Source organism: Oncorhynchus nerka, linkage group LG18, assembly GCF_034236695.1.
Source record: "Oncorhynchus nerka isolate Pitt River linkage group LG18, Oner_Uvic_2.0, whole genome shotgun sequence".
Taxonomy (NCBI): Eukaryota; Metazoa; Chordata; class Actinopteri; order Salmoniformes; family Salmonidae; genus Oncorhynchus; species Oncorhynchus nerka.
Genome location: NC_088413.1, coordinates 38,694,964 through 38,755,033, shown reverse-complemented (window position 1 = coordinate 38,755,033; position 60,070 = coordinate 38,694,964). Strand labels below are relative to the sequence as shown.

General features: G+C 41.3%; 1 protein-coding gene across 5 annotated transcripts; it reads right to left on the bottom strand.

Moving 5' to 3' along the window:
- Positions 1 to 10,369: 10,369 nt before the first annotated feature.
- On the bottom strand, positions 10,370 to 55,325 carry LOC115145800 (arfaptin-1-like). Of its 5 annotated transcripts, none has more exons than XM_029687334.2 (9): positions 55,164 to 55,325; positions 51,645 to 52,039; positions 46,705 to 46,803; positions 33,690 to 33,789; positions 20,910 to 21,022; positions 19,929 to 20,150; positions 16,021 to 16,178; positions 15,507 to 15,681; positions 10,370 to 12,663 (listed from the first exon to the last, which is right to left on the bottom strand). In XM_029687334.2, exons 2-9 carry the CDS (start codon positions 52,035 to 52,037, stop codon positions 12,508 to 12,510), a joined length of 1,416 nt encoding a protein of 471 aa, XP_029543194.2. In that variant the 5' UTR covers positions 52,038 to 52,039; positions 55,164 to 55,325; the 3' UTR covers positions 10,370 to 12,507. The 5 variants fall into 5 exon arrangements, with proteins under 5 accessions (XP_029543194.2, XP_029543196.2, XP_029543193.2 ...); XM_029687336.2 differs by having other exon boundaries at positions 55,261 to 55,316; XM_029687333.2 differs by lacking the exon at positions 55,164 to 55,325 and adding an exon at positions 54,861 to 55,007.
- Between the last annotated feature and the right edge of the window lie 4,745 nt (positions 55,326 to 60,070).

The window sequence follows — 60,070 nt, the reverse complement described above, 5'->3', positions numbered from 1 at the left end:
GGAATGTTCCTAAGTGGCAGAGTTACAGTTTTGACTTACATCTACTTGAAAATCTATGGCAAGACCTGAAAATGGTTGTCTAGCAATGATCAACAACCAATTTGACAGAGGTTGAAGAACTTTGAAAAGAATAACGGGCAAATGTTGCACAATCTAGGTGTGGAAAGCTCTTAGAGACTTACCAAGAAAGACTCACAGCTTTAATCGCTGCCAAAGGTGCTTCTACAAAGTATTGACTCAGCGGTGTGAATACTTATGTAAACTGGATATTTCTGTATTTGATTTTCAATCAATTTGCAAAAATGTCTAAAACCATGTTTCCACTTTGTCATTATGGGGTATTGTGTGTAAATGGGTGAGAAAAACAAATATTTAATACATTTTGAATTCAGGCTGTAACACAACAAAATGTGGAATAAGTCATAAGTCAAAATGTAAATACTTACTGAAGGCACTGTAGTCATAAGATCTAGCCTAATGTAACTAATACGGGAGCTCTCAAGTCCCACATAGAATTCTATAGTAACTATAGTATACTGTAGAATACTATACTAGACACTGTACTACCCCTTGATCATGTGTAGTACTTAATATAGAATGTATTTAATTAGCATATACCCCTTCTCATTCTCCTAACCCATATAGCAATTTGTGCCAGCCATAAGTGAAAACCTACAGTACATGCCAAGTATAGACCCTACAGGTTATAGAAAAGAGCAGAAGCTCTGAACTATCCGTTCAGACCTCATTTCTGCCTACCTTCTGAAGGAGTAAGGCTCCACTTCTATGTCAAATATAATAAATCAAAAACACTATAGTAAATACTACAGTATAATACAGCCTGCAAAAACACTACAGTATATACTACAGTTTTCTTTTACTACAGTATTTATACTAGCGTTAAATGTGAATATTACAGTATTCTACAGTATACTACAATAAATCAAGTACATTTGTATTTGTCACAAGAGCTGAATATATTCAGCAGAGAAAACAGCCTATGACTTGGGTGGCTGGAGTCTTTAACAATTTGTAAGGCCTTCCTCTGAAACCGCATGGTGTAGAGGTCCTGGATGGCAGGGAGCTCGGCCCCAGTGATGTACTCGCCTGTATACATTACCCTCTGTAGTGCCTTGCGGTCAGATGCCAAGTAGTTGCCATACAAAGCGGTGATGCAACCAGTCAAGATTATCTCAATTGTGCAGCTGTATAACTCTTTGAGGATCTGAGGGCCCATGCAAAATATTTTCAGCTTCATGAGGGGGAAGTGGCATTGTTGTGCCCTCTTCACGACTGTGAATTGCAATTGATAAAATGCAATTTTGTTAGTTGTCCGTAGCTTATGCCTTCCCATACCAGAACCCCACCACCACCATAGGGCACTCTTTTAACAACGTTGACATCAGCAAACACCTCACCGACACAACGCCATACACGCTGTCTGCCATACAGTTGAAACTAGGATTCCTCAGTGAAAAGCACAATTCTACATCGTGCCAGTGGCCATCGAAGGTGAGCATTTGCCTACTAAAGTCGGTTACGACGCCGAACTGCAATCAGGTCAAGACCCTAGTGAGGACGACGAGCACTCAGATGAGCTTCCCAGTGACGGTTTCTGACAGTTTGTGTAGAAATTCTTTGGTTGTGCAAACCCACAGTTTCATAGCTGTCCGGGTGGCTGGTCTCAGACGATCCCGCAGATGAAGAAGCCAGATGTGGAGGTCCTGGGCTGGCGTGGTTACACATGGTCTGCGGCTGTGAGGCCGGTTGGAAATACTGCCAAATTCTTTAAAAAGACCTTGGTAGAGAAATTAACATTACATTCTCTGGCAACAGCTCTGGTGGACATTCCTGCAGTTAGCATGCCTGCACATTTTAGAGTGGCCTTTTATTGTCCCCGGCACAAGGTGCACCTGTGTAATAATCATGCTGTTTAATCAGCTTCTTGATATGCCACACCTGTCAGATGGATTGATTATCTTGGCAAAGGATAAATGCTCACTAACAGGGATGTAAACACATTTTAGAGAAATACATGCTTTGTGTGTATGGATCATTTCTGAGATCTTTTATTTCAGCTTATGAAATATGGGACCAACACTTTACATGTTGCGTTTATATTTTTGTTCAGTATAGAATGAGAGCCCCGAGAGAGGTGGAGGCTAAGCACTGCGTGTTGAAAGCCATTCTGAGAGCACAAATGACAAACATCATATCACAAAGAAACTGGCTCTAAATCACCAAGCCTATCGAGAGTTAAGAAAAGTGGGGATATTCATTGGGAAAGATAAGTCAGATCCATTGACAGAATGAGAGAAGGGAACACACAGAACAGGGAAACACAGTGAATTGAGATAAGCATCAAAACAAAGGTTTGATTCCGTCCCCTTTGTTCCATTGTTAACAGGTGGTGACTGTCTAGCCCGGCTATGATGGAACACTGAGTTCTACTAACTGAGCCTCTAGTATTGGTATCTAGAATTTTTGCTCGAATAACCCCTTTTTATGGCACCGTATAACCAGGTTTTATTTTTAAATATACGTTAATGCTCATCTAGGGACAAGCACTGGAAATTAGTGTGGGTGAAAATGTGTGACTGTTGTGTAATTCAATGTGTCAATGGTGTCATTGTATCTGTCTTTATTCAAAATAACATTTGAATTAAATGACATTTCAAAATGGCTTCTTCAGTTTGATCAAAATATTCAACTCTGACACAGAAAGCGGTGATTGGCCTAGGCCCTAGACAGATGAGGAAGGGACGCTGTTGAGGTTACCATAGAGATAACAGGAGGGGGAAGCAGAGAGTAACTGAAAACACCTGATGTTTACTTGAGAGGGGAAAAACAAGGTGCCCAGGGCAATAGCTCAGACCAAGACAAATACCCCAGGCCCTTGTACCCATGTGTGTGGTTTAAATTAATGCTTAATGATACTACGCACCCTCCTAATAAAAAGGTGTTTTGTATTTCCAATGCCAATCCTAAACAGTTAAAAAATATTAACGTTCATCTAACTCACAGAGCAAATATGTAATATGAATCCTGAAGATTTACTTTATTGAAACTTGAAACCTGATAAGGTTTGTGTTTGAAGTATATTGTCATTGCGAGTTATACAGACTTTTTACAAGTCTCATTATTCTCCTTCTGATGCATATTGTGGCTTGTAATCCGCCAGTGTTGTAGATAAAGACATTGTATTTTCCACTCCTGAACTTCACAGCGCTCTGACCTTTTTCATGTCCATGACAGTGCAGCACGCGAAGTGAAGAGGATAAAATGTTTCAGCGACATCCTTTCAGAATCACATCAGAATCAGAATCACATTCCAATTCAAATCCGAGGAAGTTGGGGGGTTTTCTGCAATAAGCATGGGTAAACGGAACTTTTTGCAACAATCTAAGCTGTAACACTTTCATAGACATGATTTAAGAAAACAGAATTGTAGAACATAAAGTAGATCCCAACTTCCCACTCTTTTTTATTATCCTGCCCCTGCTCCCAAACAAATCAATCAAGCCTCCTCCAAGGCCCTTTCTGCTATAAGATGTAGTTTTTTCCCCGCTGGTCCCGGTATCCACGGCAACAGGGGTGATACCAACCCACCCCCTTGACCAGACCCGGGGAGGGGAGCACCTTTTTTTTTCTTGGGCATTGTTCCCTTCACTTGAATGGATTGCCTCTAATTCATCTCAGCATGAGAAATGGCATACAAAGGCCAAGGAAGAGCAAGGGTCTTGGGATTAGACCAACGCAGGCAGAGTTGCAAAGCCTTACATGTAGCCTCGTGGGTTGAGGGGTCACAGAGCTACTAGTTGACTTGCGAACATCCACAATAACGTTGGAATTGCTTTTGAAGAAGTTGTCATTTTCACTCTTGTTTTAAGACGAATGGGTAAACTTCAACATTCAACATTGTTGCCAAATGCAAACATACTGTACGTATGTATGTATACAGCAATTCATGTGTTTTCAGGGAGATTGGGCAGGTGTTTTAGTGAAAAAAAAATAGAGTTGTTTTTGTATGGTAATACTATTTTCACACAAAACAATACCGTAAATCTTAGATGGGCTCATGTAGTTTAGTAGACTTTGCACAGTTTACAATAAATTCAAAGCAAGCCAACAAAATACACTGATGGCATTTGGCAAACTTACATTATCAATTGGTGGCAAGGCGGAGTCAATCAGAACATTGAATAATCACTGTTAATTGTATTCAATTAAGGACATGTGAATTAATTATGTCATGTTAAAGCCAAATACAAGCATATTGATTATTTTAACAGGTAGATATTTGGAAAAAATGTAACCACTTGTATTATTTTCTGACAACAAATAAATGAATATATAATATGGTATGCTCACACATGACATGAAATGTGCATTGTTAGCTAAGATACTAAGCTACAATATCTATATCCTGTGACATGTCCTATCCATAGAATTAGGAATCAGTGTTGGATGGAATGGCCTATGCTGTACCATTCACATAGTAGGCTACAACATGTTGTAAAATAACCCTAAGAACGAAGGAACGAATTTAGGCTGGCAAGTACATGAAGGCTAAAACAACCTTATGCACAGACATCTATACAAAGAGCGAATAAACTTTGCATAAGATCAACTGTTTAGAAGCACTGACTTGCATGAATGATGTCATTTCACACATCTTCACAGTTGCAGTGAGTTACCTACTTAATTGCAGACTAAATAAGCAAATAATAGACTGATGAATCACTTACCCGAGAGAGATAGGAAGGTAAAATGCATACTAGGCCATCTGCACGGTTAACGTTTCAGGTAGTTAGGCGTACTTTTCAGAGACAGAAAAGATGTGTATTGTTATTATTTGGTTGTTAGAGTAGCGACGGATTCCTCTGTTCGCTACGTCGCGTCGAGGGAAGAGAATCTATTGAAGGGCGGCAGAGGGGACAGCAGTAGCAGCGGCCGGGCAGCAAAGCGACAGCATGCACAATCTCAAACGTGATTGGCTCAGGTGAACACGGTGTGTCCTCCCGCATCTTTCTCGGTGAGGCGCGCGACACACACGGCCGGTGAGAAATGTTATTACAATTTGGTGCAACGCGTCTTGTTGCGGTTATTGATGTTTTATTACGATGTAATAAGCATATGTTGAACGTCAACATTTTGACACCGTATTTGTTAGCGATGCACTTTCGTTTTCCAAACGACGTATATGTAGTTTGCAAACAGGAATCTCCAATTGTATTAGTCAGCTTTTCTTGAAGAAAATCACCACATGTAGGGCAAACATATTATAGGCTAGCTACTAATGTCTTTGAAGGTGACTATTTTGGTGGAGGCCACGAAGATGAAGGGAGTGCCTGCCTGGAGATGGAGAGGAAGAGAGGGGACCTGAAGAGAAAGAGGATGGTGAGTAAAATAGTAGAGACAGATGCTTGGGAGCATTTAAGGTCAGGAGTAGAACATTTCTATAACTATTAGTCTTTCAATTCTGACCCTGAACCCTTGGAATGGGGAATATTTAAGATGAATAAAGTTGTTATTCAGTTTAGAGGGATTAACACAATGCTTAGCATATTTATATGTTTTCTATTTTTATAGTACACATGATTTCCAGTGTTCTGGTTGTGCAAGGTATGGGTTGATGGACTTGATGCAATACTTATTTTCCACCATAATTTGCAAATAAATTCATAAAAAAATCCTACAATGTGATTTTCTGGATTTTTTTCTTTCTCATTTTGTCTGTCATAGTTGAAGTGTACCTATGGGAAAAATTACAGACCTCTCTCATCAGGTAATAGGTTGTTATACTGTATGGACTGGTTTCTCAGACGCAGATTAAGACTTGTCCAGGACAAAAAAAAGCATTGAGAGTTTAATAGTTGAGGATGTAATCTGTGTCCGGGAAACCAGCCTTATATGTTTTATTAAAGTGCCACAATCTTTGCTGCAAAGGAGCTGCTATGCAATGGTGAACAACATTTACACTTATTTGCAACTTCAAGATGAATGCCATGCAACGCTACAGATCCCATATCGAACGGCACTGACCAGCCCATAGTTTTAAAGCCCTAAATGCTGAATTATTGATGTGATAGTAAGCTTTCTGCTTCTACTGTAACCATTTTAGATCAAATGAACTGCTACTACAGTATAAGGCGCTACAATTTCAGACCTGATTTTCCCATATGAAAAATGTATCAGCACTTACAAAAATGTCCATGGATTATAATCCACATTTACTGTTGCTGCAGGATTGTTTTCCTGCTGTAGCAAACAGGCTCAAAATCTTCATATCCGCCATATTTGAAATCATATGGCTATTCATTTTTTCGCAGTGACAGACAATTATCCAAGTCTCATAGCCTAGAAAGATGTTGATAAATAAAGTAGAACCTATTGTCAAGGGGATAAATTAATAAACACATGAACTAGTCCTCAGTCCTTCCATTCAAGGACCCATTTCTAAATGAAATATATCCACTCTCTCCTCAATTAATTGCAAAGTCACTCTTTGCCATGCAAATGAACTGAATCCCCCCAAAACATTTCCACTGCATTTCAGCCCTGCCACAAAAGGACCAGCTGACATCATGTCAGTGATTCTCTCGTTAACACAGGTGTGAGTGTTGACGAGGACAAGGCTGGAGATCCCTCTGTCATGCTGATTGAGTTCGAATAACAGACTGGAAGCATCAAAAGGAGGGTGGTGCTTGGAATCATTGCTCTTCCTCTGTCAATCATGATTACCTGCAAGGAAACACGTGCCGTCATCATTGCTTTGCACAAAAAGAGCTTCACAGGCAAGGATATTGCTTCCAGTAAGATTGCACCTAAATCAACCATTTATCAGATCATCAAGAACTTCAAGGAGAGCGGTTCAATTGTTGTGAAGAAGGCTTCAGGGTGCCCAAGAAAGTCCAGCAAGCGGCAGGTGCGTCTCCTAAAGTTGATTCAGCTGCGGGATCGGGGCACTACCAGTACAGAGCTTGCTCAGGAATGGCAGCAGGCTGACGTGAGTGCATCTGCATGCACAGTGAGGCGAAGACTTTTGGAGGATGGCCTGGTGTCAAGAAGGGCAGCAAAGAAGCCACTTCTCTCCAGGAAAAACATCAGGGACAGACTGATATTCTGCAAAAGGTACAGGGATTGGACTGCTGAGGACTGGGGTAAAGTATCTTTCTCTGATGAATCCGCTTTCCGATTGTTTGGGGCATCCGGAAAAAAGCTTGACACTTATTACATGCTTGTAATTATGCTTCAGTATTCCATAGTAACATCTGACAAAAATATCTAAAGACACTGAAGCAGCAAACTTTTGTCACGCCCTGACCTTAGAGATCCTTATTATTCTCTATGTTTGGTTAGGTCAGGGTGTGACTCGGGTGGGAAAGTCTATGTATTCTATTTCTTTGTTTTTGGCCGTGTGTTTCCCAATCAGAGGCAGCTGTCTATTGTTGTCTCTGATTGGGGATCACATATAAGTTATTTTCCTTAGGGTTTTTGTGAGATCTTGGTTTCGGTTAGGTGTTTCTGCTTGACAGAATTGTGCGCTTTTGTTTTTTTTTGTTTGAAATAAAAGAATCATGAGCACTTTCCACGCTGCGCTTTGGTCCACTCTTCCTACCACCAACGAGAGCCATTACAACTTTTTGGAAATCAATATTTGTGTCATTCTTAAAACTTTTGGCCACGACTGTGGACTTAGAAAACATAAATCAAAGGTGACCAAAAACACCAGATACACATCAGCTGCTGGTGGTGTTAGTCTTAATGACAAATACCAATACATTTCTATGACACCCTCTGGGAGACAGACGTTTGGTGAGTGTGCTGTGTAATTGCTGTGAGCCTTTTGCTAAATGGGCCTTGGACCCATGTGTTATAGCGGCACAAAATGTCAACAGACACGTAATGTAGATTTAAAAAGTTTAAGTTTGATCCTACCGTTCAAGTCCCCCAAGTCTTTAGACTTGTGGATACTTAGCCTAGCCATCAGGCCAATGCGGTACTGGATGCTATGCTAATTCACTAATGCGCCTGGCTAGGCTAACTGATGATGCGGTGGCTGTTGTGTAAATGGCTAATCCAATTGGTTTCCACAAGCTTATTTTACCACCAAGGCTGGTGGGAGGAGTGGGGCACAAACAATTTAGAGCCCTTCCAGAATTCACCACTCTCTCAAGGGAGGGCCGTGTGGTCTGGGGTGACAGGGAGGGAAAGGGTGGGGGGCGCCACTTTGTCACCCTCACTGTAGTGACAGATGTGGTGTTGGTGTCAAGGTTTTATGCTGCCTAGATTTTATGGTTACTGTTATTGGTGTTTCGTCCTGGGATGAGCTAGTATACAGTGGGGCAAAGAAGTATTTAGTCAGCCACAAATTGTGCAAGTTCTCCCACTTAAAAAGATGAGAGGCCTGTAATTTTCATCATAGGTACACTTCAACTATGACAGACAAAATGAGAAAAAGAAATCCAGAAAATCACATTGTAGGATTTTTAATGAATTTATTTGCAAATTATGGTGGAAAATAAGTATTTGGTCATCTACAAACAAGCAAGATTTCTGGCTCTCAGACCTTTAAGAGGCTCCTCTGTCCTCCACTCATTACCTGTATTAATGCCACCTGTTTGAACGTGTTATCAGTATAAGACACCTGTCCACAACTTCAATCAGTCACACTCCAAACTCCACTATGGCCAAGACCAAAGAGCTGTCAAAGGACACCAGAAACAAAATGGTAGACCTGCACCAGGCTGGGAAGACTGAATCTGCAATAGGGAAGCAGCTTGGTTTGAAGAAATCAACTTTGGGAGCAATTATTAGGATATGGAAGACATACAAGACCACTGATAATCTCCCTCGATCTGGGGCTCCACGCAAGATCTCACCCCGTGGGGTCAAAATGATCACAAGAACGGTGAGCAAAAATCCCAGAACCACACGGGACATAGTGAATGACCTGCAGAGAGCTGGGACCAGCATGACAATGATCCCAAACACACCGCCCGGGCAACGAAGGAGTGGCTTCGTAAGAAGCATTTCAAGGTCCTGGAGTGGCCTAGCCAGTCTCCAGATCTCAACCCCATAGAAAATCTTTGGAGGGAGTTGAAAGTCTGTGTTGCCCAGCAACAGCCCCAACACATCACTGCTCTAGAGGAGATCTGCATGGAGGAATGGGCCAAAATACCAGCAACAGTGTGTGAAAACCTTGTGAAGACTTAGAGAAAACGTTTATCTCAATACTTTGTTGGCAATGACAGAGGTCAAACTTTTGTTATTGACCGAATACTTATTTTCCACCATAATTTGCAAATAAATTTATTAAAAATCCTACAATGTGATTTTCTGGATTTTTTTCTTTCTCAATCTGTCTGTCATAGTTGAAGTGTACCTATGATGAAAATTACAGGCCTCATCTTTTCAAGTGGGAGAACTTGCACAATTGGTGGCTGACTAAATACTTTTTTGCCCCACTGTATATGTTTGCGTCACACCTCGAGGCACACTTATGACTTCATGCTGGCGTTTTACATGCCAAACAGTTATACAGAATGGATCATTCTATATTACAGTAACATATCTAGGCAAACAAAGAACATATGCCATACAAAGAGTCTATCCTTATGAATAATAGATCCGGTGAGTGAGCACTTACACTGTTAATGTCTGATGACCACAAAAGGACTGTTAACTGATAGGCTTTGACTTTCTGAAATTGTACAATCAAAAAAAGGACAAACAATAGAATCTGAGGATTGAAAGAGTTGAAAACGGACCAGGAGCGAGCAAAGTTGAATTGCTGACAAATTGCAGAGATAGCAATTTATTAAGCACAAATCAGTTCCACCAGCACTTGCTTTTACTTTTGTAATGGCTCTGATAAGACAGTCGTTAAACTTCACATCCATTCTGTTTTACGAATCAGTTAGATCCTGTGATGCTTAAGCCTTTTGGGTGTTGCAGGTAGGTGATTCTAAAATAAAACGCTTTCCACTTGGAAAAGCCTCAATTCAAAAGATGTTGCACTGGAATTGTTAAAAAAAAAAAGAACAAATATTCCACTCAGTTTTAAGATGTGCTTTAGTTATATACAAGATGCTTCCATAATGAATGATCTCCTTTATCAATAGAAAACAAGCTACACCAATGTGCATTTGAGGTTTTCTTAAAAAGGTGACACCAGAAAATATCTTTATTTATATACTGTAGCTAAGCCTTCTCAATACCAGCCACTGGTGGCAGCACCACATGAAGCTAAATCATCCAAATCTGTACACACATCATACAAAGGCACAGAATGCAAAGACATTGTGAAAATATAAAATGCCTGTGCTCGATTATTGCAAACATACAAAAACACCAAAAGGAGCCATTTATGAAGAAAACATTTTATTATTTTCCCCCAAAAGACATTGCACAACATTCAGAAACCTGTTTTTGAACTCAACATCTGTTAATCAGCATGAGAAAAATGCCCCATGGCTTCATTCATATACCCTATAATATATCTAAGATAAAAGAGGAAATTACAAATATATATATTTATCTATGCTTACATCATGTCATTGAACAACAGATTGATGTACAATACACACACTGTTGTACAGCAGGAACGGTACTGTAGGTACAAGGAGAAGACAGGAACCCCAGTGGGCAAAAGTGGTTGCAATACCGTCATTATGATGTCTTTTGTGAACATTATGGTCAGGTTCTAAAGGGAAGGTGTTCAGATATAATTTGACCAGATAACCAAAATATGGCGTCATGAAAAAGAAGTCTTCACCTGGTTGTCATCTGGCTATCTAACATTTCAACAACCAGAATATATCATTATGAAATCCCATGCCATATTTTGCCCGCAGGGACGAGAAAGCTGGCTAGAATACCTGTGGTCCTTTCAAAGGAAATAACTATAGTATTCAGAAAATAACTATTCAAAAGTTTAGAAGCTCAAGAAAAGGATGCTGGTCTTTCTTATGTACAAGAAGTTTTTCAAGTCCACTTTCATTTAGGTTTCATCTCATATACACAGTTCTTACACAAGTGTTTTTTTTGTCTCATAGTACATAAATGTGCGATATTATATACTTGAGAGGATAACGTTTTAAAAAGTGACTGCAATTGGGAAGTCAAGGGAATCACCCTATTTCACTGTCACATTGTGCTGTTTGCGCCATTAACTAGCATAGAGATTGTCGTTGTACAATGCCAAGACTGAACTTTTGTTGCTCTGATTCCAAAATGCAAACATTTACGTTCTCATTTAGCATATAGGTTAGTTTTAAAGCAGATAAGTCTCACTCTTTAATTAGCAGCTAAATCGCTAGCTGTTTACTCATATTTACCCCCCTTAAATGCGGCAAAAAGGATTCGACTCACACGGCGAGGTAATAGTGAAATGGAACAATTGAGTGGTTTATGTTGGTTTGGAGTGTATGTAATGTAGGTATGTTTGGTCCATTCTTTATCCATCTACTGCTATGTGGTCCTGAAGCTGGCAGTGTGAGGGGTCTGTGTTTAGCTGAAACACCAGAGCGAGAGAGTTGTACAGACATAAAACAAGGCACATCAAGTTCACGTGGTAAGGCTGGTCCTTCAAATTCTCTGGAATTACAAAATGTTCAATTCAATAATTAATATTGTCCATCATATACCCATGATTAAAGTCAAACACAAATGGTCAACACTTCTTGAACATCATTACTGCAACATAATAGCACCATAAACATGACATTGACACTTCTTATAAAATGCCCAGCGGCGCTATTCATTACAGTACAATGACAAACAGTGAAAACCAACCATCTAATCTACGCTATCGAATTCCAAGGCTGCGGTAATCCATTTCCTACAGTCATACACTGGGTATAACAGGTGTCACACAAGCTTATGATACATCATGTAAATTTAATGATGCCTATCATTAGTGTTACTTCATCAATGGGTGGCCAAACTTTTACAACAAGTGGAGATAAATTATCCAACTGGATGCAGAGCCAAATAGAGGACGGACATTTTGTCCCCAAAATGTCTCTGCGCTATCGAGCTACAACATTAATAAGCTGGAGTAAAAAGGCCATACACTTTTCAAAATGTATTTAACATCTCCGTGCTTCTCACTAGATTTGTCAAATCAACCCCAAAAAGTGAATTTCCCATGATTCAAAAAGAACTTGCAACAGTTCCAAGTAAAAAAGGGAACGAGAGAAAGAGTGCCACTTCACGATTAGAACAACGGTCAATGGATTTCCTTGTTCAGGAAGAACAAGAGAAAATAGTAGAAAACAGAACTTACAGTTTATCAACCAAGAGATTGACAAATATTTTTGTTTTTTTATTAATTCTTTGTCTTAGTGTTGCTTTGCCTAAAAACCTTTTACAATCCTGAAGAAAAGTGGGAGGAACAGAGGCAGACAAGGAGCGAAGAGCGTTTCCTGTTGCTTCACAGTAATTCTGTAGCCTCTCCAGACCAAACCACAGTGGATTTTTTGGGAGGGGTGGGTCGGTTGATTAGTGCTCCTCCAGCCAAGATGGCGTATCCCCGCCGGGCATTTTCAACTTGATGTGGAACTGCTTGAGCGTCTGATCCAGCTGCTGCTGGTTTCCTGCATAGTATGCCGCGATGGCATTGTGGAAGAGGATCAGCTGGTTGTGCAACACTTTCACCTGGGAAAGGGGGCGGAGAAAGAACAGAGGACATGAGCACTCACACCAGAGTAAACAAACACATACTCAAATTTAATGCCTGTTGAAGAACTGTGTTAATGGAGCATTTTGTATTATTCTGTACGTAAATCAGAGACACTCCATTTAATATGACATGTCACGTATGGTATGTATTAATTTGTGGCTGTCCATTACCCATTTCGTATGATATGTTACGAATGACAATTTTCATTTTTATCTTAAGTAACCATACCAAACGTAATATCTTACAATTTGAGTGTCCCGGATTTGGTTTTACTATGTTAGGTCTAGTCAATGAGACCAGGCCGACTTGGCAGTAATGATGAATATTTGCCTGAAGATGTATCTAGTTTTAATAGTGGGAATAATTCATATTTATTCAGAGAATCCCAAAAAATAATGCAAAAATTGAAGATGCACATTTAAAACCAAGATATGGTCACTGTGCCAGGGTTCACCCTAAATAAGAAGGGCTCTGCACCACGTTGTCGGCTTGGCTACGCCACTATGTAAAGATTTCAGAGCAAATGAAACTGATATTTAGTAATGATAGTTACTTTATCTTTGATCGCCAATGACATTGTGAATCAGGCCGTTCATAAATTCAGAGCATTACCATGTTCCTCAATTAATTCAGCACATTTCAGCAGTAGGCTCTCGACACAGTTCGCACTCAGGACGCACCCTGAGTATAGTGTTATCGAATCATACAAACTTTGTAACAAAACTTTGTAACAGTCAAACAAAAGTAAAATGACCAAACTTGCTAAGCTTGCTAGATAACCTTCAACAAATGACAGAATATCTAATTTGGCAAAAGCAAGTTGATTCAACAGATCATCTCCCCATTATTCATGAGCTGAAGAGTGGAAATTGTTTCAATATTAAAGTATTTTAACAAGGACCAAACCCTGTTAAAAAAATATCCATATCTACTCTCATATTGTTTGTTGATCACACATTCTCAACCGAAGCTTTCATATAGTAAGCAAGCACGAGACAGTGCAGAGAAGTGGGGGAAATGTAATAGCGGTATTTTGACACACACAGGCAAGAGACAATCTATGAATTACAGAATAAAGTTAGGAATTTTCATGCGAGACAGGTGTCAGGATTTTGGTTTCAGTGGGAATGAATAGGAAAATAGCCTAGGCTCTAGGTGAAAATATAATTTCCCCTCATGCCTCTGAATTGTTAGCAGACTTAATGTCTGTGACAGAGATGCCCATGTAGTAAATTGGGCATATTCCTATAACATTTGTGACTGTCTGAAGAGTCACAATGACAGCTCAAAGCAGCACTCATTTTATAGGCTATACTGTGCTGTTTATTAACTGCATTCGGGTTGCATGTGCGGTCCGGCAGTGTCAATTAGGCATGTGCTTTGAATTTATGATGACTTTGTGAAAAAAATACGCCAGGCTAAAGAAAGCTTCCACGCGACAACCTGCTTGGATAATGTGATATTTTATTTTAGGCTAATCTGCCGATGCGCATGTAGTGTATTTTAACCTCTTTCAGCTAGGGGGCACCATTTTTATGTTTGGAAAAATAACATTCCCAAAGTAAACGGCCTATTTCTCAGGCCCAGATGCTAGAATATGCATATAATTGACAGATTAGGATAGAAAACACTCTAAAGTTTCCAAAACTGTCAAAATATTGTCTGTGAGCATAACAGAACTGATATTGCAGGCGAAAATCTGAGGAAAATCAAACCAGGAAGTGGCTTCTATTTTGAAAGCTCTATGTTCCATAGCCTGCCTTTGCTCCATTTAAAGGGATATCAACCAGATTCCTTTTCCTATTGCTTCCTCAAGGTATCAACAGTCTTCAGATATAGTTTCAGGCTTTTATTTTAAAAAATGAGCGAGAAAGATAACATCACGTCAGTGGATAAGCTGGGTGTTCGCATGAGTTTGTCTTGCGCAACAGAGTGGGGCAGCCTTTGTCTCTCCCTCTCCTACTGAAAAAGGGTTGCGGTTGATATATTATCGATTATACTGTACATTTTAAAAACAACCTGAGGATTGATTATAAAAAACATTTGACATGTTTCTGTGGACATTACGTATACTATTTGGAATTTTCGTCTGCGTTGTCGTGACTGCTCGAGCCTGTGGATTTCTGAACATAACGCACCAAACAAATGGAGGTATTTTGGATATAAAAATAATCTTTATGGAACAAATGGAACATTTATTATGTAACTGGGAGCCTCGTGAGTGAAAACATCCGAAGATCATCAAAGGTAAGCGATTAATTTTTATTGCTTTTCTGATTTTCGTGACCAAGCTAATTTGATGCTAGCTAGGTGTTCATAATGTTGTCTAGTGAGCGATAAACTTACACAAACGCTTGGATTGCTTTCGCTGTAAAGCATATTTTCAAAATCTGACACGACAGGTCGATTAGCAAAAAGATAAGCCGTGTTTTGCTATATTGCTCTTGTGATTTCATGAATATAAATATTTTCAGTAAAAAAAATGTAATGTGGCGCTCTGCAATTCTGCAGTTGTTGATGAAAATGATCCCGCTAACGGGATGGGTTGCGTCAAGAAGTTAAGGAATTACATTAGTGCCACATTGGGGAAAAATATTGTAATTTCCAAGGTTATTATTTCGGGAAATGTGAAGAGTGTTCCCGAGACAGTCCCGGGATCCTGGTTACCCATGTTAATCCCTTGACAGCAAAGGTTCCAAGACAATTACATCCTAGTAAGGATGCAAAATTTCGTCAAATGTATTCTGTACTAGCCCTTGAAAAGACCAAGAATACTCATGTCTCCTGAAATGGCAGCAAAAACTAGCTTCTGGAGTACCTTGTTCTCTTCCAGGAATTTGAGCTTGACGGAGACGTCGTTGCGCATCTTCTCATACTTCTCGCGGTGGATCTGGAACTGTTGCTGGGAGTGTTCTATCTTGGGCAGCGTGGTGGCATCCCGCGGGCCCAGGTTCAATTCCTCCAGGTCTGTGCGGTACGCGTCGAACTCAACTCTACAGGGGGTGTCAAAAACCAGACGAAAGTCAACTACATACTCTTTCTTTTCACTTGCCAATGGTCAACGTTTTTCCAGACAACGAGGAGTTGGTTATACAACACAAACAGATCTGGGACCAAGCTAGGGGTAGTAACACGACCAACAGTCAAACAAAATCCTACAAAACATTGATGAACCCCCCCCAAAACACTAACTTGGACATGGCAATTTCCTAAACTGAGTCAATTTCAGAAAATGACTAGGAATAACGTATGCTGTCAAAATGTTCAAAAAGAGGATGCACGTCAATCAGCGAGTAACAGTAAACCAATTTAAACTGATTTTCTCATATTACCTGGCAATTTCATACTGTTTGATGTTAATCATAGTGTCCTCAATTGTTTTGTCCACCAGTGTGTTCACACTGGCAATGAAGAAGTTGATTGCTCCCAATAGGGTCTCCCCATTTTTGGACAAAAGTTTTTGAGTGTCAGCATTGTAGCCAAACTCCTCCTGAAAGACAAGATTGCATCACACACTTTTTAGACAATTCAATAAGATAACTACCATAGAACAATTGTATTATCTGAGCAAGCATAGTATCGTTGAATATGATCAAAATACTAATTCCCTAAAATATGATGCATTTCCTAGAGATTAATGGATATTGAGTGACCTCTCAATCAAATAAAATTGTATTTGTCACATGCGCCAAATTAAAACAGGTGTAGACCATACCGTGAAATGCTTACTTACAAGCCCTTAACCAACAATGCAGTTAAGAAAACAAATGTTAAAAAGTCAAATAAAATTAACATAATAAAAAGAGCAGCTGTAAAATACACTGCTCAAAAAATAAAAAATAACATCCTTGATCTGAATGAATTAAATATTCTTATTAAATACTTTTTTCTTTACATAGTTGAATGTGCTGACAACAAAATCACAAAAATTTTCAGCGGAAATCAAATTTATCAACCCATGGAGGTCTGGATTTCGAGTCACACTCAAAATTAAAGTGGAAAACCACACTACAGGCTGATCCAACTTTGATGTCCTTAAAACAAGTCAAAATGAGGCTCAGTAGTGTGTGTGGCCTCCACGTGCCTGTATGACCTCCCTACAACGCCTGGGCATGCTCCTGATGTGGCGGATGGTCTCCTGAGGGATCTCCTCCCAGACCTGGACTAAAGCATCCACCAACTCCTGGACAGTCTGTGGTGCAACGTGGCGTTGGTGGATGGAGCGAGACATGATGTCCCAGATGTGCTCAATTGGATTCAGGTCTGGGGAACGGGCGGGCCAGTGCATAGCATCAATGCCTTCCTCTTGCAGGAACTGCTGACACACTCCAGCCACATGAGGTCTAGCATGGTCTTGCATTAGGAGGAACCCAGGGCCAACCGCACCAGCATATGGTCTCACAAGGGGTCTGAGGATCTCATCTCGGTACCTAATGGCAGTCAGGCTACGTCTGGCGAGCACATGGAGGGCTGTGCAGCCCCCCCAAAGAAATGCCACTCCAGACCATGACTGACCCACCGCCAAACCGGTCATGCTGGAGGATGTTTCAGGCAGCAGAACGTTCTCCACGACGTCTCCAGACTCCAGTGCTCAGTGTGAACCTGCTTTCATCTGTGAAGAGCACAGGGCGCCAGTGGCGAATTTGCCAATCTTGGTGTTCTCTGGCAAATGCCAAACGTCCTGCACGGTGTTGGGCTGTAAGCACAACCCCCACCTGTGGACGTCAGGCCGTCATACCACCCTCATGGAGTCTGTTTCTGACCATTTGATCAGACACATGCACATTTGTGGCCTGCTGGAGGTCATTTTGCAGGGCTCTGGCAGTGCTCCTCCTGCTCCTCCTTGTACAAAGGCGGAGGTAGCGGTCCTGCTGCTGGGTTGTTGCCCTCCTACGGCCTCCTCCACGTCTCCTAGTGTACTGGCCTGTCTCCTGGTAGCGCCTCCATGCTCTGGACACTACGCTGACAGACACAGCAAACCTTCTTGCCACAGCTCGCATTGATGTCCCATCCTGGATGAGCTGCACTACCTGAGCCACTTGTGTGGGGTGTAGACTCAGTCTAATGCTACCACTAGCGTGAAAGCACCGCCAGCATTCAAAAGTGACCCAAACATCAGCCGGGAAGCATAGGAACTGAGAAGTGGTCTGTGGTCACCACCTGCAGAACACTCCTTTATTGGGGGTGTCTAGAATTTCCACCTGTTGTCTATTCCATTTGCACAACAGCATGTGAAATGTATTGTCAATCAGTGTTGCTTCCTAAGTGGACAGTTTGATTTCACAGAAGTGTGATTGACTTGGAGTTACATTGTGTTGTTTAAGTGTTCCCTTTATTTTTTTGAGCAGTGTAATAACGAGCCTATATTTTGTCTGTCATAGTTGAAGTGTACCTATGATGAACATTACAGGCCTCTCATCTTTTTAAGTGGGAGAACTTGCACATTGGTGGCTGACTAAATACTTTTTTTGCCCCACTAACTGAAAACTGTAAAATAACTAAATGTTTGGGAGGAACAGAACCAGAACAAAAGTGATCTATACTGTTGCCGGGAACAGAAACACTATTTTAAAAGCATGGAAACGGGTTAATAACCTTATTTTACATTCCGGGCATTTATCTCCAGTCCCAAGTGTGAGGGCTTTGCAAACTTATTATAGTGTCTGCCTGCCTGCCAGCTGATATTCTTTGCCAGTGTGTGTAGGCTACCTCCCCTCCCTCCGAAGCATGTAGTCTACTGTAGTTACTGACGTTAAAGGCGTGATTAAAAAATGAGGGAGGGGGATTTTCAAATTAGGGAACAATGGATTAACTTTTTCAATTCTAGTTAAGGATACTACCGATATCACATTTTACATTGGATTTATTAACTACAAAAGTATTTTTTATTTTAATTCTGGTGCCACTCCACACACACTAGCTAGCTCTGGTCTAGCGCTTGAAAACTCTAGCCACATCATGGAACTGAGAGACATGATCAAAGGCTAGCTCTGGTCCAACGTTAGTTATGCCAACTCTGAAGTTCAAAGACATTCAAACTTTCTTCAAAGACGCCGCTCCTTCGTAGATATCATTCTGTGGGTCTAATTCAGATCATGCATGTCACAACAACATGCCCATTGCTTCATGCCCAGCGCTCTCCTCGCCCTTAAGTACACTTGCATTTACATAACTTGCCCCCTCCATAGCAAGCTGCTCTATCCACTGGTGGATATTTAATGTAAAAAAAAAAAAATACAATGATTTCAGAGGTTTAAAAAGGAACAGAAAGAACCTATATAAACCATTACTTTTTGGTGGTTCGAACTGGTTCATAATTTCATTTTGCTGGTTGGAACAGTGGAACAAAAGAAAATACGGTTCTGTTCAGAACAAATTTTGGTTCCAACCCCTTGTCAGGATGGATAGATACTCTGTTTATGTGAAGAGTGTGAAAGTGTGTATTGGTGAGTGTCGCGTCAATATGCATGTAGGCGTGTTTTGTGTGTATTGAGCGTATGCAGTGTGTGTGTGTCTGTGTGTGTGTGTCTGTGTGTGTGTTGGAGTGCCAGTGTAGTATGTGTGAGTGTGCATAGAGCCAGTTCAAGAGAGTCAGTGCAGGGGGGAAAAAGGACATTTGTTTAGTAATTCATACTATTTCAGTGTACATCAATAACGCATTTACTACAAACAATAAATGATGCATCATGTATGAAACAGCTAAGTCACATAATAGTTCTGGCTTTGCATGAGGCGGTCTGTCTTAAATCCATTTTATATAGAGACAAATTAAAACAATTTATCAAAGGCTTTTAGTGCGTTTGAGAATTCAACACAAGTGAACCCACTCAGAATCATCCGCACTGAGGCAACCTGAAGCAGCTCAAGTAAAAAAGAAAAGGGAGAAAATCCCTGACTGATCTGACAGGTGAAAGCAAAATAGTGGAAACCTATCCAGTTCTTTCACCTAGCTATCAGGGGTTATGAAAAAAAAAGCGAGGAAAGGAAGTCATTTCAGAGTATTGACAAAGAACCAGCGACAGAAATGGCCATCCTTACAAGGTATGCCCCAAACCACAGTCCTAGGAAGAGGTTACTTTACCCCCAATCCTAAACTTACATTAACATTACGGGCATAAAGAATTTTAAAAAATCCTGTATCAGTGGTTAGTGTCAACTACTTCAACCTACTCCAGCTTCAGGTTCCTCGGTAAGGTCAAAGTAAAAAAATTAATAATAATAAAAAGTGTGTCTGACTCACATGGAGCTCCGGCGACTTGAGGCCGAGGTCAGCGAAGGCGTCACCCAGCTGCCGCTGAGTCTGCATCATCTGGGTGAGCTGGTTGGCCAGAGTTTGGGTCAGCTTGACCACATGCTCGTACTTGCGCTTGTTGTCACGCAGCACTTCAATCTGCCCCTCCAGCTCCGGGTCCACCGTCCGTGAGCCGCGGCCCAGCTTCTCCGACAAGATCTGCCTGGTGCACTGCGGGGAGAGAAGTGTTAGCATTCCTAATGTAACTGACCAAAGGAATGGAACGATTTATCATTAGCATTCTAAAATAACAGACCTTGTGTTTCAAAGTTAGCGTTAGCATATATTATCCCAGTGTAACTGACCTGGGGTTTCGAACGACTTAGTGTTAGCATCGTTAGCATCCGAGAGTAGCTGATCTTGGTTTCAAATGAGTTAGCACTAACATTGTTAGCATTGAGAACGCAACATCAGATACAGTCAGAATCCTGGTGTAACCAACCCCAGGTATCAAACCCAGGTCATCGACTTGTCTCAAGACCATGTTAGCCCTCCAAGCTAAAGCCTGTGTGTTGGCTCTGGGAGCAGACAGATTTTATTTAACAGTTATCTAAAGCTGTGATCACATTCAAGGCAATATCTTTAAATGGATATTAAAAATATGTATGTAGTGTTGTGTATTATCACTGAGAAACAGTTTTGCTGCATCCCTTTTGTTTCATTCTTTTGTAAGTGTACAATGGGGAATAATGGACAGATGAGATCATAGGTAGCTCACCAATCCAACTATGGCTATGAAAAGCTGTGTGTGTGTGTGTTTAGATGCCAGCTGCAGATGCCAGCCAGTTTGAAAAATGAAAGGAAAGGGGGTAGTTTACCTGTCCAAGTCGGAAATGGATTGTGGGAGGGAGATAGAGGTGTGAAAAAGCAAGGTTGAGAATATGTGAGTGAGAGAAGGAGGGGGCAGTAGGTGCTGGTGGCAAGTATTACTTTGTACGTGTTGATGCTCCACTTCCTCACTAGGTCCAGTTTCTCCATGGCCGGGTTCTTCAAGTCATCTGCCAGGACCACCGGCCCGCTATGTGGCTGCCCTTGCATAGTGCCTGAAGAGAAAGGCGACTGTCATGAATGTTGAGAGAGGCTGTATCTGTTAGCTTGGAGCTCTGGTAAGATATCATAAAGTGTTAAGAGAATATAAAACATAGATGTGAAACTATGGTGAATCAATCATAGGATTGATTTGCAATTTCAAGTCGTGTCAGACTGGAACATGGAGACACTGAGTCAAAGTTAGATGCCGACTATGATACTTTGACAATTATTCTCTTCAGCTAAAATACCACAGGTATATACACGTTTACCTGCAGGGGAAATACAAGCAACTGCAAGGAGTTTAATTTAGAGTAGAAGGGACAACCTGCAAGGAACTACGGGAGCCCAGTGATGCAAGGAGGATACAGGAGTTAAGCAGGAATGCTGATCAAAACTCGGGTGAATCTGTGGAAGGCTTGGTTGGTCCTAGCAAGTGTGTGTTTGTGAAATGTTGAAACAAGACGAGGACCCTTACAGCCAGCTATGGGAGAAATGCAGACAACCGTCAGAATTAGTTGCCAGTAGCCTAACCTCAGCTGTTACGAACCAGAGACCACCGTCAAGTTTTCAGGTAGTCACATCCTTCACAGCTAGAAGCCAAAGGTGAAATTAAACAAATAGGGAGAGAGAGGGGAAGGACGCGAAGACAGAAGTTGAAAGACATGGGCGATGGATTTTTGAAGGAATGACAGAACCTTGATAAAAAGAGGGAGCCAGGGAGAAAATCCCAACCAGAAAGAAGAGAGGGAGCAGAAAGCAGGTCTGTATTTCTCATCTCTGTTGCTGTAGGTACCTTTCTGTATCTCAGTCTGACTATCGCTGATGGGCCGCGCCAGGCGGCTAGCTAAGGCCGAGCTGGGAGCTACAGGTGCCACGGGAGACGTGGGCTGGCTTGCCGACAATGGAAACAGCAGGCAACAGTGGCGATTGATTAGTAAGTCAATTCATCAACACCCCCCTATCTAGAGCTGTCAAATGGAACCTCCCATGGGTCCTCCTGGGATGTTCCTTTAAAATGGTACTATAAATGTGGCAGCACACCACTAAGACCAAATAAGGGGTGTAATCTGGAGATGACAGGCACATAACAGTACCACTGGACTAAAATGGGATCCAATGGGTTCAGTGGCGCAACTAGGTTCATATTGTACCAAGTAAAGACTCCTAGAGCAATTGGACTACCTGACATCACATTGGACAATGTACTATACCTGCACCTTGATATTTGGTTTGATGTTACTTCTCAGTGAAAACTCCATGGGATAAGCCTATGCTCAACTTTTAATGAAAAGCATTGGGATTTTGCTGTAAAGTGACAGTGTTCCATCATTATGGCCTTACTGTCTTCATAGACTTGCCTTTGGATGCGTTTATGGGTTAGCCAGTTGAGATGTGACAGATCAGGTTGGGGCCTGTATTCATAGTGTCTCAAAGTAGGAGTGCTGATCTAAGATAAGTTTAGCCTTTTAGATCATAAGGAATGAAATATCATACAGACAGATCCTAGATCAGCACGCTTAGATCAGACACTTTGTGAATACTGGCCCAGGTCAGGAACATTCTCAGCGTGTTGATGTGTCCTCATGAACACCACATACCCACAAAACACACGGACAGGCAGGTATACAACAAACAGCAGAGTTCAAAGTTGGTTTGACCCAACGCCGCCTTGCTGCTGATGACTGGGTGTTAAAGCACATACTAAGTATGTGGCTACTATCAACCAACACTACTGTATGCTACCATATCTGCTAGCCATGTCGGAAAGGACTACCCCTCTCAAAGTGTACCCACTTCATTATGATTATTAACGCCCATGTATGTTTTGGTATATATATATATATATATATATTATATATTTTCCCCTAAACCAAACATCCGTCCCCTAATTGGAGTAAACTAATGGACAACAATACTTAGGCTTCTACTTCCTGCTTATAGATACTATATACATTTTACAGACAGTATATTTTACATTTAGTCATCTTGTTTTTTCCCACCCTTCAGGTCCCCTCAAACCCTCCCACCATCCAGTTTTGATTTCTATTACCCATATGTTTTTCAACTCTGCTGTTTCATAAAAGTCATGAACCTTTCTATGCTCATAGTTTCTACAGATTGTAAATGAAAATGTTTTGTTAACCTCTCTCTCTTGGGTAGGGGGCAGTATTTTGACGTCCGGATGAAAAGCATGCCCAAAGTAAACTGCCGGTTACTCAGGTACAGAAGCTAGGATATGCATATATGTAGATTTGGATAGAAAACACTAACATTTCTAAAACTGTTAAAATTATGTCTGTGAGTATAACAGAACTGAAATGGCAGGCAAAACCCCTAAGACAACCCCCCCCCACAAAAAAAAAAAAAAAATCAGCCTACCTCTATTTTCAACGGCTATCACTTCAATTAAGTCCAAGTCCTCCCAGATTGCAGTTCCTAGGGCTTCCACTAGTTGTCAACAGTCTTTAGAAAGAGTTAAGCTGGTTTTTGGAAAAATGAGCCAGAAATGGTAGTTTTTCTAGGTGGCTCCCATTTTGGCTGTAGTGTTTCCAAGCGCGTGGAAGAGAGCGTATTCTTTGGTATTTTTCTCCAGTAAAGACTAACGATTCTCCGTCTTAAATTTTAGCGTTTATTTACGTATTAGGGTACCTAAGGTTTGATTATAAATGTTGTTTGACTTGTTTGGAAAAGTTTATTAAGTAACATTTGGGATTAATTTTGTATACATTTTGATGGAGGGAAACTGGGTGGATTATTGACTGAAGCGCGTCAGCTAAACTGAGTTTTTATGGATATAAGGAAGGACATTATCAAACAAAAGGACCATTTGTGATGGCACTCAAAAGGTCCCAGTTACAACAGAACATCATCAAAGGTAAGGCATTTTTTTATATCCCTATTTCTGACTTTCGTGTCGCAAAATGCCTTGCCTGGTTGAAATATGTTTTTCATGTGTTTGTATGCGGGGCGCTGTCCTCAGATAATCGCATGGTTTGCTTTCGCCGTAAAGCCTGTTTGAAATCTCACACCGTGGCTGGATTAACAGCCACGGTATTTTGGTGTATTACACTTGTGATTTTATGAAAGTTAAATATTTATAATATTGTAGTTTGAATTTCGCGCTCTGCAATTTCACCGGATGTTGGCCAGGTAGGCCGCTACCGTCCCACCTGCCCATAAGAGGTTAAGAGTATTAATATATCGATCAATAATATAATATGACTTTTCAAATCCTCAAGTAGTGGTATTTGCAGAGTTAGCGGCAGGTAAATGTAAAAAAAATTCAGCTATTCCTGAACCTGCGACCAAAAACAAGGTACATATAGGCAGTACAAAAACAAGTGATCATCTAATGATTCTGACACTTCATAGCAAAATTTGCAGAGCTGGGATGGTTGTATCCCCAATAAATAAATAAATAAATACAAATATTATATTGGTTGCAAGAATGATATAATAATTTAAACTGAAAAATGTCCTTATTAGTGTAACATTAAATGACAAATAGATGAAAAGAACGGGGGAAAAAAATATCACTGATATAAAGACATTACGTGGACCTGGACAACTTCTGAAAAGGGCAGTAGAGTTGAACATTGTTGCATAGATACTGTATCATTGAAGTTAAACTTTTTTATTCTGTTAATTACAGTCACAAGAGTCAATCGATGCAAACATCAAGTCTCTTTGTGTTGTGACTTCACTTCCTTCAGTAGGCGTGTATGGGCATGCCAAGGTAAGTACTTCCCAGTTTCCACCACAGCCTCAAATCTATACAGCTTGTGTTAATAGCTTTCCAATGTCTTTATTAATTCAGAGTGATAAAAGATATCTACATGACTTGAGAGGAGAGGGGATGGCGGTCACTCAAGAGTCTCCAATCCTTTGCCAAGGGGGTGAGAGTTAATTTATTTTTGTGTGTAACGAGGATGCTGTAATTAAAGGGGTGCCAGGAGGAAAAACGGAGTTCAGAGGCGATTCATTAAAACTCAATTGGACTCCTCCTTTATAAATTCAAATGTCATCCTTATCTATCCATATCGCTGGTGCTGGACAGAGGGGCAGCTTGTTAGGACGACGCAAACAAAGTACCTTGCATTTTGCAACCTGAACTGAAACACCGGGGTTGAATGAGGGTGAGCTTGGCGGGTCGAAACCCATTCCAGGGCTTTTCTTTATTTTTACCATTTTCTACATTGTAGAATAATAGGGAAGACATTGCAAACTATTACGGACTACAAAGGGAAACCCAGCCGCGAGCTGCCCAGTGACACGAGTCTACCAGATGGGGGTAAATGCATTTTCTACTCACTTTGAGGCAAGCATGAGATCACCAACTGTTCTGGACGACTGTGTGATCATGCTCTCCGTAGCTAACGTGAACAAGAATTAACAGGTCAACATTCGCAAGGCCAGACGGATTACCAGGACGTGCAGTCCGAGCATGTGCGGACCAACTGGCAAGTGTCTTCACTGACATTTTCAACCTGTTCCTGACCCAGTCTGTAATACCTACATGTTTCAAGCAGACCACCATAGTCCCTGTGCCCGAGAAAGCGAAGGTAACCTGCCTAAATCACAACCACCCTGTAGCACTCACGCCGGTAGCCATTAAGTCCTTTGAAAGGCTGGTCGCGGCTCCCATCAACACCATCATCGCGGAAACCCTAGATCCTCTCCAATTCGCATACCAGCCCAACAGATCCACAGATGACGCAATCTCAATCGCACTCCACACTGCCCTTTCCCACCAGGACCAACAAAATAACACCTATGTGAGAATGCTGTTCATTGACTACAGCTTAGAGTTCAACACCATAGTGCCCACAAAGCTCAACACTAAGCTAAGGACCCTGGAACTAAACACCTCCCTCTGCAACTGGATCCTTGACTTCCTGACGGGCCACCCCCAGGAGTTAAGGGTAGACAACAACACATCTGCCACGCTGATCCTCAACATGGGGGCCCCTAGGGTAAGTGCTTCGTCCCCTCCTCTACTCCCCGTTTACCCACAACTGGGTGGCCAAGCACGACTACAACACCATCATTAAGTTTGCTGACGATGGGCATCCCAAGTGGCGCACTACAGATCCGGGTTTGATCCTGGGCTGTCGCAGCCGGCCGCGACCGGGAGACCCATGAGGCGATGCACAATTGGCCCAGCATCGTCAGGGTTACGGGAGGGTTTGGCCGGATGTCCTTGTCCCATCGCGCTCGAGTGACTCCTGTGGCGGGCAGGGGCATGCACACAGTCACGGTCGCCAGTTGTATGGTGTTTCCTCCGACAAATTGGTCCAGCTGGCTTCCGGATTAAGCGAGCAGTGTATCAAGAAGCAGTACAGCTTGGAAGGGTCGTGTTTTGGAGGATGTATTGCTCTAGACTTTTGCCTCGGAGTCCGTATGGTAGTTGCAGCAATAGGACAAGAATGCAACTACCAATTGGATATCACAAAAATTGGGGAGGAAGGGGTAAAAGTACAAAAAAAAAAAACTTAATTGAACAGTATAACCCATCTTATTGCCACCGGCGGACAATATCAGCCATGTCACCACTGAGTGTGCATATTCACTTTTTATCACCACTTGAAAGTTAGACTAACAAGCAGTGCCAAAAACTAAGGCACTGCTTGAGGCGTCACTACAGACCCGGGTTCGATCCCAGGCTGCTTCGATCCCAGGCGGTGTCACAGCTGGCTGTGACTGGGAGATCCATGTAGCGGCGCACTATTGGCCCAGTGTCGTCTATAGCCTACTCTACACCACTACGCACTCAACCATGAATTTAAGTATTTTTTGGAGAACACTGATTGAGGTATATTAGCCTAAATCATGACTACCCAATCTACTCACATTAGGAATAGTAGGCTTAGTAGTAGTCTGCAAATGTGATGATGCAAGGAATACTTTACTATAAAAATGTGTAATTTTATGGTGAAAATTTGGTCTGTCTGGTGCCCTAAAGGATAACTACACAAAAACCTGACCTCAAATTGTCCCCTAATGTGGTTTAAGCATTGATGTGGACTTAGAACATCCATAAAATGTATGTAGGTTCAGAACTTTTGTGAAACAGCACAGTTGAAAAACATTTGGCAAATCAAAACTGGATGGTCTTCAGATACAGTGGGGCAAAAAAGTAGATCCAGAAAATCACATTGTAGGAATTGTAATGAATTTATTTGCAAATTATGGTGGAAAATAAGTATTTGATCACCTACAAACAAGCAAAGATTTATGGCTCTCACAGACCTGTAACTTCTTTAAGAGGCTCCTCTGTCCTCCACTGTATTAATGGCACCTGTTTGAACTTGTTGTCAGTATAAAAGACACCTGTCCACAACCTCAAACAGTCACACTCCAAACTCCCACTATGGCCAAGACCAAAGAGCTGTCAAAGGACACCAGAAACAAAATTGTAGACCTCCACCAGGCTGGGAAGACTGAATCTGCAATAGGTAAGCAGCTTGGTTTGAAGAAATCAACTGTGGGAGCAATTATTAGGAAATGAAAGACATACAAGACCACTGATAATCTACCTCGATCTGGGGCTCCACGCAAGATCTAACCCCGTGGGGTCAAAATGATCACAGGAACGGTGAGCAAAAATCTCAGAACCACACGGGGGGACCTAGTGAAGCTGGGACCAAAGTAACAAAGCCTACCATCAGTAACACTACGCCGCCAGGGACTCAAATCCTGCAGTGCCAGACGTGTTCCCCTGCTTAAGCCAGTACATGTCCAGGCCCGTCTGAAGTTTGCTAGAGAGCATTTGGATGATCCAGAAGAAGATCGGGAGAATGTCATATGGTCAGATGAAACCAAAATAACTTTTTGGTAAAAACTCAACTCGTCGTGTTTGGAGGACAAAGAATGCTGAGTTGCATCCAAAGAACACCATACCTACTGTGAAGCATGGGGGTGGAAACATCATGCTTTGGGGCTGTTCTTCTGCAAAGGGACCAGGACGACTGATCCGTGTAAAGGAAAGAATGAATTTGGCCATGTATCGTGAGATTTTGAGTGAAAACCTCCTTCCATCAGCAAGGGCATAGAAGATGAAACGTGGCTGGGTCTTTCAGCATGACAATGATCCCAAACACACCGCCCGGGCAACGAAGGAGTGGCTTCGTAAGAAGCATTGCAAGGTTCTGGAGTGGCCTAGCCAGTCTCCAGATCTCAACCCCATAGAAAATCTTTGGAGGGAGTTGAAAGTCTGTGTTGCCCAGCAACAGCCCCAAAACATCACTGCTCTAGAGGAGATCTGCATGGAGGAATGGGCCAAAATACCAGCAACAGTGTGTGAAAACCTTGTGAAGACTTACAGAAAACATTTGACCTCTGTCATTGCCAACAAAGTATATATAACAAAGTATTGAGAAACCTTTTATTGACCAAACTTATTTTCCACCATAATTTGCAAATAAATTTATAAAAAAATCCTACAATGTGATTTTTTTGTCTGTCATAGTTGAAGTGTACCTATGATGAAAATTACAGGCCTCTCTCATCTTTTCAAGCGTGAGAACATGCACAATTGGTGGCTGACTAAATACTTTTTTGCCCCACTGTAGATGGGAGGGGTTGAAAACTGAAAGATGGGAATAGACTGCTCAAAAAAATAAAGGGAACACTAAAATAACACATCCTAGATCTGAATGAATTAAATATTCTTATTAAATACTTTTTTCTTTACATAATAGTTGAATGTGCTGACAACAAAATCACACAAATTGTCAATGGAAATCAAATTTATCACCCCATGGAGGTCTGGATTTCGAGTCACACTCAAAATTAAAGTGGAAAACCACACTACAGGCTGATCCAACTTTGATGTAATGTCCTTAAAACAAGTCAAAATGAGGCTCAGTAGTGTGTGTGTCCTCCACGTGCCTGTATGACCTCCCTACAACGCCTGGGCATGTTCCTGATGAGGTCTCCTGAGGGATCTCCTCCCAAACCTGGACTAAAGCATCCGCCAACTCCTGGACAGTCTGTGGTGCAACGTGGTGTTGGTGGATGGAGAGAGACATGATGTCCCAGATGTGCTCAATTGGATTCAGGTCTGGGGAAGGGGCGGGCCAGTCCATAGCATCAATGCCTTCCTCTTGCAGGAACTGCTGTCACACGAAGTCTAGCATTGTCTTGCATTAGGAGGAACCCAGGGCCAACCGCACCAGCATATGGTCTCATCTCTCATCTCGGTACCTAATGGCAGTCAGGCTACCTCTGGCGAGCACATGGAGGGCTGTGCGGCCCCCCAAAGAAATGCCACCCCACACCATGACACCGCCAAACCGGTCATGCTGGAGGATGTTGCAGGCAGCAGAACGTTATCCACGGCGTCTCGGAAGGAGAAGCACATATTACGCACTGCATTGTTTGGTAAACGCGCAGATTCAGCTGTTTATATATCAATCATTATGGCGACTAAGTCAGGGAAAGCTAAATCTAAGTCAAGATATACAGATGTACACACAATTTTAGAGTAAATTGATTGGGAAGGTGAGACAGAGATTGTTGTAGGACGCTTCATTCAGCGATTGTGGAGGAATATTTTTTGAACGGGAGAGGACATAGTTTTGGACTGGTAAGTTCTTATCATGCTAATGCCCTTGTTTGAAATTAATAAAATATTATTTGTGATTTTCTTTTAATTTTAGAAGCAATATATAAACATGTAATGTCATGAAATGTGAGATGCGTGTGTCTGCCGCCCCACCCCAACCAACATGAAATAGCCTATTTGAGGCTGTTGAGGAGAGGGCAGGACCACATCAATGGCCAAAGTGAAATGGAGACAGTAGATCTAGCTGAAATGTCATAATATAAAAAAGAGACAGTAGATCTAGCAGGTCATAATAATATATTCAACATTATGTTCCCTGTACTCTCTCTCTCATATAATATATATGTTTATTATACCTGTTGATAGAGGGCTCATATGTGAAACTATTCTAACTGAACATTTTCTTTCACAGTGACACCGACTCCGAATGGGAGTCTTATCCAGTGTCCTGTGTGAATTTAAGTATGCTCTCTCTAATTCTCTCTTTCGGAGGACCTGAGCCCTAGGACCATGCGTCCGGACTACCTGGCATGATGACTCCTTGCTGTCCCCAGTCCACCTGGCCTTGCCGCTGTTCCAGTTTCAACTGTTCTGCCTGCGGCTATGGAACCCTAAACTGTTCATTTTTACTCTTGAGGTGCTGACCTGTTGCACCCTCTACAACCACTGTGATTATTATTATTTGACCTGCTGGTCATCTATGAACGTTTGAAAATCTCGGCCATGTTCTGTTATAATCTCCACCCGGCACAGCCAGAAGAGGACTGGCCACCCGTCATAGCCTGATTCCTCTCTAGGTTTCTTCCTAGGTTTTTGCCTTTCTAGGGAGTTTTTCCTAGTCACTGTGCTTCTACACCTGCATTGCTTGCTGTTTGGGGTTTTAGGCTGGGGCTATATAAATTGATTTGATTTGATAGAGGATTGAGGGTCTTCCAAATATTGAAAGTGTGTAAATAGTCACCCATGTAATTTTGTAAATGTATATATATATTTTTTCATATTTTTTAATCAATTATTATTATTTTTTTCATTTATTTTTCTCACATTGTTTTTTTTTGGGGGGGGGGTGTTAGAATACCATTTTGGTATTTTGTATATAGTCATTTGTTTCAAAATGTATACCTTCACCAATTTGGCCACTTGGGTACATTTGGGCTACTTGTGTGGGACACCTGGGTGACTTCATGATAAATGTCATGTAGCACACTCATTTTGGAAGTTATCATTCTGAAACTTTGCACAAGTACTGTTGCCCTCTTGTATTTTTCACAAAAAATGTCCCCATCATCCTATCTGAATGTTTGTTTTTATCTTGTTCATTTTAAAGATGATGATACAAAAATAAAAAACGTATTTTTTTCCATTGTTTTATCTAAACCAGATCTATTGTTTTATATTCTCCTACATTCAATTCGCATTTACACAAACGTCAGTGTTTTCTTTCAAATGGTACCAATAATATGCATATCCTTGGTTGGGTATGTCTTCAGGCGGAAATTGCACAAAGTAGGGGGGGAGCTGTAAGAAATATATCAGAAATACAGTGTAGACATTGTAAATGACGATTTAATGGAATATCTACATAGGCGTACAGAGGCCCATTATCAGCAACCATCACTCCTGTATAAAATGGCAAGTTGTGTTAGCTAATCCAAGTTGATCATTTTAAAAGGCTTATTGATCATTAATAAACCCTTTTGCAATTATGTTAGCACAGATAAACTGTTGTCCTGATTAAAGAAGCAATAAAAAAAATCTGGAGCATCAGCATTTGTGGCTCAAAATGGCCAGAAACGAAGACCTTTCTTCTGAAACTTGTCAATCTATTCTTATTCTGAGAAATGAAGTCTATTCCATGAGAGCAATTGCCAAGAAACTGGAGATATCGTACAACGCTGTGTACTACTCCATTCACAGAACAGCACAAACTGTCTCTAACCAGAATAGAAAGAGGAGTGGGGGGCCCCGGTGCACAACTGAGCAAGAGGACAAGTACATTTGTGGCTAGTTTGAGAAACAGACACCTCAAGTCCTCAACTGGCAGCTTCATTAAATAGTAGCTGCAAAACACCAGTCTCAACGTCAACAGTGAAGAGGCGACTCGGGGATGCTGGCCTTCTAGGCAGAGTTCCTCTGTCCAGTGTGTGTACTTTTGCCTATCTTTTCTTTTTATTGGCCAGTCTGAGATATAGCTTTTTCCTTGCAACTCTGCCTAGAAGGCCAGCATCCCGGAGTCGCCTCTACACTGTTGACGTTGAGACGGGTGTTTTGCAGCTACTATTTAATTAGCCTTTTAAAATTATAAACTTGGATTAGCTAACACAACGTACCATTGGAAGTGATCGTTGCTGATAACGGGCCTCTATGCCTATGTAGATATTCAATAAAAAAAAATTTTTTTTTAAATCAGCCGTTACCAGTTACAAAAAAAAAAAAAAACACACACACAGAGAGAGAGTAGAAGTCGGAAGTTTACATACACCTTAGCCAAATACATTTAAACTCAGTTTTTCACAATTCATGACATTTAATCCTAGTCAAAACTTCCCTGTCTTAGGTCAGTTAGGATCACCACTTTATTTTAAGAATGTGAAATGTCAGAATAATAGTAAAGAGAATGATTTCAGCTTTTATTTCTTTCATCACATTCCTAATGGGTCAGAAGTTTACATACATTCAATTAGTATTTGGTAGCATTGCCTTTACATTGTTTAACTTGGGTCAAACGTTTCATGTAGCCTTCCACAAGCTTTCCACAATAAGTTGAGTGAATTTTGGCCCATTCCTCCTGACAGAGCTGGTGTAACGGAGTCAGGTTTGGAAGCCTACTTGCTCGCACACGCTTTTTTCAGTTCTGCCAACAAATGTTCTATAGGATTGAGGTCAGGGCTTTGTGATGGCCACTCCAATACCTTGACTGTGTTGTCCTTAAGCCATTTTGCCACAACTTTGGAAGTATGCTTGGGGTCATTGTCCATTTGGAAGATCCGTTTGCGACCAAGCTTTAACATCCTGACTGATGTCTTGAGATGTTGCTTCAATATATCCACATAATTTTCTATCCTCATGATGCCATCTATTTTGTGAAGTGCACCAGTCCCTCCAGCAGCAAAGCACCCCCACAACATGATGCTGCCATCCCCATGCTTCCCGGTTGGGATGATGTTCTTCAGCTTGCAAGCCTCCCCCTTTTTCCTCCTAACATAACCATGGTCATTATGGCCAAACAGTTCTATTATTGTTTTGTTTTTTTCAGCAGACCATTGGACAAAAAGTATGATATTTGTCCTCATGTGCAGTTGCAAACAGTCGTCTGGATTTTTATGGTGGTTTTGGAGCAGTGGCTTCTTCCTTGCTGACCAGCCTTTCAGGTTGTGTCGCTATAGGACTCGTTTTACTGTGGATATAGATACTTTTGTACCCGTTTCCTCCAGAATCTTCACAAGGTCCTTTGCTGTTGTTCTGGGATTGATTTGCACTGGGATTGATTTGCACTTTTCGCACCAAAGTACGTTCATTTCTAAGAAACAGAATGAGTCTCCTTCCTGAGCGGTATGACGGCTGCGTGGTCCCATGGTGTTTATACTTGCGTACTATTGTTTGTACAGTCGAGCGTGGTACCTTCAGGCATTTGGAAACTGCTCCCAAGGGTGAACCAGACCATTTTCTTCCCCTGAGGTCTTGGGTGATTTCTTTTGATTTTCCCATGTCATGCAAAGAGGCACTGGGTTTGAAGGTAGGCCTTGAAATACATCCCCAGGTATACCTCCAATTGACTCAAATTATGTCAATTAGCCTATCAGAAGCTTTTAAAGCCATGACATTTTTCTGGAATTTTCCAAGCTGTTTAAAGGCACAGTCAATTTAGTGTATGTAAATTTCCCACCTCAACTGTATATATTTATGGGATTGGAAATGGTGCAGACAATTACTGATGGAAGCCACAATCTGCAATATTAAAGCTTATCTACCTTCCCCCCAAAAGTAACAAATATTTAAATAAAGTGTACTAGGTACTCTAGAAAAGGAAAAACCCTGCACTCATTGGATACAGTCTTTACATAAAATTTGCTGCTGCTGCACGCCATTTCTTGGTAGTCTGGTTACAGTACCTTTGTATGGTCCTGATTCAATGATGCCCTCCATCATCGAGGCAAAGTTGCCGGAGCTGATATGGCTTTCTGACAGGTTCAGGTCACCGTAAGAAGGGTCCTAAAGTCAAGGAGGAAACATGCATCGGTCAGAGGATAGGTGTTCACATTGAATAATACCCCAGTGGTGTAAAGTACTTAAGTAAAAGTATTTTGAAGTACTAAAGTCGTTTTTTTGCGGTATATATAAAATTATATAAAAGTTTTACTTCACTACAGTCTTAAAGAAAATGATGTACTTTTTACTCCATATATTTTTCCCTGACACCCAAAAGTATTCGTTACATTTTGCAGGACAGAAAATGTATCCAGAGGACATCCCTGGTCATCCCTAGTCACTCAACACAAATGATTTGTTTGTAAATTATGGCTGAATGTTAGTGTGACCCTGTCTATTACAAAATAAAATAATACATTTAAAATTGTGCCGTCTGGTTTGCTTAATATGTGGAATTTTACATTATTCATACTTTTACTTTTGATACTTAAGTATATTTAAAAACTAATACTTTTACTCAAGTAGTATTTTACTGGGGCATTTTATATTAAAAAAGGTATCTTTACTTTTACTCAAGTATGAAAATCAAATACTTTTTCCACCACAGGAATACGCTCATGAGTTTGACGCATTCTCACGGTTTACAGAAACTGAACAAATGCAGAATTGAAATTATCAAAAATGTGCCCATACACAGACAACATGAAAAGTGTCAAGACTGTCACAAAATGTAACTACAATCATCACTAAATATGAAAAATACTCCTTACAACTGAAGGACTTCAAGAAATAAGTGTCCTGCACAGGTTTTATGAGCATAGATTTTCCCTTGAAGTACATTCTGCTTGCTTCCTCTCAATCACCACAAATCACACCAGTCAACACAAAACTATTGGCTGATGTCCAGTGTAAGAGATCCAGTTGCAACCATCAGGCAACACATTGGAATTTACGTTAAAGGGAGATGACAATGAGCATGAATCCTAAACATCATGACAATGTACTATAAATAACATGATTCGTATGATGACATATTAAAAGGACATCTTCCTTTATTTTTATACTTGGCTCTAGTTTGTCACTTACCCAAAATGTAATTATGGGGCTAGGAGAAAACTATCTACGGGTTTGTTTGAAAATCCACTGCCAACTTAACTTTCGCCACTGCTGACAGGGAAAAAAAATTGAAAGTGTAAGCTCAAGCTCCCGATGTTCAGAATGTGTGGCCCAAACACCTCAAACCAAGGAGGTACACTAAGGAATGGTAAACAGTTGGGTGAGCAGAGACTCGAACCCACATTGCCTTGGGGGCGTATGGTCCCAAGTTGGGAGCGTTACTGCTGTGCCAGACTCCGGCAGAGATTTGTAACTATCATTATGGGAAATATAGCATTACTGCTTGCCCCTTATTACATCATATAGCCTAACAAAGTACCGCATTATCCCTAAACTGCTTTTTTGCTTCAATAGAGTGATCAGGGACATGCAACTATAGTTTTCCTTCACAGAAAATACACTGAATAATTTTTTGAAATGCAACAAATGAAGATTTTACTGAGAAACAGTTCAAAAGGAAAATCAGTCAAGTGAAATAAATCCATTTGCCTCATTCAGCGCGATCCATCTCCTTCACATCAAGTTGATCAGGCTGTAGATTGTGGCATGTGGAATGTTGTCCCACGCCTCTTTAATGATTGTGCAAGGTTGCTGGATATTGGCGGGAACTGGAAAATGCTGTCGTACACATCAATCCAGAGCATCCCAAACATGCTCAATTGGTTACATGTCTATTGAGTATTAAGTCCATGGAATAAGACATTTTCAGCTTCCAGGGATTGTGTTCAGATCCCTACGACATTATCATGCTGAAACATGAGGAGATGGCGGCGGATGAATGGCACGAAAACAGCTGCAGCATCTCGTCATAGTATCTCTGTGCATTAAAATTGCCATCAATAAAATGCAATTGTGTTTGTGATCCATAGCATGATGTCATCTGGCCAGTACAGTTGAAACCGGGATTTATCTGTGGAGAACACACTTTTTCAGTGTGCATCAAAGGTGAGCATTTGCCCACTGAAGTCGGTTACAACACCGAAATGCAGTCAGGTCAAAACACTGGTGAGGACGATGAGGGTCTGCGGTTGTGAACATACTGCCACATTCTCAAAAATAACATTGGAGGCGGCTTATAGTAGAGAAATTAACATTCAATTTTCTGGCAAAAGCTGGTGGACATTCCTGCAGTCAGCAAGCCAATTGCATGCTCCCTCAATTTGAGACATATGTGTGACAAAATTGCACATTTTAGAGTGGCCTTTTATTGTCCCCAGCACAAGGTGCACGTATGTAACGATCATGCTATTTAAACAGGTTCTTGATATGCCCCACCTGTCAGGTGGATGGAATATCTTGGCAACAGAGACATTCTCACTAAAAGGGATGTAAACAAATGTGCACAAAATTTAGCAGCCTTTTGTGCTTAATAAAAATCAGGGATGTTCTATTTCATTTCATGAAACATTGGACAAACTTTACATGATGTGTTTATATATTTGTTCAGTCGTACACATTCGGCAGAGAATAGCTGCATTGTCATCAGATGACAACAGAAGTGCAACGCTATTAGGCTGGCAGCCACAAGTAAATTCGCTTATTTTTTGCAAAAACAATGCATGGCCATCATATTTCTAATGTTGATCATGAAAAGGATGTAGCCAGCTACATTTCCTAATGTTTCGCTTAAAGTTAATCTTGAATTTTACTGGAGAAATGTAGGTTAGCTACACCAAGAATAGTACCGAAGAAAAGCGCTGTCTGCTTATAGAATGCCCATTTGTGAATTCGCATCTGAGTGGAGAAGTACAACTGAACAAAATTAGATGTGTTTACAAAACGCAGCAAGAAATATATGGGTTTGATTTGAAATTAAGAATTCTGCATTAACTAGTAAGTTAACGCAACCCCTAAAGTTTATCTCAGTGAGTTACTGAATTATGGGGCATCATATTGTGCCATGTTCGCAAAGTTTGAGAAGTCAAAAGCCCTTTGGATGAGTTCTGTACAGCTACCACTGCTATCTTTTGATATCCTTGTTTTTTCTACTGTGTCTACTGTGTTTTTCTGTTCTCAGCCGGTCTGCTCCTCCCCCATATTCTCAGAGGAGAACAGGCAGGCCCTTTTCCCTAGCGACTCCAGACAGACAGCGTGTATACATGCTGCTTTAAAAGCAGTACTGTTATTCCTTCAGACAAAAATGCGTCAAAACTTTGTTCCTTTGCACAATGTTTCTCGTTCACACGCACTTGTAAATGTCCAAACTCACAGTATATAGGAAGGAGCTACCAAATGGTATGCATAACCCTTGTTAAGACCAAGTATAGAGTTTATATGTTATAATGAATTGGTATGAGATTTTTTTAAATGATCGAATTGCTCCTGAATTGTAATGTTGTTAATGCATTTCTTTTGAAGAAATAATTATTTTATGTACAAGTGAATAGGTTGGTTTACTTTTAAGTAAAAGTTTTGACCAATAAAAGGTAGCTTGTTAAGCTGAGGCCAATGGGAGACTTGACCTGGTTAACAGGAGGCCCGGGGAAAAAAAGACATTACGATAAAAATAGAACAAAACCCATACCTAACGGGGTTTGAAGGGAAATACTGATTTTATTTTAAGAGTTATTATTATTTTGTTAAGACAGACTTAAGAGACTGAAGCTACCGTTTCATTGTGGAGATATGACAGTCTAGAACCAGGAGAGAATTGCTTGTGGAAGATTAACAAGTTCATGTTTCCATGGGATATCTGTTGCTGCTAAGGAGTACTGTCTGCATTGATAGCTGTGCTTGCTGTGGATATTGTGAGGACACATGCATGGAACTGCTATACTTCGCTGAGGAAATATCTATGAGTAGTGAGTAACCACAACGGTGGGGTGCGTCGGGACTTTATGTAAAAAAAAAATTCTCCAACGCGCGCCAACAGGAACAGGGCTCTGTTCTAGGCCCTCTCCTATTCTCGCTATACACCAAGTCACTTGGCTCTGTCATAACCTCACATGGTCTCTCCTATCATTGCTATGCAGACGACACACAATTAATCTTCTCCTTTCCCCCTTCTGATGACCAGGTGGCGAATCGCATCTCTGCATGTCTGGCAGACATATCAGTGTGGATGACGGATCACCACCTCAAGCTGAACCTCGGCAAGACGGAGCTGCTCTTCCTCCCGGGGAAGGACTGCCCATTCCATGATCTCGCCATCACGGTTGACAACTCCATTGTGTCCTCCTCCCAGAGCGCTAAGAACCTTGGCGTGATCCTGGACAACACCCTGTCGTTCTCAACTAACATCAAGGCGGTGGCCCGTTCTTGTAGGTTCATGCTCTACAACATCCGCAGAGTACGACCCTGCCTCACACAGGAAGCAGCGCAGGTCCTAATCCAGGCACTTGTCATCTCCCGTCTGGATTACTGCAACTCGCTGTTGGCTGGGCTCCCTGCCTGTGCCATTAAACCCCTACAACTCATCCAGAACGCCGCAGCCCGTCTGGTGTTCAACCTTCCCAAGTTCTCTCACGTCACCCCGCTCCTCCGCTCTCTCCACTGGCTTCCAGTTGAAGCTCGCATCCGCTACAAGACCATGGTGCTTGCCTACGGAGCTGTGAGGGGAACGGCACCTCAGTACCTCCAGGCTCTGATCAGGCCCTACACCCAAACAAGGGCACTGCGTTCATCCACCTCTGGCCTGCTCGCCTCCTTACCACTGAGGAAGTACAGTTCCTGCGCAGCCCAGTCAAAACTGTTCGCTGCTCTGGCCCCCCAATGGTGGAACAAACTCCCTCACGACGCCAGGACAGCGGAGTCAATCACCACCTTCCGGAGACACCTGAAACCCCACCTCTTTCAGGAATACCTAGGATAGGATAAAGTAATCCTTCTCACCCCCCCTTAAAATATTTAGATGCACTATTGTAAAGTGGCTGTTCCACTGGATGTCTTAAGGTGAACGCACCAATTTGTAAGTCGCTCTGGATAAGAGCGTCTGCTAAATGACTTAAATGTAATGTAAATGTAACAGGTTAAAGCATGCTTGCAAGTAATTTGGACAAGGGTTGTGCACGGCTCATTGGGGTTTATTTTTAAAGTCCTTTTTTATTTATAAAGTCCTTTTTACATCAGCAAATGTCAATGTACTGTACAGAAACCCAGCCTAAAACCCCAAACAGCAAGCAATGCAGATGTCGAAGCACTGTGGCTAGGAAAAACTCCCTAGAAAGGCTGGAAACTACGAAGAAACCTTGAGAGGAACCAGGCTCTGAGGGGTGGCCAGTCCTCTTCTGGCTGTGCCGGGAGGAGATTATAACAAAAATCTATTGGACCCTAGCCAGTCAATTACGATCCTCTCGGGTATATCCTGCCATACACAACCTGATCTGTTGGGAAACAGTTATCGGAGCTCTCCAAAGGCCAGATGTCAAGGTGTTATGTGCCAGCCTGTGCTGACCAACTGGGATCCAGCTTGGAACTGCATGTGTTCTGTGACGCATCAGAACACGCTTATAGGGCGGTTTCTTATCTCCGAGTGGAGGATAAGGCAGGCCACACCCATGTCTCCTTTGTCATGCTTAGGTCCAGGGTCGCACACAAGAATGGGTTGTCAATGCCTAGGCTGGAACTCAGCGCTGCCCTTTCCGGAGCCCAGCTGGCCTCCACCTTGCAAGCCGAGCTCACCTTACCAATCCAAAGGGTCATCTACTGGAATGATTCGACCAGTCCTGCAGGTATAAGGTGTCCGTCGGAACTCGCATTGCGGAAATCCAAGACCTAACAGAAGTCAACCACTGGAGGTATGTTGACAGTGTAAATCCTGCTGATGACATCACTTGTGATAAAACCCTTAAGGAACTGGCTGGAGCTTGGGACCACCATTCTTGTCCCAACCAGAGAACGAGTGGCCGACAGCACCCAGGCCTGTGGTCCCTCCGCAACCAACTGAAGCTCATGAGTTAAGGAAGTCCGCCCAATGCTACAGCATCTCTACAGAGCCAACAGCACTCCCTGACCCAGCACAATCCGAAACACTGCAGGATGTGATCACCGCCACAAACCAGAACTCAGATGGGGTGGCATCCATACCCACCTCCCTTGCTGCACAGACACTACTACTACAGTATGCACAAGCAGTCAGCTTCCCTGCGGAACTAAAAGCTCTGAAAGCTGGTAGGGAAGTGGCTAAGGACAGCAGTCTTCTCTCACTTGCCCCAGAGTACGACCAAATCGTCAGAGTGATCAGAGTCGGAGGGAGGCTGCGCCAAGCACAAGTCCTGGATCTCGATGCTATCCACTTGCAGGTGCCTTGGTGGAAGAGTGGGGTAACATCTCACAGCAAGAACTGGCAAATCTGGTGCAGTCCATGAGGATGCACTGCAGTACTTAATCCAGCTACTGATACTGTTACCTTTAACCCCCCTTTGTTCAGGGACACATTATTCCATTTCTGTGGAATTTGTTCAGTTTTTCTCAGTTGTTGAATCTTATGTTCATACAAATATTTGTTGTATTATTTGTTTTGTCTTCTTTGGTGGATTAAACTGAAATTGCAACCAATCACGCCCGGTTGTGATACAGCCAACCTAACTTCGAATTCTCCCCCTACCCACCTAGGAAAGTCTACTGTCCAGCTACCTGCTAATAGCCATAATGGCACTGTACAACGTGAAAGAGTATTTTCCAGTAAACAACCATTTGTTCACCTTTATTAGACAACTTTGTTCCAATATTTCTGTAATTCAGTGATATTTATTCCCATAGTAATTCGTTATGGATCCATAACTAAATAAACATAGGCATTTTGAAAGAGTATTTTTAACATTATTTTTTTTAAGAAAGCATAAAGATGCCATATTTAGTTACATTGTTTTAGTTTGAACGTGCAGACTGGCACAAAGAACAGTGGGAACGTTTCCCTAGTCAGCACCATTATTAGTGCAATGCCCCTTAAAGTGTTGCTCTGTGCTACCCAGTGTGGCGGGGTGGGGGTCCACCCCCCATGGGCTAGGTCAGTTTTCTGTGCGCAGCTCTGAGGCCCATCCCGTGCCCCCTGCCCTCATGTCTTGAACCTCGCGCGCTTTCAGTGGATATAGCTGGAGAACTGCAAAGCAATCCCATTGTGCACCACAATGGGATATTGTCCTGCTAATAACAGGGTTAATAATATATATCTGTGAGAAAATCCATGGGGCTTTTATATAATTCTAAATTAATAAATCAACGCTTTGTTTAAAAAATATATATATTTTGGAGATTATTTCATTTTAAAATAACATAAAATGAGCGAGAAAAAGGCCATTCTTGAACATGGGGCGAGACATTGTTACTAATTTGTAAATAAAGCCAGTTTGTTATTTATAATGATTTATTTCTGTTTTTAGAGGGAGAGAAACCAAAAACCTAGAGTCATCTCATGGGTCTCTCAGTCAAGGCCGGTACGGGTACTGAACCAGCATCGGTAGCAACACAGCTTGCACTGCTATGCAGCGTCTTAGACCGTTGCGCCACTCAGGCGCTGTACAACGTGACTGGTTGGGAGTGGGCTACAGTAAGAGCAAAAGAATCCTATCAAAATAAAATCAATTTAGGTTAAATAAAATTTCTATTTAGGTTTATGTCACCCATTTATTTTCAGTTAGAGACACTGTAGGACCCAAAAGCATGATCAGTGCTCTTACTCCACCTTGCGCTGGTCTGGAGCAATGAAGTGGTGATGCAGGGTACCATACTAAACCACAAATGACCTCTAAGTCCCACAGCATAATCACAAAACTTTTAGTGGAGCAACCACTGTGTGTGAAAGCTATAAACCAATCCACCTGTAAGAAAATATTCCTGCAAGTTATACAAATATTGATTAAGTGTGTTTGGGAACAGTACTGGGTGAATTGTAGGAGAGTTGTGTGAGCGTGGAAATAAGATATAGAAATGTGCATAATAAGACAAAATGAAATTTGGATAATACGCGTTGAGATAATGTTATCTTGGGGTTCTGTCCATCACAGAATATCTCAGGGTGGTATTGAGAGAGGGGTGTTATTTTAGAAAGTAGAGGCAAGTCTATAATTTCTGGAAGTCTAGAGAACGTGAAGAGCATTATTCCTGTGACCAGCAAGGCCGTGTCCGGAAACTTTCAGGGGGGTTTTCCCGCTGGGAGATTGCTGAGCCAATGAATTGGTTGATGTGAGTACCTAAGAATTTCTAACATTCTATTTGGATTATGTGAAGATATGAAAATATGATGAATTGTATGTGTGCATAATCGATTACTAGAGGATTGATAAAGTAATACTGGGAATATAATAAGCCGCAACTTAAACAACCCATAAGTAGACGTATGTAGGTATTGGGCTGGTCCCTGTAATGGAGCATTTGACAAAAATTAGATTTAAGCGTTATTAAACTGTCTACAAAGTCTGGGCAATTGTCTCAGAAACTGATTGGAGTGTGTCCACTTTTGGTTAACTTTCCCTAACGATTTAACTATAACACACTTATTCGAATTTCTCCGTTCTGGTACTACATTTGAAATAAAACAGCCCTTAAGGCCTGAATATTTGTTTGTTTTTATTTCCAGTATGAGAGGAGTTGCTATATTTACTGAATAAACCTTTTTCCATGAAGTTAGAGCGAATTAAGATGGAATCTCAACGTAACTTATGTCATACAAAGCCGAAGGTTACAATGACAGCCTACCCTGGCCAAATCCGGACAACGCTGGGCCAATTGTGTGCCGCCCTATGGGACTCCCAATCACGGTCAGATGTAATACAGCCTGGTTTCAAACCAGGGACTGTAGTGACTCCTCTTGCACGGAGATGCAGTGCCTTAGACCGCTACATCCATGTGTTAACTATTTAACTGTACAAGAATGTTTAAAAAGGATGCAAAAAATGTTAAATATCGTTATTCTTTTTTTTTGGCAGTGCAAATATCGGATATCGGCCAAAAATGTCATGTCGATGCAACACAACTGACAACCAATTATCCTCCTCAGTGAGTGGAGGAGAATACCTGCTGCCTGATCCTAACTTTTACAACTACAATCATGTAGCTACAGTGGCAAGCTATATGACATTACATCCTTTATTGAATAATTGTAGGGCACTAGGAATAGGGTTAAGACTATCTTTGACAAATAGGCCTAGACTATCATTGCTGGGGAGATTTATTATTATTTATTTTTTTCTCCTTTATTTAACCAGGTAGGCTAGTTGAGAACAAGTTCTCATTTGCAACTGCGACCTGGCCAAGATAAAGCATAGCAGTGTGAACAGACAACACAGAGTTACACATGGAGTAAACAATTAACAAGTCAATAATACAGTAGAAAAAAGGAGAGTCTATATACATTGTGTGCAAAAGGCATGAGGTAGGCGAATAATTACAATTTTGCAGATTAACACTGGAGTGATAAATGATCAGATGGTCATGTACAGGTAGAGATATTGGTGTGCAAAAGAGCAGAAAATAAAATAAATAAAAACAGTATGGGGATGAGGTAGGTAAAAATGGGTGGGCTATTTACCGATAGACTATGTACAGCGGCAGCGATCGGTTAGCTGCTCAGATAGCATGTGTTTGACGTTGGTGAGGGAGATAAAAGTCTCCAACTTCAGAGATTTTTGCAATTCGTTCCAGTCACAGGCAACAGAGAACTGGAACGAAAGGCGGCCAAATGAGGTGTTGGCTTTAGGGATGATCAGTGAGATACACCTGCTGGAGCGCGTGTTACGGGTGGGTGTTGCCATCGTGACCAGTGAACTGAGATAAGGCGGAGCTTTACCTAGCATGGACTTGTAGATGACCTGGAGCCAGTGGGTCTGGCGACGAATATGTAGCGAGGGCCAGCCGACTAGAGCATACAGGTCGCAGTGGTGGGTGGTATAAGGTGCTTTAGTGACAAAACGGATGGCACTGTGATAAACTGCATCCAGTTTGCTGAGTAGAGTGTTGGAAGCTATTTTGTAGATGACATCGCCGAAGTCGAGGATCGGTAGGATAGTCAGTTTTACTAGGGTAAGTTTGGCCGCGTGAGTGAAGGAGGCTTTGTTGCGGAATAGAAAGCCGACTTGATTTGATTTTAGATTGGAGATGTTTGATATGAGTCTGGAAGGAGAGTTTACAGTCTAGCCAGACAATTTTGAGATAATTTGGTAACCCTTTACTTGACACCCAGTGTCATGGTCATAACCATGTCATGACAGCTGATATTATGACAAGTTATACGGTCATGACCACTATATTTAGTGTTGTGACATATATTACGTTATTTTATGGTGGGTTATGACACCTGCATAAGTGTCAAACCACACATTTATTCAAATTATATATTTTTTCAGCCAAGAAGTTTCCTTTGGTTTGAAAGTTTATATTTTAAATCATTTGTTGTTGTAATGAACTCTTTACGGTCATGTTTTTTCATCATTTTTTAAATAACTTACAGAAGATATACTTTATGATACGGTCATGAAGCATTATGACCATCCTGTCATTTTACTTGGACTAAGAAAATACCCTAAATGTCAAGAAGCATTATGACCAATCAATCATATAAGCCAGATAAGCCTATCACATACATGTCTTTAAATCCGTCATTAGTCAAAAAGAGGGCGTCTTGTCCTGCTCCTGAAATCTGCTCTTGCATTCATCAGCAACAGCGCATTGGGGTAGGTGCATGTCTGACATCAATGTGTGCGCAATATCATTTATAATTTTATAACATAAACATAGTCATTCCAAAAATTTTGAGAATGACACAAATATTAATTTCCACAAAGTTTGCTGCTTCAGTGTCTTTAGATATTTTTGTCAGATGTTGCAATGGAATACTGAAGTATAATTACAAGCATTTCATACGTTTCAAAGGCTTTTATTAACAATTACATGAAGTTGATGCAAAGAGTCAATATTTGCAGTGTTGGTCCTTCTTTTTCAAGACCTCTGCAATCCGCCCTGGCATGATGTCAATTAACTTCTGGGCCACTGATGGCAGCCCATTCATGCATAATCAATGCTTGGAGTTTGTCAGAATTTGTGAGGTTTTGTTTGTCCACCCGTCTCTTGAGGATTGACCACAAGTTCTCATTGGGATTAAGGTCTAGGGAGCTTCCTGGCCATGGACCCAAAATATCGATGTTTTGTTCCCCGAGCCACTTTTGCCTTATGGCAAGGCGCTCCATCATGCTGGAAAAGGCATTGTTCGTCACCAAACTGTTCCAGGATGGTTGGGAGAAGTTGCTCTCGGAGGATGTGTTAGTACCATTCTTTTTTCATGGCTGTGTTCTTAGGCAAAATTGTGAGTGAGCCCACTCCCTTGGCTGAGAAGCAACCCCACACATGAACAGGATGCTTTACTGTTGGCATGACACAGGACTGATGGTAGCGCTCACCTCGTCGTCTCCGAACAAGCTTTTTTCCGGATGCCCATAACAATCGGAAGGGGATTCAATCAGAGAAAAATACTTTACTCCAGTCCTTAGCAGTCCAATCCCTGTACCCTTTGCAGAATATCTGGTCTGTCCCTGATGTTTTTCCTGGAGAGAAGTGGCTTCTTTGCTGCCCTTCTTGACACCAGGCCATCCTCTAAAAGTCTTCGCCTCACCGTGCGTGCAGATGCACTCACACCTGCCTGCTGCCATTCCTGAGCAAGCTCTGTACTGGTGGTGCCCCAATCCCGCAGCTGAATCAACTTTAGGAGACGGTCCTGGCGCTTGCTGGACTTGCTTGGGCGACCTGAAGCCTTCTTCACAACAATTGAACCGCTCTCCTTGAAGTTCTTGCTTATCTGATAAATGGTTGATTTAGGTGCAATCTTACTGGCAGCAATATCTTTGCCTGTGAAGCCCCTTTTGTGCAAAGCAATGCTGGCGGCACATGTATCCCTGCAGGTAACCATGGTTGACAGAGGAAAAACAATGATTCCAAGCACCAGCCTCCTTTTGAAGCGTCCAGTCTGTTATTCGAACTCAATCAGCATGACAGAGTGATCTCCAGCCTTGTCCTCGTCAACACTCACACCTGTGTTAACGAGAGAATCACTGACATGATGTCAGCTGGTCCTTTTGTGGCAGGGCTGAAATGCAGTGGAAATGTTTTTTGGGGGTTCCAGTTCATTTGCATGGAAAAGAGGGACTTTGAAATGAATCTGATCATTCTTCATAACATTCTGGAGTATATGCAAATTGCCATCATACAAACTGAGGCAGCAGACTTTGAAAATTAATATTTGTGTCATTCTCAAAAATTTGGCCACGACTGTACGTACTGTTGATACTTAGGCTATGGTGTAATGTAATGGTTTGCCTTGTATGGTAGCTTTTGTGGGTTTTGACCCTCATGTAGGCGTCATAACCAGCAATAAAATAACACAATATACCATATGTCACAGCAGGTCCAAATATATGCGTTATGAACATATGACTATGGCGCTGGGTGTCAAGGTATTTCTTGCCCAATTTATCCATCATTACATTTGTGGATTTTTTATTTTTAACAAGAGCAATGGAAGCCAAGCCATCTGTGCTTTACGAATGACTATAGAAATTATGCCAGTCAGTGCAGGGCTATTCATTATGTGGAGGCTGGTGTGGCTCTGACTTGGGCAAACTGCTGATTTCGACATGTTCCAGGAAGTAAAATAAACTCATTTTGTAAATCTTGGCTGTAAGCTCTAGTAGCATGGTGTATCCAATTGCCCAATCGAGCAGTGCATTGTCCCACTGGCTCTGATTGCAAAGTTGCTTAAGCCTAACTTTTCATTCTGTCCTCGTTATTATCTCGCAATAATGTGGTTCCCTTCCAAATAAAAAAAACTCAAGTGCAAACTCAGTTTTGAGAAGCATGTATGCATGTATGCATGTAATTATGTGTAGTGTGGCGAGTGAGTGCAGTGCCAAAGGGGATGCTCTTTCCAGCCTTTACCCTGAACACATCCTCGTGGCTCTCCTCCAAGTCTCCATTGCTGGTGACCGATATCTCTGCCGCAGGGCTCCTGTGGACCTCCTCATCCATAGTGCTGTCCTGCAATCACAAACAGATATGGTAAGATATTAAACAGTTTTCATACATTGCATGAGACTTAGCTCAATTTCCTCTTCCAAGTGTGCACGAATGAAGCTGTAGGACTATGCTTTTAACCTAAAGTTTGTCTATAAGAGTAAGTAAGTAGAGGGCTCTCAAAAGAATTTGATAACTATGGGCTGCCATCTTGTGGTTACTGCCACCAGAAATGATGAACAATACTGCAGGATGTTATCTCAATGTATTATGATGGTTTTTAAAACAGTCTCAAGCTGAGTTATTGCATAAAAGGAGATTAGTCAACCTTCAGAGAATTACACAAGTTACCTCACATGCAAGCTCACCTGACCACTTCATAGAACAAGAATAATAGGAAAACATAAAATGTTTTTTAGAGCACTGAGAAGGATGGAGAGATGTGGTTTAGTGAGGAAGGGGGCCGAGGTCAGGTTAGAGGACAGTTTATGGCCCACATCACTTAATTTCCTGCCTCACAATAAAGATGTAATGTTTCGAGAGAAGGAGACTCTACCCAAATTGGGGTGTAATGTATGTATGTATGTATATATATATATATATATACACACATATACAAACACACAGGTGGAAATTGGTTTGTCTTATGCAGCTGTATGACCCAGTGGGTGAATAAACATGGTTTGAGGATGATTAAACGTCTGGGTTTAACTATGTTTATTTAGAACCTAACAACCAAATTAACAATTTCTAATCTACATAAATAGAACTGGAATCAACACATGATCCTTCAGTTGTTCCAAAGATCCAACCATTCTCCATGGCAATGCTTTTACGTGGGCCTCTCCAAGACCATTCCAGATCTCCCATAGTTATCAGGGCAAAAAAAAATCCATTCATGTCCTTAGTCCTTTAGGATTAGACGTTGTGTTATGACTGAAGAACAGATTCTCAAATTGCCTCATTATCTCAGACAAAGCAGAACTATCTGGGTCAAGCAGATTTATTGTACTGCTTCATGACTCCATGGAATCTGGGCAAGGCAAATTCAACAAACACAAGGGTGAAGCCGCTGTCAGAAAATATACAAAAAACAATGTCCACATACCAGACCAAACAAAAGTTCCAGTTGTCAAAACAGATAGGGCTAAATGTCTGGTATGATATTGTTAAGAAGAGAGTCAAAGGGCACCCCTTCAAGCCATTTAGATACTTCAGTCACATGTCGTCACCCATAGGGAGAATATGTAGGACTGTGAAAAGCAGCACATTCAAACCTTTTCCCACAGAACCACACTGACTGTCTGAGTCACTGTCTGAAAAGGCTAAAAATACAGATGGGCGTACTTGCTAAAGCAGCAACACCAACCCTGTTCATGCAGCAAGAATTGTGTTGGTCAATTAAGCATGAATCTGTGTGTTTAAATGCTTTTCTTAAAGCATGGGTCAAGGACAGCTACAATTTTAAATAACTATTCATTGAAACACTTCAAAGATTCATCAATTCCAAATTCTATTAGGAAATAAAAAATGTATTATTAGGCTACAGTCTGTAGGTAGAAAACCTTGTGACATTGTCATTATTGACCCATAAGGAATTACTGGAACGGTGGTTAATAATTTGATGCCGGCTATAAATGTTAATAGCATAGGCAGCTGTATTACGTCAGTAAGTCAGGCGATGACACATTAACTTAAAACACGACCATAACTTCCTCTTGCAAGTTGGACACAGTAGAATGGTGTTCACGCATCACACTTAAAAAAAAGCCTGGATGACAAAAACGTAGCATTTTTAGGGCCAGGATACCCAACTTGGCATAGCTACGGTTAGAAGGCTAACACTTTTATAGCACCCAGTTAGTATAAAGCTAAGTCATAGCAGCTATATTATCTGCATTTCTGAAACCAATGTGGTAGGAGGTTGGCACTTGGCATGGTCCCCTGCCATTGTCAAGGGTTTATTATTACTTGGAAATACCAAAGTCGAACATGAACTCCGCCCCTCAGTTGCCTTGGACTTTTGTCTAAATAATGCAGATAGCCGCCACTAGATAACTAGCCAAGAAAGGCTAGCACTAGCGTAAATGCTTGTGTGAAGTGCAGGTAAGCGTAAATGCTCCATTCACAGACCATGCTAACGAGATCAAGCAGTGCTAATGCTAACATCAAAATGAGAGGATGAGCCAAGCCCTTAAGAAGATTTAAAATGGCATCACAGAGTGAGCCAAAATCAACCGGCGAAAGGGACAGGTCTGCTTCATTGGAACCAGATGAGATCAAGTTCATGAACCAAGAATAGGCTATCTGGAGGATACACATACAATTTGTTGCTGCCTAAATATGCCTATTATTTCACACGCCACACAAATGGGAAAATACACTATAAACAAGCACAAACACAGAGCACTGCTTTGTTTATGTGTTTGTCATTTGGTATGTGCATGAGTACATGAACCACTCCAGAAGACAAAACCTAATAAAGACAAATAATATTTTGGAAGCTCATCCGGGGAAGAAGTAAGCCAGTATACTTTCTTCTTATTCCGTTGCATTAGGACAAAGTATAGGTCCTAATGCATTTCCAATAGTTCAATATGATTCAGTGTATGAAGATATTCTCTGTCATTGGACTTGTTTTAAACATTGCCAAAAACCAGCTCCATAAGAAACAACGAGCTTCGTGAAATTATTTGGACTGCTTTGGCAGCGGAGTGTGCCAAAGGTGCAGAGAGAACCAGGTATCAGATAACACACAACGTGAATATTTAAAAAGGCCACAAGACGCCCACATTCAGGTAGGCAACAGAGACAGCCACAGGTAGGCTTGTCTAACTATTGAGGTAGATAAGACAGACTCCCATCCATCTCGTCTTCCCAGAGTACGAGTTTTAACAAGCCAATATAGCAGTACCAATTCCCGAAGAACAAAAACTGGTTACAAGACACAGAAATGGTTCTACGGTACTGAAAGGGTGAACATGGGGGCAAGGTTTGGCATATCAGAGAGGCAGAGCTCAGGCCCCTGGAGTTCAGTAGCCTGGAAACTAGCTGACAAGCTGGGGGAGGGAAGGATAACAACAGCAGCCTCCTGATCAGCTGAACTGAGGGAGAAAACCAAGGCTCACTTCTTAAAGAGCAGGGCAGAGTAAGGCAACCGGGGCTTACTAGTGAGACGGGTAAAGTGATTGCATAGTATGTGACGACTTCACGCAGCCCATTACAGAAATCAAGTGCATAAACTATAGCCTTTCTATCAAAAAAAAGAGGCAGTTATTATGAAGCCACGACACTTCCGGAGGGCATCACCACCTGAAGCACACTCCATTATGATGCACAATTACTCATTTGACATTGGCAACGACCCAAGTGAATCTGCATCGAACTAACAGCTTGGAGTGGTTGAATACTGCAGCAGGGGATCTGACATTGACTGGGAACATTGAGGTAGCTGTGCAAATCACTCTGCCTACAGAAATTACCCAGCCATGTGACAGGCCTATTCAATTCAGGGTGCTGTATCCACACACACAGGAAACACTGGGTGGGATTCTTATACACCGCTCACGTGCGTTGCAAAATAAATGTAGAAATCTATGTTATTCAATTATTGCACCCACACTGCTCGCGTACGCCAATGAGCGTCTGTGTTGCCAAGGGCTAAAATAGAACTCCTTTCTATTTCTGGCACAGATCACACTGCAAGTCCTGCCTCTCCCATCTCCTCGTTGGTTATAACCAAGTGGGTGATTGAAAGACGAACTGTGTTGCCAGTCGGTGTAGTAATACTATGAATGTTTAGATGCCAATCACCATATATGTTCAAAGATGAAAAAGCCTGGAAGGAGGAGAGATGACTAGAAACGATTCGGTTGACCATTTTATCTGTGGATTAATTGTCGGAGTAGAGGTCCTTGTGCATTTCAGGTAAAATAACAACTCAATGTTTCTATCCCAGGACAAATTAGCTAGCAACAGCAAGCTAGCTAAATATGACAAATTAGCTAGCAAGTGCAAGCTAACATGCTAAATTGCCATAAAGTTTTAATGCTTTTCGACCTGTTCCCAAATTAATGTAATTGGTTCAGAGATTGTTTTGATATTTTGACCTGCGTGTCGTCATCGCGTTTGGTGTAGGGGGACAAAATAAATGTATGCACGATGGCGTACGCGCGCAGCTGGTTTGGGTTCCGTGTTACAATTGCTGGGATCAGTCACACGTACAGGCCACATCATGGCTAGGATGGGACAATTGTGTCACTACTGCATAAAGGTAGCTGCTGGTATGCTGAGAGTCGAAGGCAAACATAACATCATGGCATGTACCTGTAAACACAACTCAATTAAAGTTAATCAATTAAAATACTAATTTAATTAAACAATTGTGTTGGCATTAGAATGCATGCAGGGGAATTCACAGGAAGCATAGGCCATCACCAGCATTTTCACTGGTGCTACCAGACACCACAGGACAACAACTAACCAGGAAGTATACCTTGGAAAACTAAGATGGTTACGGAAAATTTAAACCAACAACACAAATGCACTAGCCCAAACACCTACTAGAGTTGCACCAAACAGACACATTTGAAATGTAAGGGGAAAGCACCAACAAAAAAAAGGGATCAACAATTAAAGGAAATTTAAAATCAATAATTATTGATTCAGAGCATTAACTCAAGTTCATGTTGTATTTTGTTAAGGAATGGTTCATAAGCTATATCAGCATTGGATATCATAAAAATAACGATATCCTGAACTATGGTGTAATGCTATCCATGTTTTTGTGACATATAGCAACATGAACCAGAGTGCTGGAATTAATGATTCCCAGAGCTGTTCTCTGCATTGAAGATAAATGTCACCTTTGTATGAGTATCTTCATTTTTCTTTTGTTCCTTTGGTGTATCATTATCAGTAGTCACTGTATGGCAATTTTCCCTTTTAGCACCGGCATTGTCAGAATGTGCATTGCCACTAGTGTTTGGAACATCATCATCATGCTCAGCATTCACACTGGTTTGTGTAATTTTGTTGCTCTGAATATTGTCATTTTGAACATCACTGTCGTTTTCTGCTCTGTCATCATGAGGCACTTCATCATTGTTCAGTACATAGTCAGTACAATCAAAGCTGTGAGCATCCTCCTTGCTCTCTCTTCGAAAGTCCTCAGTATTCTCAGCCTCCAAAGATGAACCCATTTGCACGTCCTGGGCTGGAGCCTTCCTGGACTCAGCCTCAACACTGACTTCGGACATTCCTGAAAACAAACATAGGAGGGCATGAATAGGTCCCTGCCAGCCACCACATTTAATAACGTAGAGGGCATCGATCTAGGCAGCTGCATTGCAGGCAAACACCTCACGACGGAAGATAACCGTCCTTTCAAGTTATTGATTTGCTGGGGGAAAGAATGTAGCCTAAACTCATGGCATGCTTGCTTGTCCGGTGATTCTGTTTTACTAAGACTTAACAAGGAGTAAATAAGTGTGACGATATTACACAGGCTGACTATTGTTAAGAAGAAATACTAGGACTATTTTAAATGCAACTCCAAAGAGTGGCATAAAGAACCTGGGCCACTATTCCAAAGAGACAAATGTCAATGTACATTCTTTCATTCAATGGCAATTAACAAATTAGGTGAATAGCTATGCTGCTGGATAGGCTAGTTCATCACCACACAATCATTGTTTGTGCAGGGATCTTGACCAATGTCTGCAGGGGCGATTCCAGGCAAAAGCGACATAAGTGGTCGCTTAGGGCCCCCAGCTGCCAGTGGGCCCAGATTGATTTTGTTAGTCATTTTCACTCAGATATCACAACATGGCATAAGTCATTACAAAAATGCGTATAATTGTAGGAAATTACCTTTAAAAATGCAAAAATGTCTTTCCACCCCATTGGAAAAAGTTGCAGAATTGCAGGAAATTAGCTGTAGAACTGCAAATGCGAAACTGGTTATAAAATTGCAATGTTCTCTCCACCGGACCCCATCGCAAAATGTGTAGAATTGCAGGTCACGAACTTTTAAAACTAAAATGTCTCTCTTCAGTCAAGAGGAAGGCCACTAAAATGTTTTGAGGTGCAGGGCCCCTCAACCAAATCTCATTTAGGGCCCCCAAATGGCTAGAGCCAGCCCTGCATGTCTGGAGATGGAGGGAGGAAGCATCCACTCTGACATTCAAGAAAACTTGAAGGACTAGAGGGTCTTGCCAATCATTTTCTATAACAACTTCATGACTGTTAAACATAATCTCTCTTCCTGGTGGAGGAAAGTAAGTAATTTGAACCTTAGGTGCACTTGTAGTATACAAAATATTAGGAACACCTGCTCTTTCCATGACAGACTGACAAGGTCAAAGCCATGATTCCTTATTGATTTCACTTGTTAAATCCACTTCAAATCAGTGTCGATAAAGGCGAGGAGACAGGTTAAAGAAGGATTTTTAAGACTTGCGAAAATGATTGTGTATGTGTGCCATTCAGAGAGTGAATGGGCAAGACAAATTATTTAAGTGCCTCTAGAGGGTGTCAAGAACTGCAACGAGGCTGGGTTTTTCAGGCTAAACAGTTTCCCGTGTGCATCAGGAATGGTCCACCACCCAAAAGACTTCCAGCCAACTTGTAGGCAGCATTGGAGTCAACATGGGCGAGCATCCCTGTGGAACGCTTTCGACACCTTGTAGAGTCCATGCCCTGACAGATTAAGGCTGTTCTGAGGACAAAAGGGGGTCAACTCAATATTAGGTAGGTGTTCCAAAATGTTTTGTACACTCAGTGTTTAGGCCTACTAATCTATGACTTTGAACATTCCTGCTTTGTAGGCAAACATAATTGTTCTTTCTGATCTCCTGGTAATACCACAAAACTGTGGCTCCAACTGTAAAACAGTGCTTCCTGTAGATAACCAGATATTAGACCATATACACGTCATGGAAAACAATAAAAAATCAAGTTTAAGGTGACAAATTTTTTAACCATTTAGACCTCTGAACAGAGAACAATATACTCTTTCCTCAACATTTTACTCATGACATTAAAGTAATGTTTTACTTTAAAATGAAGGTGCTGATGAATCCTGTTAAGTGAAGGAAGCGATTGGCATGATGACATGAACCAAATATATCCAAATGAGGGGATGAGGAAAACTTTTGGTAACAGCTGGTTATGTTGGATATCAATCAGTCAAATGTATTTATAAAGCCCATCTTACATCAGCTGATGTCACAAAGTGTTGTACAGAAACCCAGCCTAAAACCCCAAACAATGCAGGTGTAGAAGCACAGATGTAGTTGTTATTTGGCTATTTAAAATCAACCAATTCAAGCGTGATCAGAATTGATGTAAATGACATTTCATGTTGAACACTTTATTCCATAATAGGGGGCGTTGTTGACCTAAATGTCTGACTTTAGTGGTATATGTAGGCCTATATAGAGAATAATGAAAGCAACAGGGAAATTTTGTTTGGCATGGCCCGTTTCCCCGGGTGGGTGGAGATTTTGGGGAATCTCCACTGGAGTGTCTAAAAACATACAAACTGTGCCATGCAAAACCTGCCGGACTAAATGTCATAATGGACACGTAAACGGTAGTCAGGTCAGTAGTTTGCCATCTTAAAAAAAAAAGAGGACATGCTAATTAGTACCCATCTATAACGTTCTAATTTATCGAATGAAAATAAAACTATTGGCTAACTTTTAATTTTAATTGATTGCGAGCTGGCTTCACTGCTTACCCTAGCGTTGCATTCTTAGAAAGCAACACTCACTTTGGATTTAAAATAGTAACTAACCCGCTACATAGCGAACGTTATAATATTTCTTAGTTAACTAGAAACATTAAACGTAGCTGGCTAGATAGCAGGTACAGAAACAGTTGCCTGTTAGCTGTAACGTTACTGTTAACTATGAATGACAATGTCGACACGGTCAGTCAGAAGAACGCAACTAACATGTTGCTTAACGTTGGCGGTGCCACTTTCTGCATTTGTCCAGCTGAGTACAATCACCAAACGCGGAAACTAGCGGTGACACGAGAGCTAACTTTTTAGAACTAGTCAAGGTAACGTTACCTACCTAACGTTACTAGCTTTCTACACGCAAATGTCATTGGTAGTCCCATAGGACGGCGCACAATTGGCCCAGGGTCGTCCGAGTTAAGGGAGGGTTTGGCCAGGTAGGCCGTCATTGTAAAGGACAATTGTTCTTAACTGACTTGCCTAGTTAAATAAAGGTTAAATAAAAAAGCTAGTTAAGTCACATGACACGGTCATAGACCGTCACTGTTAGCTAAAGCTAGTTAGCTAAACTTAGCTAGTTAGCTAGCTTGACTGCTTGTTTGTTGTGCTGAAAAACTCAAATATGCAACTGATAATGTACCTGCAGCTTTTGTCCGGACCTTTATCTCTGTGTTTCTTGGTGCAAAAGGTTCCACTCCCGGGATTTGTGAAGAAAATACAGCTAGTTTACTACTTACTGTATAAAATGTAAATCAGCGCCCATTGGTTCCCTGGTGCCCCTGGCCTGTGTGAAGCTACCCATAATAAGGACGTCAGTGGAATTTGCGGTTCGTATTCAAAATAAAAGTTCCCCACTGAAACTGATCCAAACGGATACAAATAGTGGAATATTACTAGATCATGCGAAACAAGGATGGAATGTTGTTATATAACTTAACAAATAAATACAATACATAATTAATTTGACAAACAGTAAACAAAAAAACAACAGTTCAAATAGCACTGTGTATGTATTAGACTGCATACTTGCATTAGGGGCGTACATACACTGAGTGTATAAAACATTAGGAGCACCTTCCTAATATTGAGTTCCATCCCCTTTCGCTCTCAGAACAGCTTCAATTCATCAGGAATGGACTCTACAACGTGTCAATAGTGTTCCATGGGGATGCGGACCCATGTTGATTCCAATGCTTCCCACAGTTGTGTCAAGTTGTCTGGTTGTCCTTTTGGTGGTGGACCATTCTTGATTCACACAGGAAACTGTTGAGCATGAAAAACCCAGCAGCATTGCAGTTTTTGACACACTCAAGCTGGTGCACCTGGCACCTACTACCATACCCATTTCAAAGGCACTTAAATATTTTGTCTTTCCCATTCACTCCTCTGAATGGCACACATACACAATCCATGTTTCAATTGTTATCCAATACACACAATTGAATGACTGGTGAGGTGATTTCCCACAGTCAAAGTCCTGCAATAAGAGCTATGATGATAATATTTGTGTAAATTCTTTGGAAATGTAATCTGTGGGTGTCACTGTGTAGGCTGATACCCAATACAGTGCATTCGGAAAGTATTCAGACCCCATTAACTTTTCCAAACTTTAAAAAAAATATCCTAATCTATCTTCACCCCATAATTACAAAGTGAAAACAGGATTTTAGAAATGTTGCAAAACTATTAAAAGTAAAAAAGCAGAAACACCTTATTTACAGTACATAAGTATTCAGACCCTTTGCTATGAGACTCCAAATTGAGCTCAGGTGAATACTGTTTCCATTGATCATGCTTGAGATGTTTCAACAACTTGATTGGAGTCCATTTGTGGTAAATTCAATTGATTGGACATGATTTGGAAAGGCACACAAATCAAAATAAAATGTTATTGGTCACATACACGTGATTAGCAGATGTTATTGTGGGTGTAGCGAAATGCTTGTGTTTCTAGCAACGACAGTGCAGTAATATCTAACAATTTCCCAACATATACCCAATACACACGAATCTAAGTAAAGAATGGAATGAATAATATATAAATATATGAACGAGCAATGTCAGAGCGGCATAGAGTAGAATAGTATAGAATACACTATATACATATGAGATGAGTAATGCAAGATATGTAAACAGTAAACATTAAAGTGACTAGTGTTCCATTTATTAAAGTGGCCAGTCTATGTATATAGGCAGCAGCCTCTATGTGCTAGTGATGGCTATTTATCACCTGTCTATATTAGGTCCCACAGTTGACTGTGCATGACAGACCAAAAACCATGCCGTTGTGGTGACCGAGAACCCAATGTTCACTCTGACAGAGCTCCAGAGTTCCTCTGTGGAGATGGGAGAACCTTCCAAAAGGACAACCATCTCTGCGGCACTCCACCAATCAGGCCTTTATGGTAGAGTGGTCAAACAGAAGCCTCTCCTCAATACAAGGCACATGACAACCCGCTTGGAATTTGCCAAAACTATAGACCATGAGAAACAAGATTCCCTGGTCTGATAAAATTAGAGATTGAGCTCTTTGGCCTGAATGCCATGGGTCACGTGTGGATGAAACCAGGCACTGTTCATCACCTGGTCAATACCATCCCTGATATTTCAGTTTTTTTTTTATACTTAAGCAAAAAATTCTAAAAACCTGTTTTTGGAAAAAGTGAAGGGGTCTGAATACCTTCCGAATGCACTGGATCTTTATGTTCCCAATGCAATTATGCAGTCTAATACATCCACAGTGGGATTAGAACAATTTACATAACGACATTCCAACCTTGCTTGGCATTATCTAGTCCAAATATGGCATTATTCCACTATTTGTATCCTTTTAGATGAGTTTCATTTGGCAACTTTTATTTTTAAGTTGTCCAGCAAATTCCACTATTGTGGATCATCCTTGTTGTGGCTAGTTTCACACAGGTGTTTCTTCATTAGCTTTTATGTTGGCACAAAGTCACAATGTCAAAATTGACAACAGAAATGTGCTTTTTGGACTTAATTTAAGGTTAAGGCATAAGGTTAGCAGTGTGGTTATGGTTACGGTTAGGGTTAGGGTTAAAATCACATTTTAAGAAGATAAATTGTAGAAATTGGCGTGTTTTATGACTTTGTGGCAATAGAAGCTAGTGTCAACTCTGTTTGAGCTCAGATCAGACCCAGAAAAGGACACTGTGGCCCCGTCCAAAGTTACCCTCGTATAGGGCCAACCAGGAAGGATTATAATCCCACCCACTTCACCAAAGCACAGCCCCCACACCACCAAAGGGATATCAACAGACTACTAACTTACTACCATCAGTACCATCTGGAGCAATGTCTCATAGTGATTCCTTTGAAGGTCTATGTCCCTAGAAATAGAAAATGTGTCCTAGTATTTCAGCAGTGGTAGCTCTCTGTGTGTTATCACTCTTTCTTTCATCCCTCCATCCCATTCATTTTTCACATAGGATTTTACCCTAGGACAAATGATGGCAGTAGAGAACAAGTTATTACACATTCATTCATCATATTTCATAGGAAAGCTTATGTTCGTGGCAACTAACCTTTTGACCTTTGACCTTCAGGCTACATATCAGAAATTGCATGTATAAATTGGTTTCAAAAATAAACAGCTAATACTTTTATAAAAATCTTTGTTTTTCAACCATTAAGAACAAAAAAGGTAGCCCTATTACATCCGCTGAGTCTAATTACAAAACTGTAATAAAGCCATTGCCCTGCACATTTTAAATGGCTTTTCAAAATAGGATTGAACTGAAAAATGTGATTTGGGAAATTTCAAGCAATGAATAGTTGCATTTGTGAGAGGGAAGTCTGTAATAAATGTGTTTTTCCAGCGAACAGCACAAGAAAGCCTCTACACAGGGCAATGAGATGGACTATATTGATATTATATATGACTTAATAAAAGTTAACAATGTTATTTGGGTAAGAGTCAATTCAACAGAATAAATAAATACAAATACTAGATTTTAATTGGACAGTTACTTTAAGACATACATTATATTAGGACCATTTAGACTGAAGTACTGAACTTGATTTCTATTCTTTTTGCAGAGCTTTGGGCAGGCCAGGCTGGTGGACCCCAACCCCTCTGTAGTAAGTCATTGTCATGTCAGTGAGGAAACTGAAATCCAAAAATACACACCTAAAATGTCTGCATGTCTGTCTGTTTCACAATATGCAACAATAAGTAACTGTCCAATTAAAATCTAGTATTTGTATTTATTTATTCTGTTGAATTGACTCTTACCAAAATAACGTTGTTAACTTTTATTAAGTCATATATAATATCAATATAGTCCACCACCAAGTGCATATTTCAAAGTATATGTGCACCCAAGGAAAGAAAGCTAAGAGCAATTGAATTGTCTCTCTCTCTTTCTACAGGTCTGTAAGATGTAAGGATGCACCCCTGTCAAGCTAAGGCAGCGGTAAAGAGCAGGCTGCTGCTGAAGCTGCACCAACTGCTGGAAAATACTCAAATCAAGGTTTTGAATGGATGAAGGACATATAGTGCCATCGGAAAGTATTCAGCCCCCTTGACTTTTTCCAAATTTTGTTAGGTTACAGCCTTATTCTACAATGTATTAAATAGTTTTTTCCCTCATCAATCTACACACAAGACCCCATAATGGCAAAGCAAAAACATGTTTTAGAATTTTAGCTAATTCATTAAAAAAATAAGAAATGTAACATTTACATAAGTATTCAGACCCGTTACTCAGTACTTTGTTGAAGTGCCTTTGACAGCGATTACAGCCTTAAGTCTTCTTGGGTATGACGCTACAAGTTTGGCACACCTGTATTTGGGGAGTTTCTCCCATTCTTCTCTGCAGATCCTCTCAAGCTCTGTCAGGGTGGATTGGGAGCGTAGCTGCACAGCTATTCTCAGGTCTCTCCAGAGATGTTAGATTGGGTTCAAGTTCGGGCTCTGGCTGGGCCACTCAAGAACATACAGAGACTTGTCCCGAAGCCACTCTTGCGTTGTCTTGGCTGTTTGTTTAGGGTCATTGTCCTGTAGGAAGACAAATCTTCGCCCCCAGTCTGAGGTCCTGTGTGCTCTGGAGCAGGTTTTTATCAAGGATCTCTCTGTACATTGCTCCGCTCATCATTGCCTCGATCCCGACTAGTCTCCCAGTCCCTGCCACTGAAAAACATCACCACAGCATGATGCTGCCACTGCCATAATTCACCGTATGGATGGTGCCAGGTTTCCTCCAGACGTGATGCTTGGCATTCAGGCTAAAGAGTTTAATCTTGGTTTCATCATACCAGAGAATCTTGTTTCTCATGGTCTAGTTTTGCAAACTCCAAGTGGGCTGTCATGTGCTTTTCACTGAGGATGGCTGCCATCTGGCCACTCTACCACAAAGGCCTGATTGGTGAAGTGCTGCGGAGATGGTTGTCCTTCTGGAAGGTTCTCCCATATCCACAGAGGAACTCTAGACGAAGGCTCTTCTCCCCCGATTGCTCAGTTTGGCCGGCTCTAGGAAGAGTCTTGGTGGTTCTAAACTTCTTCCATTAAAGATTGATGGAGGCCAC

Bases quoted from the DNA above. Each gene is read 5' to 3' on its own strand.
- LOC115145800 (XM_029687333.2), bottom strand. From the start codon at position 54,972: ATGACGGCCTACCTGGCCAAACCCTCCCTTAACTCGGACGACCCTGGG. The intron at 52,040-54,860 runs GTAGGTAACGTT...GTTTGTTTTCAG, and splicing joins TAGAAAGCTAGTAACGTTAG to GAATGTCCGAAGTCAGTGTT. The intron at 46,804-51,644 runs GTGACATTTATC...TTGTGATTGCAG, and splicing joins ATGAAGATACTCATACAAAG to GACAGCACTATGGATGAGGA.